Source organism: Pan paniscus, chromosome 12 (assembly GCF_029289425.2).
Source record: "Pan paniscus chromosome 12, NHGRI_mPanPan1-v2.0_pri, whole genome shotgun sequence".
Lineage (NCBI taxonomy): Eukaryota > Metazoa > Chordata > Mammalia > Primates > Hominidae > Pan > Pan paniscus.
This window is the reverse complement of record NC_073261.2, coordinates 32,741,168-32,813,256: the sequence shown is the minus strand read 5'-3', so window position 1 is coordinate 32,813,256 and position 72,089 is coordinate 32,741,168. Positions and strand designations below refer to the sequence as shown.

The window sequence follows — 72,089 nt, the reverse complement described above, 5'->3', positions numbered from 1 at the left end:
TAAGAACATTAATCCCCATTCCATTGTGTTTCTCTTCTCAATAATGACATATTTATCCTCTCACTGCCCCAGTCATTTTTTATCCCTTCTCCTCAGCTTTTCCTCATGTTGTATTTTCTCCTACTTGGACTGGCATCGTGTGGGTCCTTTGCTACCAGATTTCACCAGCACAGGCACATTTCTTAAATTACTGTTCCCACCCGATTTCTTCCCCCTGGACAATATCATATTCACCAATAAATGCCTTTATTTCTCAATAATATACTATTTAATCAACATTTCATAATTAATTTTATACAGAAAACTCTGTCTGAAGTACTTATTAATTTTAAGCACATACTTGCCCTTCAGAATTTATGTTTATTTTTTACTTATCTGAAAAGCATTTACAGAAAACCTGAACAATCGTTATATTGAACAGTCTGGTTGTTTTCCAGCCTATGAATAAACACATGACAAAATCTGGCATATGAGAATTTCAACTCAAGTTGCTAATATAAATGTCAGCATGCCTGTCTCAAGCTGGTCAGGAGGACTCACGGTCTCATACTTACCCTCCAGAGGAAGGCTGTTCTTCCCTCCTCATATAGATTTCTCTGATTTTCTTGAATCTTTTTCCATAAAATCCTCATTTGCTTTAAGAGTTTCTCCTGCAAAAGAATTACAAGGTTGAACAACAGAAAGTCAAATGCCAAAGATTCCACCATCTGAGTGGTATACGCAGGCAAGGGATCTAATATATAAATACATTAGTGAGAGGAGAAAAAAACAAAATTTTTCATTGCTCATCCTTAATTGATATTTTTCAGTTTGAGGTTTCAGAATGTAGAACAGCTTAGGGAACTGAAGAGTGAAGATTTCCTGTAACCCAGCTAAATTAGTTCAGGGAAACATCCTGCTTCAGAACCCACTATGCTAGCCCGATTTTGTAGTGTGCTACTCCCATACTCATTTGTCCAGTAATATTAAATATATTTCCAAAATATCTTTCTTTGCACTGGTAGTTTTGGTAGCTTTTCAATGTCATTAGCATTGAACTGTAGAGTCAATTATAATGACATTTACTTAATCAGTCTCTTTTTGGGTGCAAGCTCCATGAAGGAAGGTAGAGTTGCACATTTTATTCAAAATGTCATCATTGGTACCTAGAACAGCACCTGGCACTCAGTAAAGAATGGAGTAATCACCGTGATTCTCATCATCCTTCTAATCTCTTTAACTCTGCCACCCTCCAGCTTTCAGGTGATCACAGAGCTATCTCTTACCCGGTGTTCCTCAGCTGCCTCTTCGATGGGATAGTGTTTGTGAGCCCCGTGCTCCTGAGAGTTGGAGCACAGCAAGCAGAGGAGACCCTTGTCCATGTCACAGAACATCTTCTTTGTTTCCCTATGGGTCCCACATATTTGTTTCTCAGAGCTCAGGAATTGCCAGAGACTGGCTTTTCTGGCAATGGTCACTAAATTCTTCAGAAGAATATTGGTTTTGAAGTCCATTTTCGGTGATGGTTCCCTGCATGCAGGGCAGTTTGCAGGACTTCGGGCTTCCTCCCAGGAAAGGCAGAGACAGGGCCTACAGAAGCTGTGCCCACAGCAGATGGTGACAGGGTCTACCAGGTAGTTCAAACAGATGACACAGGTGAGTTCCTTCTGGAAGGCATGTGAGAAGTCTGAGTCCATTTTCCTAAGGAAAGAAAACCACAGGAATTTAAGCTTCTACCCTGGAGAGACAAAGATCCAAGCAAAGTTTGAATCAGATCGTGATCGAATAATATCCTTTCTTTCTAAAGAAGTATAGGCTTTAATCTGCAATGACAGAAATAGGAAAAACAGAAAACTAAGGCACAAAGAGACATCAACCTCTAGAAAAAGTGACTGTTCTCCAATCAACACATGACCAGCTTTCCAAACTCTACTTTCTTGCATGGAAGAATGTTGGATTTTTTGAGGTGTTAGTATCCACCAAATTGCTTGGGCTTCAAGGGTTTCATCAACCTCTAAACTCAAGGTTTGAGTCTTGAATGGTCTGAAAATCAGTAACACTCTTAATTGCCAGTGATTGGTTTAAAGAAGGGAAGCTAACTAAGCTCTTCTACTCTCATTATTTTATTTAACTATAACAACCATCCATAATGACTTTTCCAGAAGGACATTGCTTGAAAATGTTAGAGCAGAACTCATACTTTGACCCAAATCAGAAAAAGCTAGCCTTTACTCTCCAAGGAAAAACAGTCAAATCAAGGTAAGTTACCTCTCCAAGGTAAAGCTAAGAATCATTGTTTTTCTAGGCTACTATGTTAATTTAATCAACAAAAACTTTCTGGCATGTTTATTGTTCCTGGACAGTCTGTTAATTTGGGGATATACTAGTTAATATTACAACATCCTTAAAAGACAGACAATTAATTCAATTTACAAAAAGATAATGATAATTGAAGCATTATCATTACTCTTTCACACAGTCAGGAAAAGAGTAAGTATCATGCAATAATAGGCACTAGAGGCCGGCACGGTAGCTCACGCCTGTAATCCGAGCACTTTGGGAGGCCGAGGTGGCTGAGGCAGGCAGATCACGATGTCACGAGCTCAAGACCATCCTGGCTAACATGGTGAATCCCTATCTCTACTAAAAAATACAAAAAATTAGCCGACAGTGGTGGCGGACGCCTGTAGTCCCAGCTACTCTGGAGGCGGAGGCTGGAGAATGGCGTGAACCCGGCAGGCGGAGCTTGCAGTGAGCCGAGATAGAGTCACAGCACTCCAGTCTGGGTGACAGAGCAAGACTCTGTCTCCCCCCTAAAAAAAAAAAAAAAAAAAAAAAAAAAAAAAAAAACTAGGCACTAGACAGTAAGTCAGCGTTTTAAATGTATGTTTTGCTAAAATACAAATAAAAATAAAAACCAAGCCAGGGAAGGTGACTCAAGCCTGTAATCCCAGCATTTTGGGAGGCCGAGTCAGGCAGGTTTTTTGAGCTCAGGAACTCCAGACTGGTGACACGGCAAAATGTCTAGATCATCCTGTCTCTAAAAATACTTATATAAATTAAAAAAAAAAAAAAAAAAAAAAGGCCGGGCGCGGTGGCTCAGGCCTGTAATCCCAACACTTTCAGAGGCCGAGGTGAACGGATCACAAGATCAAGAGATGGAGACCATCCTGGCCAACATAATGAAACCCCGTCTCTACTAAAAAAAATACAAAAATTAGCTGGGCGTGGTGGCAGGCGGCTATATTTCCAGCTACTCTGGAGGCCGAGGCTGAAGAATCGTTTGAACCTGGAAGGCGGAGGTTGCAGTGAGCCAAGAGCGCCGCTGCACTCCAGCCTGGCAATAGAGCGTGATTCCATCTCAAAATAAATAAATAAACAAATAAATAAATAGCTGAACATGGTGGCCCATGTTTAATCCATAAACCTATGGATTATGTTTAAAATAATTTTAAAAAAGAAATGGAGCCTTTTTAAAACTCGGAAAATGAGATCATTCCATCTAAAAATAATCTAAGTTTGCAGATAAATTAAAGTCCCCAAATTTTGTTTTGGTTTGTAGCTCCTAATAGTAGCTCCTACTCTGGAAATTGTGTACTTACCTCAGAAATATATCTATGTTCTCACCAAAGCTTGCCGTCGAATCACATGAATTCAGCTCAGGGATGAGAGTCTCACAGTGCAGTGCTGGTAGCTTTCGGAAGTCCCCAAAGCCAGTTGCAAAGCTACTCTGTGGGCTCTGGAGAAGAATGAGCTTGGCTCCTGAAGTGTCGGTTTATAAATCTCTGAAGACCACACCCCTTTCTTCCAATTGGTTGCATTTCACAGGGCGTAGGTGGGTGTTAACATAGATGATTAAGTTTCTTCAGAACAGAAGTTTTATCTTTATTTATTTATTTTTTTTTGAAAGGAGTCTGGCTCTGTCGCTGGCTAGTTTTTTTCTTGCATTTTTAGTAGAGAGGGGGTTTGATATAATTGATATAATAGGAATTGCAAATAGAGAAGCCCACACAAGCTAACCAAATTAATTCTAGTTTATTGGATAAATGGCATGATATGTATTCTAGTTCAAATTTGAAGGTTGGTATAAACCTTTTCAGACACTGGAGATGAGACATTTCACCAAGATTGGGTGTGAGGAAGAGGAAAGAAATAGAATAGTATATAAAATAGTATATAGAGTAAAAATACAGTAAAAGGAAAAATCAATCTGCATAATATGGTGTATGGCTAAATGTTTTTTAACATTTAGGCAAATCAGACATGGAAAAATCCTAAAAGGGAGATTAATAGAGGAGATAATTGACTCAGTAAGAAGTGTGAAGAAGCATCTCAGGAAGAGAAACTAGAAGTCTTTATATAGGTTTTGATTTAAAGAGGGAGAGAGAATAGGAACATTGAAAAAGATGGACAGAAAGAAATAACAAATATTCAAGACTCCTTGCAAGAGTGAGGCAGAAAGTTTATAGATTGCTTGATTACACCCAGCATATAATTATTTGAAGTTTTCTGTTGAGAGTGAGAGTATGTAATCCTTTTAACCAAATGTCTCCGCAGAACTATGTGTCATTAAGTAAGGTGATAATCAATATTCAATATCAAAAGATGCGTCTATTTCTCATGAGGAGAAGCAACTGCATCTGCAGGCACTGGACAGAGAAGCAAAAGGGCTTTTACAACAACTGCAAGACAGTCAAGTAAGAATGACCCAACATTTATAAAGGATAAATGACATGTACAGAGAGCTATGGGAGATGTGCCACATGCCTGACGTGGAGCTGCTCCAGGTGAGGAGGGAGGGTCCATCCCCAAAGAAAGGAAGCCTTTGCTGGACAATGCTGCCAGGACATGCAAATGTCACCTGCATATGTCACTGCTCTCAGCTTAGTGACACATGCTGTCTGACTCCCACATTACATTTGTCCAGTTTTTCAGAAAAAAGCTACAAAAGAAGCTTATTAGAGGGGAATATTCCCTGTGGTCAGTGTTTGATAAAGGGGAATATAAAATTACATCCACTCAAAGATTCCAAAAAAGCTTGCTTGTTCATGGTTAGGATAAGAATTACATTTCACCTGTGTTATTACTATTTGGAAAAGTTCCTCCCTCTTAGAAGCAGGAGATACATATATGATATATATGGTACATATATGTATGTATACACACATATACATATATATATACCCCCCACACACACACATATCTATGGTGTTGAATAAATAATATCACCTAAGCCAGTGGTGTGCAATCTTTTGGCTTCCCTGGGCCTCATTAGAAATAGAATTGTCTTGGGCCACACATGAAATACACTAAGATTAACTATAGCTGATGAGCTTTAATAAAATGACAAACAAAAATCTCTTCATGTTTCAAGAAAGGTTAGGAATTTGTGTTGGGCCACATTCAAAGCCATCCTTGGCCGTACGTGGCCCACGGACCATGGGTTGGGCAAGCTTGTTCTAAGGTATGAACTTCAAATACTACAAAAAATTTTTAGGCATGTTATTGGTTCTTTCCTGGAGCAGCTCCATATCTAGTTTATGGCACATTTTTATCAGCTCCTTATAGATTTTTCTTAGGTGTTTTTTTTTTTTTCTGAACCATTTTGTCTTTTTGCTTTCCTTAAGTTGCTGTAAAATCTTTCTGTCATCATGGTTGTAAGTTTCTCTAAATGTTGTTTTACTTCTCATGGGGAACTGAATGCAGCTTCCTCTACTCAGCTCTAGTCATCTCTGCCCATAGCTACACATAGCACTGCAGGGACCTGGATTTCCTAGATGACATATTTACTCTGAATTCATCCTCCTCCACTTATACCTCTTCTATTCACTTTGACTCATTTCCTTTTCTTTATCTCTTTCATCTTTTCTTTATAATAAAGATCAGGGTCTCACTATGTTGATGGCCAGGCTGGTTGGAAACTCCTGGTCTCAAGTGGTCTTCCCAAAGTATTGGGATTACAGACATGAACCACTGAGCCTAGCCTGACTCATGTATTCTACCAATAAGCTAAGTACATAAACTCGTGTCTTCCCACTTGACAGAACCATGAAACAGATCATTCCTGTCTTCCTTTCATTTATTTGTATTGTTTCTTAATAATACTGAAAGCCAAATTCATTCTTTCCTCAAACCACTTTCATTCATTATATGACTTCCTAAAACACCTGAAGAAAGGTTATTAATGATCGTTTCTTCAATATTTATCCATTGATATCTGAAAGCCTACATGAGAGCCATTGGAATTTATGGTTGATTCACACATAATTTTTTGCAGTATTATGATCTCTGTGTTTTTAAATTAGTTTTTAGTACGAGGTCTTCCTACTCCATAGCTTGACCACTCTCCCTGAGCATTAATCAATGCTGCATTGTACCCTCAGGATTGGAAGCCATGAGAAAAATCTTCCTCAAATCCTACCAAGATGATTTCCATTCAAGCGATAAGTGGATACATTTCTAGCATGTCTGTCTGAGGCTAAATCTGAGGGAAAAGGCCTAATACTTGCAATCCACTGGTTGGTTTTCCTGCTTTCCTCATTTAAATTTCTTTGGTTTTCTTGAATTTTTGCCCATAAACATCTCATTTGCTTCATAATCTTCTCCTGTAAAAGAACTATGAATGTGAACATCAGAGAAGCAAATCATTTTAGGTTTCAGACCCCCAATGGTAAAGAAATCAAGGGATGAGATATGAAAGAGATTTGGGAAGATCTTGGACTGCAGAACCACAACGTGTAACGCAACAAGTTTAATAGGAAAATCATAGGCAGGGCTAATTTACAGATAATGTGGCACCTTGCATCAGAATTGGAATCTACTGACACCGTGCCCTTCTAATTCTAACGTGTTTTATTCTATTATTTCCAGTGTTGGTAAATAGGTTTCTTATAGAAAAGACTTTTTAACTTGTAGTTTGGATAGCCAGAAACTCTTCTGATATTGAGCTCTTTACAGTGCCTTGAACACTGCATCAAGTAGTCAAATTATTACAATGATTATTAACTTCATCACTCCCTCAGTGAAATGTAAGCTCCAGGAAGGAAAGTACACTCAGATTATATTTAGTATTTTATCATTGATACCTAGGCACTACACGACATCCAGTACAGAACAGATTAATCGTCATGCTCTTCATCTTCCCCTAATCTCTTTATCTGTGCTATCCTCCAGCTTTCAAAGTGCTCTCAGAGCCATCACTTACCCAGTGTTCCTTAGCTGCCCCTCACAGTGTGTGTGAGCCCCATGCTCCTGAGAGTTCCAGCACAGCAAATGAATCAGGCTCTTTTTCCGCCTCTCCAAATATCTTCTTTGTCTCCCTGTGGATCCCACACATTTGTTCATTAGGGCTCAGGAATTGCCAGAGACTGGCTTTTCTGGCAATGGACACTAGATTCTTCAGAAGAATATTGGTTTTGAAGTCCTCCTGCTGTGACAGTTCCCAGCATGTGGGCAGCAGGTAGGAATTTTGGTTTCTTCCTAGGAAAGGCAGAGACAGGGCCTACAGAAGCTGGGGCTGCAGCCTGTGGCGATGGGGTCTACACATTAGTTCAGACAGAAGAGGCAGATGGGTTCTTTCTGGAAGGCTTGTGTGATGTCTGAGACCATTTTCCTGAAGGAAGGAAATTAGGAAAGGTATGATTCAAACTTCTTCATCTTATGCCCTGAGAAACAAAGACCAAAGCAAAATTTGACTCAGGTTGTGACTCAATGATACACTTCTGTCTAGAGTAGAATAGGCTTTATTTTGCATAAGACAAAAATAGAACCTGAGGCACAAAGAGAGCTCTCAGATCTGTAGGTAAAATTGTCAGATGCATGCATAACTCACAGGGCACTACATCCTACCCTTTTCTTTTGTATAGAAAAATGAACCTCAGAGAGGCCAGAAATGGTGGCTCACACCTATAATCCCAGCACTTTGGGATGCCAAGGCTGGTAGATCAGGTTGGAGACCAGCCCGACCAATATGGGGAAACCCCATCTCTACTAAAAATACAAAAACCAGCCAGGAGTAGTGGCACACGCCTGTAATCCCAGTCACTCAGGGGACTGGGCAGAAGAATCACTTGAACCCTGAGGTTGCAGTCAACTGAGATTGAGCCACTGCTCTTCAGCCTGGGCAATAAAACAATACCTGTCACAAAAGGAAAGAAAAAGAAGGAAGGACGGAAGGAAGGAGAAAAGAAAAGAAAAGAAAGAAAAGGAGAAAAGAAACCTCCATTTTGTTGAGTTTTGACTTTACTCCAAAAAGCTTGAGGTTTAAGAGTATGAAATTGGGACCAATTTACACCATAGATGATGGGTCCTGAATATTCTGAAAACCATTCTTAATGCTCATTGTGATTGGTTTAGGAAAGATCGATTTAGTACAAAAGAAAAAAGTGATTGGTTTAGGAAACTGTATTTCACTGAGATTTTACTCTCATTATTTCATTTTGATGTCATAATTTTCTCCTTTAAAGTATTTCGAAAAATCTCAATCATAAGCCACCACTGCAAAATAATTTCTAAATAAATAAGCAATATTTATTTACTGAACATTTGGTGAAATTTCATCAGATCAGATTTCACCCAAAATTTGATCAGATTTCACCCAAAAATGCTAAAGAGGCATTTAGTATATTCTAAAACACAATATTACCCTCAAATTATTCAACATATTACCTAAGTTGTATATTATAGAATATTTTGTCTTGTGCATATATTTATGTGCCACCTTTAGAATTGAAGGTAATACATTTATGCACAACATATGGAATAAAATATTCTCAATAAAATTTAGGATATACAAGTATAAAATTGCAAGATATCTGAAAACTATTTTCTGAGTTCTTAGAATACATAGGAACAACTAATGAATACATAAATGATACAAGTAAAATTAATCTCACTGCAGTTCACAAGTATGTAGGAAGACAGGATAACAAGATAAGAGTAAAAACATTTTTACTAATTAAGCAAATGACATCATTTCATAGAAACAAGCTCAGTTTGTTGAAAAATTCAACGTAGGGCAGTCTGTTTTGGATTGGAAAAGTAGCAGGAACTCCTCCTCTGTTAGCTGTGTTCTCACCCTAGAAATATACTTATGGTCTCACTGATACTTGCTGTAGAAGTAATAATATAAAGTCTGATCAGGGATCAGGGCCTCACCATATAGCGGTAGTAGCTTTCAGACATCTTCACAGCCAGTTCCAAAGCCACTCTGTGTGTCCCAGAGAAGAATGAGCTTGGCTCCTTGTACCTCTTTATATTGAATCTCTGAAAAATCACACTCATTTTGAAAAGGCTGTACATTTCTTGGAGTTTAGGATAGCCATTAGGGTTCTTGATTAGGTTTCACCAGAAGAGAGGAAATGATTGATTCAACACCTTGGCTAATCTCCATAAACACACTTTAAACTTCCTCTCATCAAGAACCTCTGAGTTTACAACAAATGAACCCTCAAATACCAAATTTGTGGATAATTTTTGGAGTACTTGAATATTTTACTCATCAAAAGATGGGAAAGAGGATACCATCAATTTATGATTTTAATAAATGTCTTCAGAAGTCTGGAATATTTTTTCTCCTTTTTCTTTTTTTTTTTCTTATGTTTTTGGAAATGTTTTGCCTGAAATTGGCTTTAATTCTAATAGTCACTGAACTAGACTGGAAATGCACTTTGCTGTTGCTTTTAAGACTTGATCTCTGGTTTTAATGTATTAATGTATTACTGTCAATTCATATATTATATATATATTTTCTGGCTCTGTAGCCCAGGCTGGAGTGTGGTGGTGGAATCACAGCTCACTGCAGCCTTAAACTGCTGGGCTCAAGTGATCGTTTTGCCTCATTATCTCAAAGAGCTGAAATTACCGATGTGAGCCACTGCACCCGGCCTATTAATTTATGTTTTTAATAAAAGCATAAGAATTATCCTTATTATAAATTAAGAAATAGAATATCTTTAAGAAAATATTTTTAAGGAAATATAATATCTTTAAGGAAAAATGAAATCTCCAGTAGCTATAGACTCCTATGAAAACCACCGTTACCAATAGCAATTTTGTGTATGTCTATATAACACATACATATGTAAATATATATAATATATACATGAATTTTTCCACATTTTCCAGTCATTGAAGAATAAATATTATAATGTATATTAATAAAAAGTGAAATAAGTAAAATTTGCTGTTTAGTGAAAGCTTTGCTTAGCAACTTAAATGAAGCTGCAGAAAATGTGACTTGGATAATAGATGTAAAAAAATGTCATGAGGGCTTCACAGATGGACAAATAGAGGTAAACTAGGAGAGTAATAGTGACATATGGAGGATGAGAGTATCACGTATGTCCTTCATAAACAGCATCATGTGTGATTGACTGTAGCACAAAGGGGAGCTAAGTAGAGAAGATGAGGAGAGTACATATTCAAGGATATAATGTTTGTTTTGATAGTTTTTTCAGAGTAAACAAATACATTATTGAATTCAAGAAGCCAAACAATCCCCATTTTGGATGTGTAAAACATAAATTTACTTTGTTTTGAATGTGCAAAACAACATATTTTGGCTGATTTTTAGTATTTCTCTGTCTTTGGTGGCTGATTCATTATGATATTTTAAGTTTGAAACCACCACCAAAGATGAAGAATCTCTTTAAAGCAGCCAAAATAAACTGTTTCATTGTGAGGGAACACTTAATAGAATGACAACAGACTGCTCCACAATCATAAATCATAAATGTAAGTATAAGACGGTGGACTAATATTTGTAAAGTGTCAAAAAATGTAACTGCCAATATGGAGATGAATGTGAATTGGAAATATCTTTTATATAAGAGGATAAAATGACTCTTGTCATATAAGTATAACAAAAAAGGGACTTTATATCCTACTAAGGGCTTCTAGAACAGTACGCATAAGATCTACTTGAAAGATAATTCCAACACCTCTGCCACATTGAATCTGGCTTTATTTATTGCTTAGTCTCTTAACAGTGTTTCCTTTATGTATCTTTTCTGTTTCTATACATGTCTGGTAAGTTTTACGCAAAAAGTGAACTATGTAGAGTAGACTAATGTAGAAAGCAAAATCCACATGTGTTCCCTTTTACTAGGCTGTATGTGTGTGTTTTGGGGGAGGAGGTTGAATCAATCTAGTCAGGAGTTGATTTGGTTTTGGGACTTTTTCCTCTTAGAGTTATTTCCAGGGCACCATAAGTTTCACGCTTATCTAGCATTACTTTGTGTTTCAGGTTGGACTGGTTCAGCAGCTTTTCTCAATATCTGCTGTATCCTCACATTTAAGTTTCCTTTCAAATTCTGTTCAGTCCCCCAGAAGACACTGCTTTGACCTGTTACTCAACAATTGTGAGCCTAGATGGGGGTGGGGATGAGGATGGAGAAGCATTCTCTGTCATTCTGATGAAGCTCAGTCATAGGTTGACACTGTTTCTGGGTCTGCATGGTTGGAATCCTTTTTGTTTTTTTGGTTTTTTTTTTGACGGAGTCTCACTCTGTTGCCCAGGCTGGAGTGCAGTGGCATGATCTTGGCTTACTGCAAACTCCACCTCCTGGATTCACGCCATTCTCCTGCCTCAGCCTCCCAAGTTAGCTGGAACTACAGGCACCAGCCACCATGACCAGTTAATTTTTTTAAAAAATATTTTTAGCAGAGACTAAAGCCAAGATGGTCTCAATCTCCAGACCTGGTGATTCGCCCACCTCAGCCTCCCAAAGTGCTGGGATTATAGGCGTCAGCCACCGCGCCTGGCTAGAACCTTCTTAATGATCCTGTCCCACCTTCAGATGTAGGTCTAAATCCTCCACATATTTCTTTTCCTCTTTTTTCTTTTCCCGTTTCCAAAGTTCAATTAGTTTTACCAATGTCCCAAGGGCAATGACATTCCTTATCTTTTCCTTTGTAATTTAAGATTGTGTTACACAGGAGAGATGAGGAGGTAAATACAGGTCTTTAAATGTAATATTCTGTGAATCTCTTCACAGACTGTAAAAAAAATGTATGTGGCACATATACACCATGGAATACCATGCAGTCATAAAAAAGGATGAGTTCATGTTTTTTTGCAGGGACGTGGATAAAGCTGGAAGCCCTCATTCTCAGCAAACTATCACAAGAACAGAAAATCAAACACTGCATGTTCTCACTCACAAGTGGGAGTTGAAAAATGAGAACACATGGATACAGGAAGGGGAGTATCACACACCGGGGCCTGTCAGGGGGTGGGGAGCCAGGGGAGGGATAGCATTAGGATAAATACCTAATTTAGATGACGGGTTGACAGGTGCAGCAAACCACCATGGCACACGCATACCTATGTAAAAAACCTGCACATTCTGCACATGTACCCCAGAACTTAAAGTATAATAACAAAAAAGCATGGTTTATGTCTTAATGTTGATTGATATTAACTTATCATAAAAGAAATTATATATATACACATTTGAAAAATTAGGCATAAAATTGAATTTATCTATTTCAAACTTCTTTTCTTACACGTTAAAATATTAAAAAATACATATATAATTCTCTTCTTCATGAAAGAAACTCATAGTTTCTCTCCTTCATTGCAATGCTGCCTGGATCTTATCCTGGTTATTTTTACATTTCCTAACCATTACCTTCCTAAAATATTATTCAACATTCTAACTTCTAATACTAATTAATGGAGTTTGCAATTCATATAAATAAAACACTGTAATATAACATTTGTGTGTTTCAATTCTTTTTCTTAAACTTGAGATTCATTAATTTGTTGCATTTTGGTGTTATTCTCTTTGTTTCATAGAATTATTTTGTATGATGAGATCACAATTTATTTAGCAATTCTACTGTTGATGAATATTTATTTTGTCTCCAATTTGGAGCTACTATGAAAATTGATGCAAAGATCAACATTATGTTTATCTCAAAACGTACATAGGCAGTCAGTGGAATATATTTTAGAATTAGAGTATCTAGCCAATAAGGAATGCTCATAGTCAGTTTGCCAAAAAGTATTTCAGTTTACACCCCTCCAGCCATGAATAACTTACATTGATTTTTTTTTTTTATACTTTAAGTATTAGGGTACATGACAACGTGCAGGTTTGTTACATGCCATGTTGGTGTGCTGCACCCATTAACTAGTCATTTAACATTAGGTATATCTCCTAATGGTATCCCTCCCCACTTCCCCACCCCACAACAGGCCCCGGTGTGTGATGTTCCCCTTCCTGTGTCCTTGTGTTCTCATTTTTCAATTTCCACCTATGAGTGAGAACATGCAGTGTTTGGTTTTTTTTCCTTGTGATAGTTTGTTGAGAATGATGGTTTCCAGCTTCATCCATGTCCCTACAAAGGACATGAACTCATCATTTTTTATGGCTGCATAGTATTCCATGGTGTATATGTGCCACATTCTGTTAATCCAGTCTATCATTGTTGGACATTTGGGTGGGTTCCAAGTCTTTGCTATTGTGAATAGTGCTGCAATAAACATACGTGTGTGTGTGTCTTTATAACAGCATGATTTATAATCCTTTGGGTATATACTCAGTAATGGGATGGCTGGGTCAAGTGATATTTCTAGTTCTTGATCCCTGTGGAATTGCCACACTGACTTCCACAATGGTTGAACTAGTTTACAGTCCCAGCAACAGTGTAAAAGTGTTCCTATTTCTCCACATTCTCTCCAGCATCTGTTGTTTCCTGACTTTTTAATGATCGCCATTCTAACTGGTGTGAGATGGTATCTCCTTGTGCTTTTGATTTGCGTTTCTCTGATGGCCAGTGATGATCAGCATTTTTTCATGTGTCTTTTGGCTGCATAAAAGTCTTCTTTTGAGAAGCGTCTGTTCATATCCTTTGCCCACATGTTGACGGGGTTGTTTATTATGTGTATTTAAATTTTGCTAATTTTTATGAAGGCCTGTAGTTCAACTTGTGGATTAATTTTTATAATTCTGAGGACTAATAAAAGTAATCCCTTTTTCATATTTGGCCAGTTATTTATGCCTCCAATTTTATGAAGTGCCTGTTCAAATATTTTACCCAATTTTATATCGGGTTCATTTTCTTTTATTTATGACATTCATTAATCACATGTATTGCATTTTGTTTCATATAAGTTGGGATAAATATTTTTCTCCACTCTTGGTTTCCATTTTAATTCTTGGATGGTAAATTTTGAAACACAGAAGTCATTATTTTTGATATAAACTAACTAAATTTTCCTTCTTAATTGTTACTTTTTTGTCCAGGTTAAGAAATCTTTCTCTATGAGAATATTTTATTATGTTCCCTTCACCTTCACAACATGAATCCATGTGGAAATGAACTCTGTATGGTTTGAGATAGGGGTCAGTATTCAGTCATTTCCATTTGAATATTTAATTGATCCAGCATTGTCCTGATCACCTTGTAAATTTCACTGTAGAACAGCACTCTTAATAATGCATGAGCATTTGTGTATAAGATGAGATTTACAAAGATAAGCACAGCATAGGAGGTCAAATAAGATTACCTCAAGGTATGGATTCAGAAATAAAACACATGGATAAGTATAGTATTGTTAGATGAAGAGAAAGAAAATATTTCCAAGTTACCACTGACTCTTTTTACTCCAAGTTTTTTCATGAAGCACAAGATCTCTATTTTCTTCCATTGATTTTAACTTCATTTAGACACCTCTGTCATCTCTGATTTCACTTTGTGACATTCAGAAATAATGAAAAACCAGAGAATATATTCTATGCCATGCATCATGGGTAATGATTTTCCAAAAATGATTAAACAAAGAACCAATACACATGGTTTTAGTTTTTTCACCATATTTAATAGAAACCGTATTAATGAGTTGTGATGACATTAGAAGGCAACTAAACACATTAAATATAACTTATTTGTCCTCTTTGATGAGGCACAAAAAAGAGGACTTCCTGGGATAAAGGGGTTTACACAGCATGTGGACACATTACCAATTTGTCTCTGGTCAGAGGTGACTACAGCGAAAGATAGGCCCGAGAAGAGGTGAGAAGGAGCAATTATGGATGGTGTATATAAGGGAAATTTGATCAGCATCAACAATGCTCATGGTTCTACCTTCACAATCCAGGAATAATCCTACTCGGCTGCTAGGCCTTGGAACATATAGCACCACATGTGGGGTGTGGTAAAGAGACTGCAGTGAACGTCCTCCTTAACACATCCAAGAAGAAAGAGTCCCTCCTCTCCATCTATCTTGTCATTCTGTCTCTTCTCTTTCCAATAATTGTTACAGACACCAAAAGCCCAATTCCAAGAGTCCCCCACATGAACCTCCCAATAATATTTGCCAGATGTGAAAGTCTGAGCGCTCTACTCAGGAAAACATTCAGATGTTGCCATGATGCGGGGACCATCTTGAGGGTCACATCCAACATTCATGCTTCTTAAGTCTCCATACAAGAAGATATGACTACTGGCTCTTTCAGGATGCAGAGTAATATCAACTGCAAAATTTTTTTAAAAAAGTATGGACACATGTAAATAATAAAAGTTAAAATTCTTGAGGGAAAAATTGTTCTACCAAGTATCTACTTTACCAAGGAATTTGAAGTTACAAGAACAGGATAATTTTGATTATAACATTTAATAAAGGACAAGGAAGATTAATATTCTCTACAGGAAAAACAAAACCCTAAAAACAGACATTGAAAATTTGGAAACTCAAAAATTGAGAGTCAAATATAAGACCAGCCTGTTTTAATCCAATTTCCAATGTAAAAGTGAGATATTATATGCCCTGACTGCCCTTTAGCTATCAAGGTCATTATTATTAAAATATTTCTTGTTCTTAAATACTAGTGATATAACTTTGGCAAGAATGGGAAGAGTTTCACTTACTCAAGCACTACTCTAGATAACTGGATAAAAGTCCATATGTCCAAATTATAAGTGATAACTTAAGGCAGATTTCTGCAAAACCTCATTAGCTCTTTAGGTGCCAGAAAATCGATCTCTTTTGTTCATTTCTGCATTGGCTTAGAATGCTTATTAAGACACAGTAGGCACTTGATAATTTGCAGAAAAACGTATTGTAAGTAATATCCTTAAAGATATCACCTTTAAAGAAACAGGATGACTTATAATATGAATAATTAAGCTGATTATATCTCTCTCTGTCTTTCACAAACAGCCATTTGATTTCTTTCTTAGTGCTTAGAGGTGTGTTTAATATCGTTCGTTTTTGGCTGGGAGCGGTGGCTCACACCTGTAATCCCAGCACTTTGGGAGGCCCAGGCAGGCGGATCACGAGGTCAGGAGATCGAGACCATTCTGGCTAAGGTGGTGAAACCCCGTCTCTACTAAAAAAAATACAAAAAAATTAGCTGGGCGCGGTGGTGGGCGCCTGTACTCCCAGCTACTCGGGAGGCTGAGGCAGCAGAATGGCGTGAACCCGGGAGGCGGAGCTTGCAGTGAGCCCATATCGCGCCACCACACTCCAGCCTGGGTGACAGAGTGAGACTCCGTCTCAAAAAAATATATATTGTTTGTTTTTACTTTTCCGTCAGGAAATCTGTACTCCTTTCAGAATATATATGTACTTTCATTTCGTCACTTCTCTTAGCAGTATTCATTTTATGTTTGAATCAATAAATAATCAATACAGATTATTCAGCCATGAATTTAGGCCCCATCTTCAACTACGCTATGCTACTTTTTCTGCTACATCTCTAAGCACTGCCTCTCTCATGATATATGTGTAAATCACATATGTGAACTATATAGAATTCCAGTAGTATGATGGATCTTGTATATAGTTTCCAACACCCCCTCCCCAGTTTATCTGCCTGAAATTCTCAGGAATTTCTCATTAATTTTTTTTGTAGTGTAGTTTAATTTTATTTAGAAAATGAAAGATAATATAATTTTAAAACTTTTGACTTACATATACTGTTGATCCTTGAATAACCCTGGTTAGAACTATGTGAGTCACTTATAATTGGAGTTTCTTCTGCTTCTGCCTCCCCTGAGACAACAACCCCTCCTCTTTCTCCTCCTTCTCAGCTTACTCATCATGAAGATGATGAAGGTGAAAACCTTATAATGATCCACTTCCACTAATTATATTTACTATTACATTAATGAATAGTAAATTTATTTTCTTTTGATTTTCTTGATAACATTTTCTTTCCTTTAGCTATCTTTATTGTAAAAATACAGTATAACATATAAAATATGCATTAATCAACTGCTAATATTATCAGTAAGGCTTCTAGTCAACAGTAGGCTATTGATAGCTAAGTTTTGAGGAAGTCAAACATTACATGCTGATTTCTGACTTCGTGGGATCTCGGCACCCCAACCACCATTTTGTTCAAGGGTCAACTCTAAGTTTATTAAATTTTTTTATATCATTCAAATAATCTGAGAATTTCTTTGTGAACACTCAAAGGCTTTATCTTTCTGTGAAACCCTGTGTTTATCTCATGCAATAATTATTGCATTCCATAGTGATAGTATGTTTTCTCATAGCTATTAATATTTTATATCATTCCCCAGGAAATGAAAAATATTTTAGCTGAATATGTTGATATTAGGAAGAAATCCTAATAAAAAGTTTGCTTCCATGTTGAAATGATTAGATGGAACCCTTTCACTATGGTTCTGCTGCTCACAGTAGCATAACAATTTATACCTTGGTAGTGCCCATTGCTCTAGTTGGTACACTGAAGCATATGCTCCCCATGCTTTTCTGATAATATTGTGAATTATATTAACCTTTTTTGAAAGTGATAGTTACGTACTGCTAAAGTGTCAAAGAGCTGTCACAAAGTTCTATACTTTATCAAAGTATTTTCATTTCTTGAATTATTTCTTAAGAAAAAGTCTCAATTTTGGAAAAGAAAGACTGCTTTGAAAAAGACTTGAGTTCTAAAATGACAATGGCAAGTATTTCAAAATAACCTATTCCTAAGAGAAATTACTAAATAAGTTGATATTCACCAATTTGAACATTTTATAATAATTAGAATTGATCATTAGACGCCTTGCACAGTGACTCACGCCTATAATCCCAGCACTTTGGGAGGGCGAGGCGGGCAGATCACCTGTGGTCAGGAGTTTGAAACTGGCCCGGCAAACATGGCGAAACCCCGTCTCTACTAAAAATACAAAAAATAAATAAATAAATAAACAAAAATAAGAAACTAGCCAGGCACAGTGGCAGACACCTGTAATCCCAGCTACTCGGGAGTCTGAGGTAGGAGAATGGTTTGAGACCTGGAGGTGGAGGTTGACAGGAGCTAAGATCCTGCCACTGCACTCTAGCCTGAGCAACATAGCGAGATTCCATCTCAAAAAAAAAATTGATTATTAGAAATACAATATAAGAAGATATTTATAACAAAATAAGAAGCAAGCAGAAAGGATGTAAAATTGCAAATATAACTTGATTAATTTTATTTAACAAATATAGGAAATCTTAAAGGGAGTTAATTAATTAGTATAATAATTGTGTTATCTTCAGGGAAATATTGGGAGAATTGTTTCCTTATTGTTTACAATTCTTTCCAATTTTTTTTATGTGGGTAAAAAGTCAACAGTGAATATGAAAATTTAAGCAGATTTCAAACATGGCGTATTCCATGAAGCTGATTTTCTATCTTTAAAAGAAAAATGATGTTTTCTTTCCCTGACAAAATGCCTCATCATTTGAATTATGGTTTGTTAAGGACACACAGCTTTTTCTTCCTTGAGTATTTCTATATTTGGTTCATTTTCTCCAAATGATAGTAAAGATTTAGTCTGTGTCTCTATATGATGTTTACAATTCCTGAAACATGTGAGCAGTGCGTTGCACATAATAATAGTAATTTCTCACTAAGTCAATTAAGCTGAATGTTGAATTTCTCAACCAAAACTTTGAAATCTAAGGAAGAGACATGTCTTCATCCTGCTTTTCTTGTGTGACTTCTTTCCCCTGTATCAAAGAATACAGGGTGTTAACACAGGATACAGAGAAAGAGAAGTGTGTGTTTGTGTGTGTGTGTGTGTGTGTGCATTTACCTATGTGTAGCCACATCCATTTTTGTATTTGTAGGAATGCCTTGTGAATTTGATTCAGAAACCCATAGCATTTTATTGAAATTATGTTTCATATGATTGTCTTAACTGTTTATGGGATAACAGACATTCTGGGTTTCATTTATCATACACTGTTACAAAATCTGAGTTCTTGATGTTAAATTCATAAATATTGAATACAGCTGAAATCCAGATTATAGAGGTTTTCCTATTATAGGTTATTCCTGTTTTCATTTTGTCAACAGGGTGCAGTTGAAAGAACAATATGGAACTCCCATTTCAGTGTGAATATAGGCAAGTTATTTAACTCCTGACCCTTTGTTATCTTATCTGTGAAATGGGGCTACTACGCTGCCCAACTTGCAGAATTGCTCTGAAGATTAAAAATCACGTATTGTATAAACATTCGAAAGAGTAATTGGCACATGGGAAGCGATCAGCCAGTTCTAAATGCTAACTGCTAGTAAAACTAAATTTTAAAAAAAGTAAGAGATAAAGTAATGAATGTAATAATTAATACTTTCTTAATGTAACAATTGTTTCTCATTAATTAACTACATTGTGACAGAATTGGTATATTGAATTCGGTGACTCATTGTTCGTCTGCTCAGAGTTTGTTGATACACTTTCAATTAGACGGAATCATTCTTATTGCAATAGCAATCCCATCACTCCATTTGGAATGTAAGTTCTGTGAAAGCAGGGAGTGTTTGATGCGTAGTGGGCATCCAGATATTGTAGAAAGACTGAAATAAACACCATGTTTTGGTTTCCTAATAGGTTTAGCTTTAAAAGTAAGAATATTGTTAGTTATCACTTGGCAAATATTTATAATTTGCCAGGCATCTTACTAAACATTAGTAGATTATCTTATTTTAATGTTGATGTTACTTCTGTGAGTAGATTACTAGGATACCTAAGTTGAAGAAAGTCTTGCCTATATTTGTATATCTGGGTTTATCAGTTAATTATTATTCCAATGTAAATAAAAATCACTACCATTTTTCCCATTGGCACATGCAGCTGTTTCTGTGCTTTCATAAGCCTCAGCAGAATAGTATTTTATAAGATTTAAAAATATGGTAGCTATGTATGTTATTGTTTTTAATTTGCATATTATAGAAATTTAAAATATGCATTTCATGCTTGAAGAACACTGATTTGAATTGCACGGGTCTACTTAAGAACAATTTTTTTTTTTTTTTAATTTTTGAGATGGAGTTTCACTCTTGTTGCCCAGGCTGGAGTGCAATGGCGCAATCTCGGCTCACTGCAACCTCTGCCTCCCGGGTTCAAGCGATTCTCCTGCCTCAGCCTCCCGAGTAGCTGGGATTAGAGGCATGCACCACCATGCCCGGCTAATTTTTTGTATTTTTAATAGCGATGGGGTTTCTCCATGTTGGTCAGGCTGGTCAAACTCTCGACCTCAGGTGATCCGCCCGCCTCGGCCTCCCAAAATGCTGGGATTACAGGAGTGAGCCACCGCGCCCGGTCCACAGTTTTTAAAAAAATACATATAGTCAGCCCTTTCTATCTGTGGATTTCACATCAGCAAGCAAAGTTGGATAGAAAATACAGTATTATTCACTGTAATCCCAGGTACTTAGGAAGGTGAGAAAGGAGGATTGCTTGAGCCCAGGAGTCTGAGGCTTTAGTGAGGTATGATCACGCCACTGCACTCCAGCCTGGTGAAAGAGCAAGACTCTATCTCTTAAGAAAATAAAATAAAATACTGTATTGAAGGACAGAAATCCACACATATGGGGGGCCAACTTTTTATTTTTAATGATGGTAAGCTTTATTTTGCCAAAATTTTTTTTTGTTTTCAAACTTATATTTTCAAATATTAGTATTGCATACAGAAAATGATTTTGTTAAAAATATTACAAAGTAGGAAGGACATAAACCCAGAAAAAAGGCTTTTAAGTGAGTAAATTTATTTCTATGGAACAAATCTCAACAATTATTTTTCCTTTACCTTTGATACGTTAGAACTTACCAAAGAATGATACTCATTACATGAGCTTGAATCTGAGAAACTCAGATGTAGCTAATAAAGAACCAATGAATAATGTAAAGTAAGAGAATTATGAATGTTTTTCTAAAAAACAAAACAAAATAAAACAAAACTGTTACATTCCATTTGGACTCTTAGCCATGTTTTTCAGAAATATTTTCTGTTTTATATTATTGCCTACTTCACTGTCTTAACAAGATGAAGACCAGGACATCAAAGGGCATTAAGCATATGGTGGGAGTTATATTACGGGCAGTTAACCCAAGGGAGGTCAGATGTGGCTTCAGATTCCACATACACAGCTACCTTTCCTCACTGAGGCAGAGCAAGTTAATCCAGAAAGTCTTATCAGACTCTGAGAATGCTGTACTTACATTATTTGGAAAAATCACTTGAAAAGATGAAATATTAAATAATTTATACTAAAATCTAGATTATTATTCTGATAGGTCAATTTGATTTGTTTAGTGGTTTGCTCACTTTCAGCTTGTTAATTCCACAGAAGAGGAGGGCCTACTTTTCATATATACGTGTCTTTTCTGCAGGACTTAAGTATGCACCAATTTTGATATCTATCAGGGTCCTGGAACCAATTCCCAGAGAAGACTGATTAAGTTCAGTTTTGTTCTGAAATTTTTATTTTGTGTGTAGAAATAACATTTTCATGAAGTTATAACTATGTTCATTTATCATTCCAATATTATTAAGAATTATGAATGATCAACTGATGTTTCTGTAATGAGCATTTATTGGTACTTAGGGTTACCAGATAGACATTTTTATAGATAGGAAAATAAAAAATGACTCCCACTTATAATATCACTTTTTCTTCTTTTTGTACGGTGGAAAAATATCATAGTTGATTTCTTGCAAGCCAATAGAAAATTTCGAAATATATGTAGTAAATGATAAATATAATATTTTCTCATACAGTATAATATAGTTTTTGCATAGCTTTATTTTCAGTATCTTTTTGTTTCTTATTTTAAAAGAATATATGTTTATTTTAGAAAATGTTAAGATCAAGAAAGCAACAACTGAAAATAAATATTTCCCTAATTCCATCAGAAAAATATAAAATCATGGTTATAGTCTTAGGTGTATAATTCTAGTCCCTTTCCTATTTTAAATATATTTTTGTTTATGTATACACAAAACCAAGTAAATCTCTCTATATATAATTTATATAATAAACATATATTTATTTATTCTTTTTCTCATGTTTTATATGTAGAGGTTTTTTTCTCTCCTAAATCTTGACTATTGCAATTTTTTTCTGCCAAACATGGACTATCCCCATGTTGATCTTATATGTACTGCAGACGGAGTTAGGTAATTGGACAGCCAGAAATGGCTCTATCTTTCTGTCCAGGGAATATCAAAGCGTCAGGTTTGGGAGTAAGAGCATGTTTTAAACAGTTTGATTGGTTGACCAATGGCAGCATATTTTTAACTTACCCATCGCCCTCGCTTATGTTGTTGTTCTTAAGAGACAGCTTCTCACACTGTCTCCCACGCTGGAGTTCAGTGGTGCAATCTTAGCTCACTGCAGCCTCAAACTCCTGGGCTTGATCAATCTTTCCACCTCAGCCTCCAAAATCACTGGGACTACAGTCACATGCCACAATGCCCAACTAATATTTGTACTTTGATTTGTAGAGACAGAGTGTCCCTATGTTGCCCAGGATGGTCTACAACTCCAGGCCTCAAGCAATCCTCCTACCTCAGCTTCCCAAATTTATGGGATTACAGGCATGAGCCACCACTCCTGGCCTTATTTATCTCTTTACTTCCGTGTTTGTCCTTCTTTCCTAGGTCTATTGCGTAATCTGTCTTAGCCTGTTCTATAAAACATTCTTCTGCTGTGGTCATGTGAAACATTACAAAATTGTTTTTGATGATTCTTCATGTTTTATGTTACATATTCTAACATGGTAGTGTGACTTTTTTAAAAAGGACAAAAAATTACAATAGAAGGTTGGCTAATCACAAACAAGACTTTGATGATCACAGTTGTGCTATAATTTATTGTAATGTATTAAAAAATCAACACTTACTTGTAATGTGCCTTGAGACAAATCATTTAGCCACTTGATTTCTCAGACCTAAGTTTCCTCCTCTGTGAAATACTAATATCAACTGTGCGTCGTTTATTTTAAAGAATTAGAAAAATTGTAAGTAAATACTTTAATACTGAGCATGATTGCTGTGGTTACTATACCGTTGTTACTATTGTAGCACTGAACCACTTACCACTTTAAGTTTTTTTGTTTGTTTGGTGTTTGGTTGTTTTTGTTTGTTTGTTTTGTTTTCTTTTGTTTTGTTTTTGAGACAGAGTCTTCTTGCTCTGGAGCCCAGGCTGAAGTGCAGTGGCATGATCTCGGCTCACTGCAACCTCCGCCTGCCAGGTTCAAGCAATTCTCCTGCTTTAGCCTCCTGAGTAGCTGGGATTCCAGGAACATGCCACCGTGCCCGGCTAATTTTTTGTGTTTTTAGTAGAGGCTGGGTTTCACCATGCTGTCCAGGCTAGTCCTGAACTCTTGACCTCATGATCCACCCACCTCAACCTCCCAAACTGCTGGGCTTACAGGCTTGAGCCAACGCACCCGGCCAGAGGAGTCTTTAGAGATGATTGAATGTGGAGGTTCAGTTGACAAGTGGCTTGTTCTAATTGTTAAATTAGAAATATTCAATGTTAGAATTGTCGAGTGCTCTTATGTTTCTCCTCTATATCATTTGGGCAACTAGTAAACAGCCTACTGTTTTATCAACAGGCATGTCATCTATGCTTCGAGCAGCCACAGCAAGTATTCAGGGGAGTCATTTCCAGGAATTTCTAATGCTCTGTTTGAAATTAAAAGCAAGGTGGACCCTTGCAAGGCTAGGGGAGAAGTGAAGAGAAAGATTTCTGTTGCTGCCTTCACAGTGCAGGCAGCTTCAGAGGCTTTGAACCAAGTAGCCTATGAGGATTCTTTAGAGAACCTATATTGAATTGTGTGATATATCACTCAGAAAGAATCATGATGGGTATATTGATGAATTTTTAAATTAGTATATTAGAAATGAAGCTACATATTATATAAAGTTATGTGAGTGTTCATATATATGTTTGTGTATATGTTTTATTTTCTTGTCATGGATTAAAAATAAAACATTAAAATTTATAATTATACAAGGTTATTCTGAAGTGGAAGAATCAAACTCAGTATTAAATCCAAGGGGAATAGACAAATATTGTGAAACTCTCATCTGGCATTATCAGAGAATCAAGTCTAATGTGTTCATGACGCTTCACACATGGGAAAACATCAGTTTGTCATAGAGCACACTGTGGAATATGCACAACTGCTCCAAGCCAGAGGTCTCACGCCCTGCCTGGCCTCCCAAGGCTGAGAGGATCACTATCTCAGCACAATAGTTGGGACACCGATTAAATTACACTTTTAGTAAATGTGATCACTCTATAGCATAAGAAATCATTATTTTTTATCAAAAATATCTTATTTATATAAAAGACTATAATGTAACACACGAGTATAGAGAAAAATTGTCATGAAATGAATATCTGTGAACCTACTAACCTTATTAAGAAAATAACATTTCCAATATCTTTTGGTTCTCCATGCACTAATGACAGTTGTGCTCATTCACTTTCTTGAATTTTGTGTTTATCTTTATTTGCTCTGTTATTCTTTATAATTTTATCACACGTGGCTATATTATTAACATGTCTTACGTTTTGGCTTTAGGTAGTTTTGAACTTTTTATAAGTAAAATCATACCATGTATATTTTTATGGTACTTGATTTTTTTTCCACCGTCTTTAAGGGTTTAGATAGATAGATAAGTAGATAGATAGATAGAGAGCATTTATTCAAATGAAAGTAAGATTCAGGGTCCATCAAGACAGAGAAAACATATAATAATGTGAATAGGGAAAGTTAATATAAAGAATGATTATTTATAACAGCATTTGAGCAATGAAATATTGTCTAGTAGAATCTAAGAAGTCTAAATAATACGTGATGAGCACATATAAGGAAGTTCCAATGAAGAGTCCCCTCACCCCTTGGCCTCACTGAATGTTAAGAAGTCGCTGTGCTTCCTAGAAATCTAGCCATTTTTATTAAATCAGTCTGGGAAGGCAGGAAGAAGAAAGACGTTTGCTTGCATTTTGTTTCTGTGAATTTAAGTGGCAGAAGATGGAATAGTACAATAAGATAAGGATCAGGAAATGGATCAGGACAAACAACTCAATTAGATAACAGTCCTTTTTAGCACCATAATCCATGTGACATTTCCTCAGTTCTCCCAAATATTTAGAGTCATTAAATATTTGTACAGTTTCCCATTCCCATTCCCACCTTTTTCCCTATCAGTTGTGAACATTCAAATAGAGTACTCTTTCTAAAAATTAGTTAAGAAACATAATTAACAGAAACGACTACATGGTACATACAGCAAACATTAAACTAACAGCCTGGAATACATATCTAAATGTCTTGGGTGATTTGAGCTACAAAACTTGTTGCCATTACCTGAAACCATGTTGTTTTATTAAGTTCTCTGAATGGGCCTACAAAGTCTCGGCGTACTAGAGAGTAGCTCTTAAATTTCCCAGGATTCCACTGCACACAGTGGAGGTCATGGTCAGCTATGCTTGGGATGAGCCATTAATGGCTACATAGCCTTTCCATTAACCCAGTCTCTGCCCCCAGTTTACTTGGACCATGAACTTTCATGCCTCAAATTTCAATAATGAATTTTATAACATATAACTCCCTCACGACACTCCAAAGGAGGGAATTGTGTCATTTTTGTTGATGGTTGCCATTTGTTTGCTTACTTTTATCACTTTTTTTAAACATGAGGTCCACTCCCTGAGCTGAGAATAAATGGAAAGCTTACACAGGAATTGAAGAATTTGAAAACGTGGATAATTTGCTCCTTGACCTCTGGACAATTTACTTAACCTCTTTAAATGTCAACTGCTTTCTTGCAAAATGGGAGGTAAACTTGATAATCCCTAAAATTTAAAAATGTATAACATTATACAGAGAGGACAGTGGTAAACTCAGGACTGCTGCCCTTTCTATATGATGTAATATTACATAAGACAAACCTATAACACGTCTAATGGACCACTGTTTACAGTTTGACACACCAATGCATTACCAATATTTCCTTTTAACTACATCTCATAAATTAATATGAAAAACCCTTATAGTCCTATTCCACGTAAGGTGAAGGAAAACTAGAAGCATGAAAAATGAATATTAATTTAATTAAACTTTTCTATAATGGCTCACTGTCTGTTCCAGACTCTGAAAAGTCCCAGGTACCAGAAAGCTGGAAAAAAAATAGAGCCAACAAATAGGACCAAGAAGGACTCAGCTTTCATAATAAAATACTCAACATCCTTGCTGTTTTTAATAATGTGGAAAGTTGACAATGGTGGTGGTATTGCTGGTGGGTTTGTGTGTACCTGCATGTGGTGTATATAATTATATACATATAATTACTTTTAGAGCTCTTGCATCTTGAAAAACGCCCATCTGTTTGGTAACATTTTATGTTGTGGCACTTTCCTCACATTTGAAAATGGGAATTGTGATACAAAGACATGTATTTTTTTTTTCCACACTAAGATTCAGAATGTTCTGGCACAGATATTTCTCATTCATGTTAGCTATCTACATTCATTAGCTGTTTAGATACCATCAATAGAATTCTTTAAAAAAGAAAAAGAAAAAAAGAAGTCGCTGTGCTGTTGCGCTTGAAAAACTTGCTTTAAATCCACACTTCAGAGCTCCCCAGAAACTTGCCTTCTGGGCCACTTGTAAAGCTGTTTATGAAGAAATGTCATGCTAGACGGGCTCCACTGCAAATATGGCAAAGGACAGTATCAGGAGGAGCTCACGGCTGCTGAGTTCTCCTGGCCACCATGAACTTCAGGAAGTGCGTGCTATAGCAGCAGCCTGAACTACAGAATCTGGTCATCGGTGTATCCCTGTATGCCCTCGGGGCCAGACACTGGAGGTGTCATTTCCAAAGCAAATTGGAAGCGCTTTTTCGGAATTTCTCTCCAGTGCTTTCTACTCACAAAAATTGACATCTTAACACGTGGCAAAGAAAAAATATTTAAAGGGTCCAGATCTATTTATGTAAACAATCAAGAGTGAGTTTGTAGTGGATAACCCAAAGTTGGATAAATGTTGCATAATAAAATATATATTTATTCATTTTCTGCTGTTGTACATTTGGAATGATTTTTGTATTTTGATTTTGTGAACACTTCTCCTAATGCAAATGTTCAATAGATTCTCTTTCCTGACAGTATCTTCTGATAGCTGGAATGTCTGGGTTATAAAATTTGTTGATCGTCAATTCTACTGGCAATGCCACAGTGTTTCAAAGTAATTTTACGTATTTATATTTCCACTGACAAGGTAATCATGTTATACAAAATAATAGAAATATGGATGATTGTGGCAAGTTAAAGAAATACAAAGAACTCACCCTTACTAGAATCCAAGGCATTTGTGGGAAGAACGATTCATACATTGAGCACCAAATACATGAAGTACATTTTGGAAGACATCGAGACGAGTGTAACTACTTGTAGCTTATCAAAATCCCATAATAAGGTTAAGCAGCTAGGAACGTAGGCACATTTGCATTTCAGAAACATTCTGGCCTAGATAGAATACAAGGACATCAACCCAGCAAAAGAACAGAACTAACAGTTTTTTGTGTGTGTGAGACAGGGTCTCGCTCTGTCATCCAGGCCAGAGTCAGTGGCACAATCCCGGCTCAATGCAACCTCTGCCTCCTGGGCTCAGGCAATTGTCCAGCCTAAGACTCCCAAGTAGCTGAGATTACCGGCGTGCACCATTGTGCCTGTCTAATTTTTATATTTTTGTGGAGATGGAGTTTCACCATGTTGCCTAGGCTGGTCTTGAACTTCTCCGCCTGACCAGTCAAGCCACCTAGGCCTCCCAAAGTGCTGGGATTACAGGCATGAGCCACCATACCAGGTCCCGAAATCTTTTCTCATGACAACTGCTGTCACATAGACTTTACTATCAGAAAAGAAAAGACTACCTTCATCCTTTGGATTTCAGCTTAGGTGTCATTTCTTTTATGAAGACTTTTAGGATGACTGTCCTTTCGTTTGTATGAACTACTAGACCACGAGCTCTTTATGGACTTAGTCTTGTTTTTTTTTTTTTTACACTTTTTTAAAATTTTACTTAAATTTTTGGGATACATGTGCAGAACCTGCAGGTTTGTTACAATTTTGGCTCCAATCTCTACCAGTAAGGAGAGTCCATAGTAGACACTCATTTTGTGAGTAATCAGAGTAGCGCACATATGAGACCCTCTGAGACATTCTGTGTTTTGAAAAGAAGAGCTGCACTTCACACTAGGATTTCCACAATGCCTTAGTTATGGGGTGTGGCTGAGCATGCTCACAGGCTTTTTGTCATGTCATTGATAGAGAGTTGGACAGTATGGTAGATGTAGGACAGTGTGCATATTATTATTCAAAAAAAAAAGGACCAAAACCTGCACAATACTTGAAAGCTTTTTCAACTTTCTGATCTATTCTGCCAGCATGTGAGAAGCATCCCCCCAAAATATTGTATGTAATTTGGTGCCTTAGGAACATACTTTGGCAACATATTTAATGTAACTGAAAGGAAAGCAGTTTTCAGAGACAGATGGCCTGGTTCCAAACCCTAGTTCTCCTACTTAATTAGAGTATGCCTATGGGCAACTTATTTAAGTTTCCTATTCTTACGTTTCTTGATCTTCAAATGAGTATAAAATATTATTTATCTCATGGGGTCGTTGTAAGAAGTAAGCTGGAACATGTGAAGCACTTAGAACAGTTTTTAGCATAGAATTGGTAATCAATAAATGTCTGATTTTTCACTTGAATGACAGTATTTTTATATATATATTTTTTATTACACTTTAGGTTCTAGGGTACATGTGCACAATGTGCAGGCTTGTTACATATGTATACATGTGCCATGTTGGTGTGCTGCACCCATTAACTCGTCATTTACATTAGGTATATCTCCTAATGCTATCCCTCCCCACTCCTCCCACCCCACAACAGGCCCCGGTGTGTGATGTTCCCCATTCCTGTGTCCAAGTGTTCTCATTGTCAAAATGACAGAGTATTTTTTGGTTAGGTAAGGAAATACTGCTTTTTCTCTCTTACGTATCCTGAATGATAACACAGTTGTAGTAAAATAGATAATAACTTTTTCAGCTTCTAGCACTAAAATTTGCAACTATTTTTTATTCTTTTATATGCGTCTTGTAAGTTGCTTATTGTTTATTTCTGTCTAATACAGGGCAGTCTACAAAATGTAGAATTGAATTTTGACTGATAAGTGACAATACTAGAAAGCCTTTCTTCTCTACACTTAGGTAGAAAATATGCAACATTTTAAGAAGTGTTTGAAGCAGTTTTCAAAGAACATTTCTGGAAAAGTCTGCATATATGTATCTATGATTATCTTTTCTTAACTTTATTGGATATATTTTTTGAAGCATAATGCTGATCAAATGACACTTCAGAAAACATACTAATTTGCAATGCCATGGACTGATTAAAAAGGCAGCCACTTCATCTTTTTCTGGGATGTGCTGTCTTTTATAATTTTTTAAATGTCTATTAATATGTAAATGGTGACTTTTATATAGATCTTTACTTTTTCAACTTCTAGCAAGGTTTGTTAATTTTAAGTTTATAGAAATGACCTAAATCGCCAAACATTAGATAATTTATGAATACAACTATGTGTAAACATTGGTGATTTATTAAATCATGGTAAATGACAACAAAATCTGTTAGTATGGCAACTGTGTTAAAAATAACTTTCATGCACTATTAAAGATAATTATGCACATAATTATTGTGTAAATAGCAGCCAGGTGCCATGGCTCATGCCTGCAATCCCAGTACTTTGGAAGGCCGAGATAGGCGGATCACCTGAGGTCAGGAGTTCGAGACCAGCCTGGCCAACTTGGTGAAACCTTATCTCTACTAAAAATACCAAAATTAGCCGGTCACAGTGGCAGACACCTGTAATCCCAGCTGCTCGGGAGGCTGAGGCAGGAGAATCACTTGAACCTGGGAGGCAGAGGTTGCAGTGAGCCAAGATCATGCCATTGCACTCCAACCTGGGTGACAGAGCGAGAGTGCATCGCAAAAATAAGTAATAATACTAATTATTATTGTGTAAATAATTATTATATAATTTTAAAAATATGAATATATAACATTGTTATAGACAGTTATGTACATATATGTAAAGTATCAGTTTTAAAATTATTCAAAAAGGTGGATGAATAAAAACAGATTTTATTTTCATATAAAACAATCATTAGGAAATAGTCATAAAATAGTAAAAATAAGAAAAACAGGCTGATACAACTAATTCTATCAACCATTATATATACAATTATGTGAAACACAATTGAGTTCCTTGCTATACTTTTTTAAACAAGAGAGTTACACAGCACAGATGTGTTGGTAATCCCAGTTAATGTGTTATCTTTGAACATATTCAGATAAATAACGGCTAGGCACTTAAGCAATTATAATTTTAAAACAGAGTGAGAAACAAAATTTTAAAGTTAGCATGTGGCCCGGGGTGCAGTGGCTCACACTTGTAATCCCAGCACTTAGGGAGGCCGAGGTGGGCAGATCAACTGAAGTCAGAAGTTCGAGACCAGCCTGAGCAACATGGTGAAACCCCATCTCTACTAAAAATACAAAACTTAGCTGGGCTTAGTGGCGGGCACCTGTAATCCCAACTACTTGGGAGGTTGAGGCAGGAGAATCGCTTGAACTTGAGAGGCAGAGGTTGCGGTGAGCTGAGACTGAGTCATTGCACTACAGCCTGGGCGACAGAGGGAGATACCGTCTCAAAAGAAATAAAAAAAAGTTAGCAAGTGATAATATTTAATGAAATAATTGTTATACTTAAAATATTTCTTTTTTTTTTTTTTTGAGACAGAGTCTCGCTCTGTCTCCCAGGCTGGAGTGCAGTGGCGCTATCTCAGCTCACTGTAACCTCTGCCTTCCAGGTTCAAGTGATTCTCATGCCTCAGCCTCCGAAGTAGCTGGGACTACAAGTGCCTGCCACCGAGCTCGGCTAATTTTTTTGTATTTTTAGTACAGACCGAGTTACACTATCTTGGCCAGGCTGGTCTTGAACTCCTGACCTCGTGATCCACCCACCTGGGCCTCCCACAGCACTGGGATTACAGGCTTGAGCCACCACGCCCAGCTAATTAAAATATTTCTTTGAATAACCTGTGTTAAGTCAACTTTCTTGCATCTCATTCCAAACTTGTCTGTTGAGCTTTGAGCCCTCAGGTGTGGTTTTCAATACTTTATAAACCTAATCAGCCAATTTATCCCTTTCCATGCAATCTAATCAATCTCAGGAAGTGAGTGTGGTCTTTCGTGGGCCCATACCCTTTAAAAGGATGCTTGTCCAGAGATTTCTGTCTCCTTCTGTGAGGACCCACTGGAATTGTGGCTGCTAGGCTTTGGAGCACCAGGAGTTACTTCTAATCTGGATATCTACAGATCTTCTAGACTGAGACCATTCACAATAGTCTTGTGAGTATAAAATTTGCAGTAAACCCATCGTGCTCACCTTTTCTCTTCAAAACACTTTAAATTTACCTGGCAGCATGCTTGGGTCTTTTCTAAGCAAACAAGTAACTGTCTTAGTGATTTTACAGAAAATCAATATAAAGTATGTTCAATTTGTAACATAGGGTTTGTGTTCCCTTGCTATTTGATTGTTTTTATGTGACTATATTCTGTATTATTAGATTTTTTAGGTGTGAAAAGATATATTTCCATAGTTTCATGAAATGATAGAACCCATAAAATACCTAAAATGTACACTAGAATGTGGGCCTGTAGTAATGGTTATAATGTACGCCAAAGTAAATGTTAAAAATGTTGAATTACTTTGAAAATTATTGTTGCAAACGTCTATTTGCTATCTCTTCAAAATCTGCAGTTTGTAGACTAGATTTGAAAGCTGTTGAAAATAGACTTAATCGGCTGGGCACAATGGCTCATGTTTGCAGCCTAGCACTTTGAGAGGCCGAGGCAGGCAGATCGCTTGAGGTCTAGAGTTAGAAACCAGCCTGGCCAACATGGTGAAACCCCGTCTCTACTAAAAATACAAAAAAAATTATCCTGGCGTGGTGGCAGGCGCCTGTAATACCAACTATTCGGGAGGTTGCGGCAGGAGAATTGCTTGAACCTGGGAGGCTGAGGTTGCAGTAAGTTGAGATCACGCCACTGCACTCCAGCTTGGGTGACAGAGCGAGACCGCGTCTCAACAACAGAAAAAAAAATTAAAAATAATAGATCTTATTTACGTTTAATGTATTGAACAGAAGAGTTTGATATTAAAGTTAAAGGGACAAATTTAATGATTGATAATTTTAGGAGTTGACAGTCCACTCTGATTAATCAATCTTAGATAAAACCTACTTCATTTATAATTGTCTGAGCAAACTTTATAGGTGAGTTTGGAGGCAGGGAGTATAGAATAATAGCATAGATACTAAGTGTCTTTCATATATTATCATCATGGAATCATCAAAAGAGATAGAATGACAGAGACAGGACGAGATTCAGAATGTGCTTCTTCGTTAATCAGCTTATGTAAGTGACTCAGAAATCATCCCAGCTTTTACCCTCTGCCTAGGCTTTAAGCTTGTCTAAGTAACTGGGAATGATTGAGAGCATGACTTGTTTAACAAAATGTTTAATAAAATACCATGAGGTATTTTATTCTCATCTCATTTTCTTATTTGAATCACAGTTGGTTGTTCATATCCATAAATTTCATACCCATGGATTCAACTAATCTCAGATAAAAGATATTTACAAGAAGAAAAAAGCAGCTGTACTGAACATGTACTTTTGACAGAGTCTCACTCTATTACCCATGCTGGAGTGCAGTGGCGTGATCTCGGCTCACTGCAACCTCTGCCTCCTGGGTTCAAGTGATTCTCCTGCTTCAGTCTCCCAGATAGCTGGGACTACAGGCATGTGCCACCATGCCTGGCTAATTTTTTTTTAATTTTTAGTAGAAACAGGGTTTCACCGTGTTATTCAGGATGGTCTCGATCTCCTGACCTTGTGATCCGCCCGCCTTGGCCTCCCAAAGTGCTGGGATTACAGGCGTGAGTGACCGCGCCCTGCCAATCATGTACATATTTTTAACAAGCTTCTTGCTGTTCCTAAACAGTATGGCATTACAAGTATTTATACAGCATTTACATTGTATTAGGCATTCAAAGTAATCAAGACATAAAGTATTCAGGAGGATAGTTTTAGATTACATGCAAATCCCATACCATTTACTAATAAGAGACTTGAACATCTTAGAAGCTCAGTATCTAAGGGAGTCTTGGACCCAATCTTCAATGGCTATTGAGGGAAAACTTTATAAATCCAGCATGTTTGCATTTACTATGTCTCAGTTTGTACTAGAGCTAACTTATTAGACATATTGGACATAGCTCAAGTAGACAAGGAAAATTGTCCACCGGCTTTTTTTTCCTTTTCATTGGGGCAAATAAAAATAAGAGAAAGAAATTCTCACTTTTTTTTTTTTAAATTTTCTGAAACATGGATTCAGACACCCCGCAAGCCTTCCAGAATGAGCTCATGTGCTCTATTTGCATGAACTACTTCATAGACCCAATCACCATTGACTGGACACAGCTTTTGCTGGCCCTGCCTCCGCCTCTGCTGGGAAGAAGGCAGAGCACCAATGCGCTGCCCTGAGTGCAGAGAAATCTCAGAGAAGCCCGACTTCAACACCAATGTGGCACTCAAAAAGCTGGCTTTCCTAGCCAGACAGACCAGACCTCAGAATATCAACAGCTCAGACAATATCTGTGTGCTCCATGAGGAGACTAAGGAGCTCTTCTGTGAGGCTGATAAGAGATTGCTCTGTGGGCCCTGCTCTAAGTCACCAGAGCACATGGCTCACAGCCACAGCCCAATAGGATGGGCTGTTCAGGAATGCAGGGTACAAGATGCCTGTAAGGCAGTTTGAATTGTGTAGAATCCCAAATAAGAATGATGAGGGCCTGTGATAATGATGGTGATGAGAATGCGGATGGTGGAAGTGGTGATTATTCCATGTCAATCATAACACATAAATGTGTCCTTTCAATGTTGCTGACTAATTTGACATTCTAATCATAGCTGTGTTGAGACTTCACTAAAGGAGGTTTGCACCAAGAACACTTTTCAAAGTCAGGTTATATAAAAGCCAGTTTCTCAGAAAATTGATGATATTATCTGAAGGGTCCCTTAAAACTCTCTATGTTTCTATCACTTTTCACATCCAAATTATTAGAACCAAATTTGTTTAACATGGAAAAATCTGACCACTCCACTCTAACTTAAATTTATGTTTCTTTCAATAACAGCCTTTTTTATTGATAAGGGGATGAAATCTACTATACTGTCTTCATTATTGCTAAGCTTCTTGCCTCTTTTGCAGGAGAAACTTATAAAGGAAATGGACTATTTATGGAAAATCAATCAAGAGACACAAAACAATCTAAATCAGGAAACTAGCAAATTTCATTCATTAGTGGTAAGAATGAAAATGTTTCCTTTGTTTTTATGCCAATAAACACAATGTCGGCTTACACTTTTTGGCTAAATTCAAACTACCAGTTAAAAGATAGTGATTTCATCCCAAGAAAATGTAGTGATTTCAATTGATATAATAGGAATTGCAAACAGAGAAGCCCACACAAGCTAGCCAAATTAATTCTAGTATATTGGATAAACGGCATGATATGTATTCTAGTTCAAATTTGAAGGTTGGTATAAACCTTATCAGACACTGCAGGTGAGACAATATTTCACTAAGATTGAGTGTGAGGAAGATGAAAGAAATAGAATAGTATATAGAGTAAAAATATAGTAAAAGTAAAAAACAACTGCACAATATGGTGTATGGCTAAATGTTTTTTAACATTTAGGCAAATCAGACATGAAAAATCCTAAAACAGAGATTAATAGAGGAAATAATTGACTCAATAAGAACTGTGAAGAAGCATCGCAGTGAGAGAAACTAGAAGTCTTTATACAGGTTTTGATTTAAAAAGGGAGAGAGAATAGGAACATTGAAAAAATAGGAAAAAATAGACAGAAAAATATAGCAAATATTCAAGACTCTTTGAAAGAGTGAGGCACAAAGTTTATAAATTGCTTGATTACACCCAGCATATAATTATTTGAAGTTTTCTGTTGAGAGTGAGAACATGTAATCCTTTTAACCAAATGTCTCTGCAGGACTATGTGTCATTAAGGAAGGTGATAATCAATATTCAATATCAAAAGATGCGTCTATTTTTCGATAAGTAGGAGCAACTGCATCTGCAGGAACTGGAAAGAGAAGCAAAAGAGCTTTTCCAACAACTACAAGACAGTCAAGTGAGAATGACCCAACATTTAGAAAGGATGAAAGACATGTGCAGAGAGCTGTGGGAGACGTGCCACATGCCTGACGTGGAGCTGCTTCAGGTGAGGAGGGAGGGTCCATCCCCAAAGAAAGGAAGCCTTTGCTGGACAATGCTGCCAGGACATGCAAATGTCACCTTCATATGTCACTGCTCTAAGCTAAGTGACACATGCTGTCTGACTTCCACCATTGCATTTGTCCAGTCACTTATTACTGCATACCTTGGTAGTCTCTGGGAAATTTTTGCCATTTTAGTAGATAACATATAACAAAGTTCTCTCCAATATAATTTGGAGTACTATCCACACAGAGAGATCATCTAAAATCATTAGAACTCTAGGCAAGGGGAAGGTTAGTAATACTCCATGTATATGTCCTAGTTCCTCCTCACTCTCTGATGTCCCATACAACAGTGATTTGCTGAAGACATTGAGAGTTTTCCCTGGCCTGGGCAAGGTTTGTAAAAGCTGCTCATCAATGTCCATGTACTCTGTTTCTCATATGCTTCTCTGCTTTGTTTTAATAGTTGTCATGAGTGGTCAGAACTTTCTTTGGAAATAAGATTAGGAAATTAATGACACTGGAAACCTAGATATCTTTGCTTTACTCCACCGTCTCTTGCTGAGCTCCTTTCTTCTTATGAAAACGATGAAGCTTTTCATTGTTTAGTTGAGGTTCTGTTATTAACATAGACATGAATGATTCCTTAGACGGGAATAAAAAGATATACATTATTAAAACACTAAAACAGAAAGAAACAAGAGTATGAGAAAAGATGCAGAAGGAAAAGTCACATAATTAAGAGTATCTTTTTTTTTTGCAGGATGTGTGAAATGTATTGGCAAGGTGAGTTTACATTAAAAAATGCTATTTCTGAAAAGTTTGTTCTCTTGCGAATGAAGGGGATGTACACATGTTGAGGTACTAACATCATTCTCAGTGGCTATTTCTGATTTTGTTTCAAAAGAGGGCCTGAGGTCTTCTTTTCTCTGGTCTGGAAAGTTTTCATCTTAAAATTTGTATGAATTCAAATATACTAAAAACATTTGCCATTCTGAAGTTTGTTCTCCCAATCCATCCATCCTGTCCAGCCCTACCCCACAGATCTTAATACAAAATTACTCTGAGGAATCATAGAGGTGTCTTCTACTCTAGAGGGGTGGGAGGTTAAAAAAAAAAAAAAAAAAGACAGAGGGAGGACAGAGATTCCCTAAGGATAGGCTGAGGAGGGAGGTTTTGTTCCTAAAAGCATCAATGACCCGGGCCTGCTCCATCACCATACACCCAGTACTAGGAAAGACCTCAGGAAAATGGTTGCCTCAGGACCCTCAGCAGCAGGGTGCTCAGGCTGGAATTAGACTCCTTTGTTTTGCACAAAAGATTAAAGCCTTTTGTCTCAGTGAACTTTCTCTGTTAGACACTGACTAGCATTAGTGGCAACGGCCGGCTGAGGTCCCAAAGGTTTTTGTCTGAGTTTTCTGCTCTTTGAAATATTTCCAGAATTTCTGCATACCCTCAGGGAGTGTGATGGGCAGAGGCAGCCCATGACTTTTAATGACTTCAGAAGTTGTATAATGTCTGAGAATAACATATCTGGACACACTGATTTTTACGCCAGTAAAATTTAGAAAAAGTAACATCCTTATGGCCCCTAGAGTGTGGAATAAAATGTACACCCAGTTAACCAAAACTGGCAGAATTCTGAGGAAACATCTTCTATGAAAATATGATATCTTTGTATGACTGTGTGACTAGCTCTGGGCCTGGAAATATAACTGAGGCCATTTTTTGCAGGAGTGATTTGGCACAGATGCAAAAGCCCCAGCCAGTGAACCCAGAGCTCATTTCATGGTGCATAACTGGAGTCCTAGACATGCTCAACAACTTCAGAGGTAAGAGCCAGCTGCTTGGCAGTCCAGCCTCCAATTATTTCCTTATTGGGTCCCTTGGCTCAGGATTTTCCCATTTAAGTTTTATTGTTTTTGACATGTGGGTAACACATACTTTTCCAAAACATGTGCATCTTCTCTACCTGCGTAGTAATATTACAATGATCAAAACTCAATTTCCTGACTTACAGCTTGATGAAAATGTAAAGCAAGATACATAGTTTATCTGCAGAATAAGAAGACAAAGAATATTCATATCATGTAGTTATGAAGACACTAGTTCTCCTGGTGGCATCAGTATTTCGTGTTTATTCAATTTAATTCAATTTTGAAGGCTTAGATTTGGCATAATGGTTTTTAATTGTTTATATACTATGTGCATTTACATGCATTCTACAAGTAATCTTTATTATTTACAAAATCAGAACATTTTGATCAACAAATAAAATGACTAAAATATCCATAATCAGGACAATTCTAATGCCATCAGATACATATCGTAACAACTGAAAGGTGAGGGATCTGTGAACATGGCTTAACCATGTTAGGCCCATTCTAGAGAGCAGGTCTAGGTAGCAGAGGGCAGGAACCCAGAGTAGATTGAATCAGGGACTAAACAGATAATGTAAAGCCAGAGTATTCTTTTCAGAAACTTAAAAACTCAAATTTGGTTAATATGAAGTTAACTGTTAACATAATAAAGTACACTGGCCTATAAAAAAAAAAAAAAAACTTTACGTGTGTTAATTTCTACCAAATTTTTGATGTTTGTGTCCATAACAGGCATAACATACATTCCAATACTCATATCAGAGCAAATTGATGTCTACCTGTTGATGATCTTAAAGACAAATAACACAAGAAGAGTTTTCTATTGAAGAAAAAAACCATTTTAGATATGTCCTGAAACAAACTATGCAGATGTAGACATTAAATCATTACTTCGCCCAGTGATATGGTCACATTTTTTCTCTATTATTTAAGGAATAATACATAATTGTTTGTGCTGTAGAGTTGTAATAACATTTTATCTTCATGGATGCATGGGTCTGAACCCTCTTGGCTTCCTTTTTTCTGTATTTTGTTGGAAGAAGAGCAAATGAAGTGAATAATTGGGCCACAGAGCCTCTGTCCCTCATAACACTCACTAACATAATATTTTTTCCTTGTCAGTGGATAACGCTCTGAGCACGGAAATGACTTCTTGCTATATGAGCCTTTCTGAGGATGTGAGACATGTGATATTTGTAGATGACCGTCGCAGTGCACCCATGGATCCCCACGGAGTGGAGAGCTTTGCTGTGTGGGGAGCACAAGCATTCACCTCCTGCAGGCATTACTGGGAAGTGGATGTGACCCACTCCTCCAACTGGATTCTGGGAGTCTGTTCAGATTCCAGGACAGCAGATACCAATATCGCTATTGATTCTGATGAAACACTTTTTTAAATTTCCTCAAAGAGGAGCAATCACTATAGTCTCTCCACCAACTCTCCACCTTTAATTCAGTATGTACAAAGGCCTCTGGGTCGGGTTGGGGTGTCTCTGGATTATGATAATGGATCTGTGAGTTTTTTTGATATTTCTAAAGGTTCTCCTATCTATGGTTTTCCTCCTTCCTCCTTCTCTTCCCCTCTGAGGCCTTTCTTTTGCTTTGGTTGTACATGAAAATTTGGTTTCATGATGATTTATTGTGCCATCCCATATATGAGGCAAATGGTGTCCTAAGACCCTATGTGTGAGAGCCTGTGAGCTCATTGTAACTTCGTGGAATGTAATTACTTTATGGTTATAAATTGGATAACCAACTTGAATGTTACATTTGTTAATTAAGTTATTTTAATTAGTAAATTATTGTGGAATCTTTACTAGAACATCAATAATGGCTTTTTTTGTACAAGTTTTGTTGAGATTCATTCACTTACCGTGAAAGTCATGTTCTAATGTATTTAATTCAGAGATTGTTAGCATATCACACTTGTGTAGCCATCAGAACTCTCTACTGCTTGTGCACTTTTATCACTTCCAGAAGAATCCCAATACCCATTAACATTTATTCTCCATTCACCCTCCCCCATTCCTTCAGAACACATAATCTACTTTTTATGTTTTTGCATTCAGATAAACAAAATCATACAATATACGTTTTGTTTAATCTGATTTCTTTTTCAGAGAGTAGGTTTTCATACTCTCTGTGTGTACACACTATAAACCATTTGTCTTACTTGTATATTTGAACCAGGCTGGGGTAGAAAAATGAAGTAGTGGATACCTTATCTTATAAAGAATAAAGAAGAGTGCTTATTTTCTTTTTAAGTCTGACCAAGTTAAGTTGACCTCACAGACTTTATTATTTCTCAACATCTTAGTTATTAATCACATTTCAGCTCATACAACAGTTTTTCAGTGCTGGGTTGCTCTGCTATAACATCTTCTCTGAGTATATTATATCAGATTATAATATTCAGAAAACTCTTATACTTATTACTACCAGATTGAAAATTCCAAGGGAGCAATGGCAGTATTTGTCTTCTTTGCTAAGATATTACCATTATCCAGTGAAATTTTTAGAATAGATTACACAATAAATAAGATGAATAAATGGATAAATAGAGGAGTTAATATGTATAAATATTATTCTAACGTTAAGAAACTTTTCCAAAATATAAGTAACAAAATAGGATAGAACATACTAATGAATATCTATCAAAAGATAAGAAATAAATTGATTTTCAGATTCATATCAAAGATAATACTATTATGTTAGGGTTTAAAATAATTGTAGCATAATTTTTATAGGGTTGATTTCAATTGTCTTAGGTTTTTTAATATAAACCATGGAAAGAGGAAGTTTCCTATATAAGATGATGGGGAACAGGAAAAGGACTTAAAACAATGGAGACTGTCCTTATTTAAACTGACATATAAATTTAATTATTTACTAAGCATAAAGTGGTATAAACCTTCTTATGCAGTAGAAAGAACAAAATTAGTCTACATTTTAAATAAGAATCCAGATGATACAGAATGGAAAATTCTATAATAGAACGTAATAGCTATGTCTCCTAGGGCACCGGCTTACCTGCTCTAACAAAGACCACAAATTTGAAATGATTCAGAAGGTGCATTGCTCTCACATGTTTGTACCAATATAGGAGTTGTCAAGAAGACTGACATCCTCAACAAGTGAATTTTATCTCCGTGTGCAGAAAACTGCCATTTATTGCCACGTCCCATGCAGCAGGAAAGCCAAAAGAAAAGTAGGAGGGACAAGAGTATTTGGCTTTAAGGAAATCACCTGGTATTTTTCACAATGCAGTTATTCCTGTCCTATAGGTTCAAAATTAGGCAGATGGCACACCAAGTTGTAAGATATATCTGGGAATGCTGTTTACACTCAAAACCATATCCATTCTTATTATTTGATTCAGAAAACAAATTAAATGACTGGCACAACTGAAAATAACCCAAGAGATTTGAGCTGAACCTCAACCAAATAGACAAGCTGCTGCCTAAGGTTAGCACCAGATCTTAGTATTCAAGAGTGAGTAAACCCTGCTTTTTACCACTGTCAAGGTGTCCAGTGTTGTCCTTTTTAGAGCCTGGCTAGCTGAGGGTTATGTGGCAAGAAACATCTTACATGTATTTTAGTCTCTTAAATGAATGATTTATATAGGAATGATTCTTCAAATTTTGAAAATACTTATCAGAAATGTTCTTATTCCTTCGCTCTATACCACGTAGACTCTATAATAAACTGTCTCTCTTCTGCCTCCACATATTTCATGCAGAACATTAGGGGTTAGCAGAGAGAAAGCTTATCACCAGCTTCTTTTGGACTCGCTGCCTTTTTCCAAGTGATCTGAGATGATAAAATTATTCACCTTAGGGCTCCAACCCAGCACTCCTTTTTGATTTTCACCTGTTTTGTAAGCTTTTCTGTTGATGCTAAAACTCTACGCAACATAAAACTGTATGCAACAGTCAGTGCCTCATAATTTAATTACATTATTTGTTCCTAGTTTTCAAGGAAAAATTTATTCCTGACATTCTTCTAATTTAGCTCAGATTCACTTTTGCAGAAAGACAGAATTAGCTACTTTACGATTATTTACTATTTAACTCTGATTTTGGAAGATGAAAAAGTTTTTGTGTCTATTTAGCATACTTTCTTAGCCATTTAACCAAGATAATCTTATTCTATTGATTCTCCTAGAGATACTTATTTATTCTCTTCACCTGTCAGAATTTATGTTAGACTATCACCAAGAATTACTTACAATTGAAATAAATCAAAGAGGGACCACTAAGAACACTGTCAATCATTAATCCAGAAATCTTGAACTTCCTGAGTTTTCTATCCCTAAAAGAAGTTATTTATCAATAGCCTTGTTACAGATTTTTAAATACAATAATTTTGACTCTTCTATAGTACAAAAAGTGAAAATTGATAAAGAGGATAACTTGGAAAAAATTAATCTAACAAAACTGAGACACATTCTTGACTAGCACTCTATTTCTGTACTAAATTTAGGAGGCATGTAAATGGCACGTTTCCTAAGTGAAATAAGACAGACACACAGAGAAAAATCCTTCATGGTTCCACTCATATTTGAAATCTATTTTTAAAAGTTCAATACATTAAAAAAAGGTGGTTACATTGGCGGGAAGGAAATAGGTAAATGAAGGGCAAAAGTTGTAAAGGCGTAGTAGAATAAGTGAATCTGATGTACAACCTGTAGGCATATTTGATAATGTATTGTTTTTGGGAAATATTCTGAGGGACTAGATTTTTGGTGTTCTTATCATAAAAAAGAAGCACAGCTAAGTGATATGATAGATTTGTTAATTTTCTTCATTATAGTAATCATTTCATTATGTATATGTGTCTCAAAACAACATACTTTGCACCTTGAAAATATAAAATAAAATAAATTTAAAAATAAAGGTAATTTTGTTCTTCCATGTCAGCTGAAAATAAGTGAAGACTGGGTCAGTAATAACATTGCTTTGCTGAATTCAGAGAATTCTAATAAAATATTTTTAGTTGGGAAGCTATCTGTATTAAAAAAAAATGATCTAAGGCTGGTAACAGTGGCCATACTTATAATCCCAGTGCTTTGGGAGGCCAAGGCAGAAAAATCACTTGAGGCCAGGAGTTTGAGATCAGCCTGGGCAACATAGTAAGACCTTATCTCTACCAAAAATAAAAAGAAAATTAGCCTTGAGTGGTGGTGTGCACCTGTTGTCCCAGCTACTCAGGAGGCTGAGTTGGGAGGATTGCTTGAGTCTAGGAGTTTGAGACTGCAGTGAGTTCTGATTGTGCTATTGCACTCCAGCCTGGGTGACAGAGTGAGAACTTGTCTCAAAAACAGCAACTAATTATTTTGCATAGCCATTTTACCTGAAAGGTATAATTATTTCTTCTACAATTAATAAATCTGCATATGTCTAGGCCAGCTATATCAGGTAGAGCTTGTCCTCTAGTACTTACATCTATAAAACAAATAAGACAGTTATAACGAGGCTCTAAGAAAAACAAATTTTTCTCATTCTGGACTTTGAGGTCTTAATTCTTTAAACTAATTTTCTGTCTCAATAGTGGATATCACCCTGAAACTTAATTTGTCCAAACACCTCACATAATCTGAAATTTTACAAAACATAAAGTTCATAGGATCAATACATTCTTGTGCCTTAAGTCTCCAGGCATTCAAGGATACTATTATGTGGAAACTCAGGCCTTCTACTGCATTATTGAAGGAGCACATTTGAGACTCACAGCACTTGTTGCAGGAGTCTGTTAACAGGTCTGGACAATGAGTGATGTCAGTCCAGATAATTCTGAGGAAGGCTTTCTGCCTTGTTATAAGGAGGATAATCACTGGAGATTCTAGACAAGTTCCCAGTCATCATTCCAGCGTTTAGTTGCTGTTTTTGTAATCTCAGCATTTTTGGAGGCCAAGGTAGGTGGATCACTTTAGGTCAAGAGTTCAAGACTGGCCTGTTCAACATGGTAAAACTTTGTCTTTACCTAAAATACAAAAATTAGCGGGGCATGGTGGTGCACACCTGCAATCCCAGCTACTATGGAGGCTGAGGCAGGATAATCACTTGAACCAAGGAGGCAAAGATAGCAGTGAACCGAGATCATGCCACTGCACTCTAGCCTCGGTGACAGACTGAGACTCTGTCTCAATAAATAAATAAATAAATAAAATCACCTCTTGAATGGAGGGTGAATAAGGAGTATAACATGAGGACGTGTGGGGAAAATATGCATTAGAAGGGAAGGAGAATATACTTAACATGCCAGTGGAAGGTGAAATTCTAAATTATCTGAGAATATTTTTGAGAACTTTGTTTAATTCTCAGTGTAGAAAGATGTACCCTTTGAATGACATTAAAAATTCACTAGAAGAGTGAATAGTTAAAATGTCACATAAGTAACAAGAGTCTCAAAACAAAAAGTGTTCTAAAAGTTTAAAGTCCGTATTTGAGATAGAGGAGAGAATAAATAATAGTTCATGAATTGGTCTTTATTATGTGAAAAGACTTTTCTAAAATTCTTCCATAATAATTGAAGATATAAATTACAATAATTAAAATTTACAAAAGAATAAAAGCATTAAAATAAAGTGTGAAAAATTAAAAAAGGGTAAAGATGAAAATTATTTAATTTTTAATCTCAAAAATCCGAAAGTGATTTTATCAATGTCCTAAGAAAATTAAAATGAAAACAAACTTAATAATGTAAAGAAGGGAGGTTTCTGCCGGGCTGGGGGCGGGAGCTACGGCTTCTCTGGGGACGCGGAAGCGAGAAGCAGGGACCTTGGCGCGCGCCCGGTTTTCTGGGACGGTGCCCCGGCCCCCAGCCCACGCCTCCGGCCGCTGGCATGGTGCTGCTGGCTGGGACCCGGCCGCAGGGTGGCTGGGAGCGCTGCATGACCCCGCCACCGCCGTCCCCACTCCTAGGCGCACAGGTCGAGGAGGACCGCGCTGACTACAAAGAGTTCCAGGGCCCCACACCTGCAGCATAGCCTGGGACGACTCTGTACCCTTTCCAGGACGAGGAGGAGCACGGCGTCGAGGGCTTGGAGAGCGTCCCGGAGGAGGGCGTCCGGGAGGCGTGGGGCTGCTGCGGACGCTGGTGCGGTGAGGGGTGAGCGTTGAGAAGGCGCAGGAGACTGACCACAATGGCTGGACCAGCCTTAATGTCGCCTGCTACCACGGCTTTATGGATATACGGTGGTGGCCTTAGCTGAGTAACCCCACACTGACGTCAACTGGCAGGACAGGGAGGGGAACGCAGCCCTAAATACAGCTGCACAGGCAGGAGCTGCCTCTGGCCCCATGGGCACCGTTGCCTTGGACTCTGGCTCTCAGCCTTGTGCTTCCTGGTCAGCATCACGTGGGCTGGTTCATTTGAGCTTTAACACAGATCTGGTGGAAACACAGGCTGCCAGGCCCTGCCCCTGGAGTCTTTCTTTGAATAGGCCTGGGGTGGGGCCCAAGAATGAGCAGAAGAACAGGTTTCCTGGTGAGGCTGATGCCGCTGGCCCAGGGTTCTCACGTTGAGGACCGAGAGCTTTGAGGTTTTCATACCTGATGATGTCCAGGAACCCTTCTCAGTAGGCACTGAAGACCACCAGCAGAATCACAGACCCCAGGAGAGATGTCGTCAGACAGACACAGAGGCATCACTGAATTAAAGTGAAAATGAAGAAAGGATCTGAGCATCTGTTTCACGACTTTCCTGGCTGTTTTACTAAAGAGGCTATCCTGGCCCAGTCAGGGCACGCTATCATCACCAACTACTTGTTGAACTACGTTCAGGGTCTTGATCTTGAAGGAGGGACGCGTTCGGGTTGAAAGCCGCCATGCAGGGTCGAACGGATCGCATCGGAGCCCTGAGCTAGCAGGGGCGGGTGTCCACGCGAGGGCCCCCGCCGTGGGATGTCGCCAGAGGAGTGGCCACTTATACGTCCGCCTCATCCAGAGGCTCCTGGAGCGCCCCTGCCGGGAGCTGTTGGGGGAAAAGTACCAGCTTGAGCTGCCGCCGCTCCCCGAGAGGGCGCAAAAGCCCGAGGGCTCCAAGAACTGCCTGCAGAGGCTCAGGGACTGCGAGCTGTCCGCGCTGACGCCGCGCTCCATGCGGGGCCCAGAGGACCGGGGCGCCCTGGACCACATGGTCAGGATGACCACGAGCCTCTAACAGCCCCGCCGGGGCCCTCGCGTGCCAGACTATGTGCCCCGAGAGCACCTTGTGCTTGGGGAAGAGGCGGCTGGCGGTGCAGGAAATCCTGGCGGCGCAGGAAATTCCGGCGGCGCGGCGCGGGGTAGGGGGAGGCAGGCGCAGGAGGCGGGCGAAGAGGAGGGCGCAGAGTAGCAGAAGCGGCTCGGCCTAGCGGCCGCTGGCTCCGCAAAGGCCTCCCCAAGAGCCGGCCTCCCACCTGCCCGGCTGCCGGAGTCCTGGGGCTCCGCCGCCCCCGCCCCGCGGACGGCCAGCCTCCTGCCCCTGCAGCGCCTGCAGCAGAGCAGCTTGCGGCCCAGCGTGGTGGTGCCCAGGTCCGCCTCAGCAAGGTGCCCGCGCCCACCTTCCAGCCCAAAAGGCCGGCGCGGAAGGGCAGCACAAAGGCAGCGGCCACCTGCGGATACCCAAGTGGCCTTACGAGGTGGCCAAGGAGGAGAAACGAGAGGCGGAGGAGGCCGAGAAGAGGCGCCAGGCCAAGGCGCAGGAGAAGCGCCCGCCGCCCTGGAAGAAGAGGACGTGAGAGTCCGCGGGTGCTTGGCACGGGGTTTGAGGGCTGGGTGAGGCCGCGGGGCTGGGCACCATGGCAGCTCTCGGGACCACCGGGCAGCGTGCGTTTCCACGCTGTCTCTCTAGGATGCTCCCAGAAAGGGGCTGGGGGAGCCACATCGATTCGCTTCACACCAGCCACCCTAGCAATCAGTACACCTAGGGGGCATGTTCCCTAAAGGCTCCCTTTAGAGAACCTCAATTAAGATTTTTTTAAAGATTAATTTATTAGGCCAGGCGCGGTGGCTCACGCCTGTAATCCCAGCACTTTGGGAGGCCGAGGCGGGCGGATCACCTGAGGTTAGGAGTTTGAGACTAGCCTGACCAACATGGAGAAACCCCGTCTCTACTAAAAATACAAAATTAGCCGGGCGTGGTGGCACATGCCTGTAATCCCAACTACTCGGGAGGCTGAGGCAGGAGAATCGCTTGAACCCTGGAGGCAGAGGTGGCAGGGAGCCAAGATGGCGCCATTGCACTTCAGCCTAGGCAACAAGAGCCAAACTCCGTCTCAATTAAAAAAAAATCAATTTATTAAAGGATATTTTCTGTGTAATTTTGTATTTTTAATTGTTGTCCAATTTGCCAAGTTTTACAAGTGATAGGGTCCCTTGTATCCAAGGAAGTTTTTATACACTTACCTGAAGACCTTTTATTTAAAACACTGTTTCCAGCAATAAATATTTATGATATCTGTAGGAGTTTACACAGAAATCATGGGATTCTCTCCTTTTTGGGCTGTTTGCTTTGGTCTTTTCTTCTCATCATGGGTGCACCTGCACGCTGGATGTTTTTATTAATTAGATTAAGTGATGCCGGATATTTCTATTTGATGGAGGGATTGGCTGGTTCAGCCACATGATCAAGTGAGACAGAGAGATCAGATTTTATTGTATCTTTTTAAAAAGTATTATCCAATACAGTCATATATTGAGGAAAAACATTTATCGTCAAATTATAAAACAATGCAGAGATAGGCATGTCTGTATTGCTAGAATTAAACTCATTTTAAGCAAGGAGTTTTAGATACACTGTATACAAAAATCTTTAACATATTAAAATAGACATGAGAAAAACGTGTCATTTGATAAAATGGGGGAAATGTAATAAATGATTACCAGAAATATAAAATTAAGCCATATATGCTCTTAAGTAAATCGAATCTAGGCATCCTTAAAATGTAAAAAAGGATGCAACAAGGGTAAGGAGCCCAGAATGATGTAAATTACAGGAATGGGGTGTAATGTAACCTCTAGAGGAGGTGATGTTTAGAAGAAGCAAAGAGAATGCAATGAGAAGCAAACTTGTTTTAGGCAAATTCTCCTGGAGTGGACCAGGCAGCCCCCTCTTCCAGACTCAGTTCCAGAGATTCCCTTATGTGGGTATTTGTTTTATTATTCCTTTGAGGACTGCATTTGGTGTTTAGTTCATCCTCATGTGGACCCTATGGAATTTCCAAGATGCGGGGCCTTAGCACTGTGGCACTTTCCTGCCACACGTACATAATTCACAGCATTACCAAGTCACCACAAGCCCCACGCTCACCTCTCTCAGCCCAGGACCCAGCCAGGCAGTGCCACGTGGTCTCCCAGGCTCGCTTCTCCAAGCCGGCTACCCCAACTGCGAAAGTTATTGAGGCACTGGCCCAGGGAACTGAGCCTTGGGCCTGTCCTAAAGCTCCATAGGTGACTGCACTGCAGCCCACATGGAGAGCTGCAGCTCTAACACAGGGATTTTGAGAGGCCTCACTGCCATTTAAGTGGCACTTCCAGGACACCCATCCTGAGCTCCCACAAAGGGCGCCACCTTCCCAAGAACGTCTAATTGTCATTGGAACAGCCAGTGTCAGGCAGCTTCTGCTCAGGCTGATGTGGCGTCTGACCCTTGGTGGGTTGCCAGACATTCCTTCCTGTTTCTGCCATGGGAAGTTGGCACTGGAAATGGTATGGAGCCCCCACTTCTACCCTGAGCCTTGGGTGTCTGCTGCTTCCAGGTGAAAAATGGATGTTTCTGATACTGCCCAGCCACTACGGCACCACAACCCATGCTCATAGTCTCCCGGGATGTGTAGAACGGCAATGGCAGGACAGCAAACAACTGGCGATTTCCCCAGGTCCCACGCTCTTGCGGAGTGAGTATGTTGGGTCCCTGTCCCCAGTGTGTTCCAGCCTTACCCGGGTGCACAGAGTACCCTGGGGCCAGCACAGGGCTTGTCCAGTGATGCTCCTGGTGTTCACAAAACGGCTCCAGAGATACCTGCATTTTGAAAAGCCTGCCGAGCCAGCAAGTGTAGGGCAGGACCCGGATTTCTTTGGCAAATCTGAAGGTGAGAGGGCCACTTGCCTGCTGAGTAGAAGCTGCCTTTACCTGGCCAGTGTATGCAACTTGAGAGAAAATGACAGCTGCATGGGGGGCTCTGGTGGGACTGGGAAGTCTGATCTTCCGGGGAGCTGTAGATAGTGAATTTCAAGTTGACAGCTACCTTCTCAGGGATTTATATATAAATATAGTTAGAGGAAAAGCTAAAATCTATTTTACTAGTTTTTAGTGTTTGTGTAAAGTAAGCTTAAACTGGACAGAATAAACATTTCTCAGACAATGTTGATGCTACTGATTACAAGTTAGATGGCTGGAGCTTGCCCCTTGGTGGAGAATTTCTCGGTGATTGGAGACTGGGGACTCTGGCAGCAGAAGTGGCTTTATGGTGGGTGTGAAGTTGCTTTTGCCCCTCTGAGTGGCCTCTCGTGGATGTGAATGCATGTATTGACACCAGTGAAATCCACCTCCGTGTGCGTGGAGGTGGCTGATGAGAACACAAGTGAGCCAGTCCTGGTTCTTCCCTCCAGAACCGGTCACTCCCAGTCTGACGTTGGAGCATGTGAACTAAGAGTGACATTTTTTTCTACTTGCTTCTGTGAATAAAGTGTTCTACAGTCAGCCAGCACTAAACACCAGAAAGGAGGAGGGAACAGCGTGGAGCAATTCATCTGGAATTACCTCGGTGTGCAGAGGCTGTCCCTTGGCTCCACTTGGGATAAACATTGTGAAACATCGTGGGCCTCTTTCTTCTCAAGCTCCTCCTGACAGCCTCCTGGCAACACTAGAGGCCTCAAGACTATGGAGATCAGAATTGCAATGGCTTTGTCATCTCAGCATTGACCACTCCTGAGACCCAAGGTTCCTCCTGGGAGCAGGAGACAAGGAGTTCGTGATGTTGGATGGAAAATAGGATTTATGAATGCAGAAGGGCTGTGCTGGACCCCTCTTTTCGCTTGTCTCCCTGCTGTCAGCAGTGTCTCTGGCATGGAGGCGAATCTGTTGTGGGTGAAACAGAAGCCCCTGGGGTAGGGCCAGACCCCAGGCCTGAAAAGGATGCAAAGCCTGCTGTTTCAGGCTGTCAGGAAAAATCGTGGGTACCGAGTGATTATGATGAAATGCAACCCAGAGAGGAAATGAATGGGCCCTCACTAAGAAGTGGGTCTGACATGTCTCTGGCAGCCCACCGGCAAGAGCACGACATGCCCTGCAGCCCCACCATCCACACTACATGATGTGGGAGGGCTGTCTGTTCATCCTTACACTGGGGACCCAAGCCTGCTCTGAGGAGTGAGTCACAGCCCTGACGTGCGCCTTGCATTACTGTTTCCTGAGATGTGCCCGGAGACTCAAGCTTGCTCATTTCTGTCCTGACACAGCTCACTGTTCCTTAGGTGGTCAGAGTCCTCCCGTGCTGTGTCAGCTCCTACATAGCATTAGTCTTTCACGTGATAAAGTGCAAGCACTTTTCCATTTTACAGTATTTGGGGAAATTCTCACACACTCCCCAGGGATTTGCGCATGTCCTTCTGCCTCCCCGGTGGGTCATTCTGTGGATTCCGCACCTGGCAGTCGGTGCTCCCCCTTGGAAGCCCCTAGGATCCCTGTTTCTACGGGCCTGGTCCTTGGTTTCTACCCCAGTCCCTTTTGGCCGGCACCTGCCTGGAACTGCCTGGAGCGCCATGGTATGGGGAAGGACAGGTGGAACCCTGACCACAACAGATCCTTCTAAAACAACAGTCACATTGATGATGGTGAGTGCAGTGGGGTGAATGTCATCACAGCATGCATGCTGGGAGCTGCCAAGGGCTTACAAGAAAAGCAGTTCTTCCTAAGGCGCCCTTTGCATCTTCCCATCCACGCCTCTCAGTGCATTTGGAACTTGCTTATGCATTGGAATAACTCTTGAGTCAGCTGCTCGTTTCTGTGCCTCTGCACTCACAGGTTCCTTCATTAACATTTTAAATAAGTGGTTAAAAAACTCCTCTGGAGGTTGTTTTTGAAAGAAACAGGGAAAAGAAAAACACACACTACCTGAATTGATTTGAGTAATTTTCCAGTGACTCAGTTGAAACTCAGTGTTGCATACATAATTTCCTCATGCTGAGCCAGCCTGAAATAAGACTTGATAAGAGGCACAGCCCTAAGTAGCAGGCAGTGCCACTGTGGACAGTGTACACTATGGTGTGAGTGTGTGCACAGGCGAGCCTAAGTGTGGTACTCATACACACAGATAAACCGAAAGGACACTGGGCTTTGTGCTGGCAAAGGTTGTGATGCTGCCGTGGCTTTCTATGGGCCCTGGGCAGTGTCAGATGGGAAGTGCTTTGATGGCATGTTGTTCAGTGTATTTAATGGGGTCTCCCATGGCCCGAGGACCCACTGTGAGCACTCCACCCACTGTGGCGCAGAACACGGCTGGAGTCTTCATAGCCCAGGTCTTTATTGAAAGGGAGTGTTGACCCAGAAGCCTCATATAGAAACCATTTGGCAAGGTCTGGACCATCTCTCTGCAACTGACCTGCCTTGGCCGCACAGAGGGACCCAGACCCAAAAGGCCCAGACCCAAGGGAGACTGAATCACATTTACCATTACACCAGCTTTCATTTATTTGTTTCCTTATGATCATAGGGACTGTATTACTAAGTATGCTTATAAATGCTATTTACAGACTGTTCCCTTTTATAAGGTGAAAGATTAATAAAGAACAAAAAATTGCCTGTAGAAAACCATGCCTGAGGCCAGGAGCAGTGGCTCATGCCTGTAATCCCAGCACTTTGGGAGACCAAGACAGGCAGATCACCCAAGGTCAGGAGTTCAAGACCAGCCTGGCCAACTTGGAGAAACCCCAGCTCTACAAAAATACAAAAAAAAAAAAAATTAGCTGGCATGATGGTGGGTGCATGTTATTCCAGCTACTTGGGTGGCTGAGAGAGGAGAATCACTTGAACCTGGGAGGCGGAGGTTGCAGTGAGCCGAGATGGCACCATTGCGCTCCATCCTGGGGGACTGAGCAAGACTCCACAGAAAAATAAATAAATAAATAAATAAAAAATAAATAAATAAAAACAAAAAAATAAATAATAAATAAATAAAAATAAAGAAAGAGAAAGGAAAGAAAGGAAAGAAAAAAAAGAAAGCAAAGAAAGAAAGACCATGCCTGAAGGGCACTGTGTGCTTATCACTTCAGCAGGTTGACACTCACCTGGAGGTGGTGGAATCTGTCCATTAGTCCAGTGGATGGGTTGAGCACTGATCTCTGAGCTCACACACTGGGGCATGTGCCACTGCTCTGACTCACTCCTTTAAAGAGGAAAATACAATTGCGCTTTCTAATACCAAATATTTCATCACAGGATTTAAAAACAAATAATCATTCAATGGAAATTCACCTTTAAAACCCTTTCCTGATATAGCAATGTAGCTCCACATTCATGAGATAGGATTGAGCCATTTGTAGGGAATCTTTCTTATATTCTTTTCTTACTTCACTCACCTACCACCTGGGAAAAAATTAGTTCATGCACCTAAACATTTTTATGACTTGAAATCCACAATCATAAACAGCTGTGCTTCAAAAACTGCTATATTGAGTCTGGAAGCACACTTATTCAATAGCCACAGGGAGGAAAAAGGTTAATTTTTCATAAAGGAGAACAGGAAATTATAGCCAGTTGAACCCATATGTATGCATATGCCAACAACTGAGTTTCTATAAGTTGTGTCTTCATTTTGTTAGAAATGGCTTGATCCACTTAATAGCTCTCATGCTACCCCAGTTTGCATTGAGACCAAACTTACTTGGTCAATATGTCTCCCAAATCCTGCAAAGAAAACAAGAAAAGCTTCAGAAATGGGCTACTCTTCCAACCCAACCTTTAGGTTTGGTAAAGTACAGAATAGTGCCATCCCTGAAATGCTTTGTAAATTCCTTTTCCTTTTCATTTCCAAAGTTGATCCCAGTACAACATATTTACAGGATGGCTTTAAACTCTTGATGAATTCAAAGCCCTGGTGGTGAATAGAGGAAAGGAAATGTGTGGCCATGCATTGCTGCAATCAACAGTCTACAAAGTGGACTTTCCCAGGGCTTGTTTCTAAAGGATAATATGTTATAAATTAAGAACAAACAGAAGGAAGAAATAAGTGTTTTTCTTCCCCAAATTCTCCATTTCGCTAAATTGGAGACAAAAATGGGATAGTCACAAATAAGTTAATTTTTTTCTGTTTTTGAAAAGCAAGCTACAAAAGAAGTTTACTAGAGGGTAATATTCTCTGTGGCCAATTTTGATAAATGGGAATGGAAAATTATATCCACTTAAAAATTCCACAAGCTTGCTTGTTCATGGTTAGGAAAAGAATTACATTTTGTCTATGTTATTTCTATTTGGAAAAGATCCTCCATCTTAGCAGCAGGAGCTAAATATTTTATATATATACATATATATATATGCGTACACACATATACATATATACACACACACACATCTATGGTGTTGAATAAATAATATCACCTAAGCCAGGGGTGTGCAATCTTTTGGCTTCCCTGGGCCTCATTAGAAAAAAGCATTGTCTTGGGCCACACATGAAATACACTAACATTAACTATAGCTGAAGAGCTTTAATAAAATGACAAACAAAAATCTCATCATGTTTCAAGAAAGTTTAGGAATTTGTGTTGGGCCATGTTCAAAGCCATCCTTGGCCATGTGTGGCCCAAAGACCATGGGTTGGACAAGCTTGTTCTAAGGTATGAACTTCAAATAATATAAAAAATTTTTAGGCATGTTATTGGTTCTTTCCTGGAGCAGCTCCATATCTAGATCATGGCACATTTTCATCAGCTCCTTATAGATTTTTCTTAGGTGTTTTTTTTTCTGAACCATTTTGCGTTTTTGCTTTTCTTAAGTTGTTGTAAAATCTTTCTGTCATCCTCTGTAAGTTTCTCTATATGTTGTTTTACTTCTCTTAGGGAACTGAATGCAGCTTCCTCTACTCAGCTCTGGTCATCTCTGCCCATAGCTACACATAGCACTGCAGGGACCTGGATTTCCTAGATGACATATTTATTCTGATTTCATCCTCCTCCTCTTACACATCCTTTATTCACTTTAACTCAGGTTCTCTTTTCTTTATCTCTTTCATCTTTTCTTTATAATAAAGTTAGGGGTCTCACTATGTTGATGGCCAGGCTGGTTTGAAACTCCTGGTCTCAAGTGATTCTCCTGCTTCGGTGTCCCAAATTATACGGATTATGGACTTGAGCCACCAAGCCTAGACTGACTCATGTATTCTACCAATAAGCTATGTACATAAATTTGTGTCTTCCTACTTCTCAGAACCATGAAATCAATCATTCCTCCCTTTCTTTCATTTATCTTTATTGTTTCTTAACAATACTAGAAGCCAAATTCATTCTTTTCTCATACCACTTTTATTCATTATATGACTTCCTGAAACACCTGAAGAAAGGTTATTATTGATCATTTCTTCAATATATACCCTTTGATATTGGAAAACCTACATGAGAGCCATTGGAATTAATGGTTGATTCACAGATAATTGTTTGCAGTATTATGATCTCTGTGTTTTTAAATTAGTCTTTAGTACCAAGTCTCCCTACTGCATAGCCTGACCACTCTCTCTGAGCAGTAATCAATGCTGCATTGTACCCTCAGGATTGGAAGCCATGAGAAAAAATCTTCCTCAAATCCTAACCAACACGATTTCCATTCAAGTGATAAGTGGATACATTTCTAGCATGTCTGTCTGAGGTTGAATCTGAGGGAAAAGGCCTAATACTTACAATCCACTGGCTGGGTTTCCTGCTTTTCTCACTTAAATTTCTTTGGTTTTCTTGAATTTTTGCCCATAAAGATCTCATTTGCTTCATGATCTTCTCCTGTAAAAGAACTATGAATGTGAACATCAGAGAAGTAAATCGTTTTGGGTTTCAGACCCCCAGTGATAAAGAAATCAACGGATGAGATATGAAAGATTTGGGAAGACCTCAGACTGTAGAACCACAACATGTAATGCAACAAGTTTATAGGAAAATCATAAGCAGGGCTAATTTATAGATAATGTGGCATCTTGCAGCAGAATTGGAATCTACTGACACCATGCCTTGCTAATTCTAGCATATTTTATTCTATTATTTCCAGTGTTGGTACATAGGTTTCTTATATAGAAGCCTTTTGAACTTGTAGTTTGGATAGCCAGAAACTCTTCCTGATATTGAGCTCTTTACAGTGCCTTGAACATTACACTAAATAGTCAAATTATTATAATGATTATTAACTTCATCACTCCTTCAGTGAAATGTAAGTTCAAGGAAGGAAGGTATTCTCACAGATTCCACTGAAATTTTTATCATTGATACCTAGGCACTACATGACATCCTGTACAGAACAGACTAATCATCATGCTCTTCAACTTCCCCCTAATCTCTTTACTTGTGCCATCCTCCAGCTTTCAAAGTGCTCTCAGAGCCATCACTTACCCAGTGTTCCTTAGCTGCCCCTCACAGTGTCTGTGATCCTGGTGCTCCTGAGTGTCCCAGAACAGCAAATGAAGCAGGCTCTTGTCCACCTCTTCAAATATCTTTTTGTCTCCCTGTGGGTTCCACACATTTGTTCATTAGAGCTCAGGAATTGCCAGAGACTGGCTTTCCTGGTAATGCACACTAGATTCTTCAGAAGAATATTGGTTTTGATGTCCTCCTGCTGTGATGGTTCCCTGAATGTGGGCAGCAGGTAGGAATTTTGGCTTCTTCCCAGGAAAGGCAGAGACAGGGTCTACAGAAGCTGGGGACACAGCCTGTGGTGATGGGATCTACGAGTTAGTTCAGACAGAAGAGACAGATGGGCTCTTTCTGGAAGGCTTGTGTGATGTCTGAGACCATTTTCCTGAAGGAAGGAAATTAGGAAAGGTATCATTCAAACTTCTTCATCTTATGCCCTGGAGAAACAAAGACCAAAGCAAAATTTGACTCAGGTTGTAACTCAATGATAAACTTCTGTCTAGAGTAGAATAAGCTTTATTTTGTATAAGACAAAAATAGAACCTGAGGTACAAAGAGAGTTCTCAGATCTGTAGGTAAAATTGTTGGGTTCATGCATAACTCACAGGGCAGTACATACTACCCTTTTCTTTTGCATAGAAGAATGAACCTCAGAGAGGCCAGGTGTGGTGACTCACACCTGTAATCCCAGCACTTTGGGATACCAAGGCTGGTAGATCAGGTTGGAGACGACCCTGGCCAATATGGGGAATCCCCGTCTCTACTAAAAATGCAAAAATCAGTCAGGAGTGGTGGCACATGCCTATAATCCCAGCCACTCAGGAGACTGGGCAGGAGAATTGCTTGAACCCTGATGTTGCCGTTAGCTGAGATTGAGCCAATTCTCTTCAGCCTGAGCAATAAAGCAAGACCTATAAAAGAAAGAAAAAGAAAGAATGGAAGGAAGGAAGGAGGGCAGGAGGGAAGGAAGGAGAGAAAGAGAGAGAGGAAAGAAGGAAAGAAAGAAAGAAAGAGAAAAAGAAAGAAAGAAAAAGAAAGAAAGAAAGACAGAAGAAAACAAAAGAATCCTCAGTTTTGTTGAATTTTGACTTTACTCCAAAAAGCTTGAGGTTTAAGGGGATGAAATTAGGACCAATTTATACCATTAGATGATGGGTCCTGAATACTCTGAAAACCATTCTTAATGCTCGTTGTGATTGGTTTAGAAAAGATTGATTTTGTACAAAAGAATAAAAAAGTATTAGTTTAGGAAATGGTATTTAACTGAGATTTTTCTCTCATTGTTTCATTTAGATATCATAATTTTCTCCTTTAAAGTATTTTGAAGAATCTCAATCACAATCCACCACTGCAAAATAATTTCTATATAACCATTATTTATTTACTGAACATTCTGAAATTTGATCAGATTTCACCCAGAAATGCTAAAGAGACATTTAGTATACTCTAAAACAATATTATCCTCAAATTAGTCAATGCATTACCTAAGTTGTATATTATAGAATATTCTGTCTTGCGCATATATTTGTGTGCCACCTTTATAACAGAGGGTATTACATTTATGCACAACATATAGAATAAAATATTCTCAATAAAATTTAGTATATACAGCAAGTATAAAATTGTAAAATATCTGAAAACTATTTTCTGTGTTCTTAGAATACATAGGAACAACTAAGGAATGCATAAATGATACAACTAAAATTAATCTTCACTGTAGTTCACAAGTATGTAGGAAGACAGGATGACAAAGTAAGTGTAAAAACATTTTTACTAAGTAAGCAAATGACATCACTTATAGAAACAAGCTCAGTTTATTGAAAAATTAAACATAGCGCAGTCTGTTTTGGATTGGAAAAGTAGCAGGAACTCCTCCTCTGTTAGCTGTGTTCTCACCCTAGAAATATACTTATGGTCTCACTGATACTTGCAGTAGAAGTAATAATATAAAGTCTGATCAGGGATCAGGGCCTCACCATATAGTGATAGTAGCTTTCAGACATCTTCACAGCCAGTTCCAAAGCCACTCTGTGTGTCCCAGAGAAGAATGAGTTTGGCTCCTTGTACCTCTTTATATTGAATCTCTGAAAAATCACAGCCCTTTTGAAAAGGTTGTATGTTTCTTGGAGTTTGGGATAGCCATTAGGGTTCTTGATTAGGTTTCACCAGAGGAGAAAAAATGATTGATTCAACACCTTGGCTAATTTCCATAAATAAACTTTAAACTTCCTCTCATCAAGAACCACTGAGTTTACAACAAAATAACCCTCAAATACCAAATTTGTAGATAATTTTTGGGGTACTTTATTTTACTCATCAAAAGATGAGAAAGAGGATACCATCAATTTATGATTTTAATAAATGTCTTCAAAAGTCTGGAATATTTTTTCTCCTTTTTCTTTGTGTTTGTTTTTTGTCTTATGTTTTTGGAAATGTTTTGCCTGAAGTTGGCTTTAATTTTAATAGTCACTGAACTAGACTGGAAATGCACTTTGCTGTTGCTTTTAAAACTTGATTTCAGGTTTTAATGCATTACTGTCAATTTATGTATATATGTACATATTCTGGTTCTGTAGCCCAGGCTGGAGTGCAGTGGTACAATCACAGTTCATTGCAGCCTTAAACTGCTAGGCTCATTTTCTCAAAGAGCTGAAATTATGGACGTGAGCCACTGCACCCAGCCTGTTATTTTATGTTTTTAATAAAAGCATAAGAATTATCTGTATTATAAATTAAGAAATAGAATATCTTTAAGGAAATATAATATCTTTAAGGAAAAATAAAATCTCTAGTAATTATAGGCTCCTATGAAAACCACCTTTACCAATAGCAATTTTGTGTATATCCATATAACACATACATATATAAATATATATAATATATACATGAATTTTTTTTCACATTTGGCAGACATTGAAGAATAAAAATTATAATTTATATTGATAAAAAGTGAAATAAGTAAAATTTGCTGTTTAGTGAAAACTTTGTTTAGCAACTTAAATGAAGCTGCAGAAAGTGTGAATTGGTTAATAGATATAAAGATATGTCATGAGGGCTTCACAGATGGACAAACAGAGGTAAACTAGGAGAGTGAGTGACACGTGGAGGATGAGAGTATCATGTATGTGCTTTATAAACAGCATCATGTGTGATTGGCTGTAGCACAAAGTAGAGCTAACTAGAGAAGATGAGGAGAGAACATATTCAAGGGTATAATGTTTGATAATTTTTTCAGAGTAAACAAATGAATTCAGGAAGCCAACCAATCCCCATTTTGGATGTGTAAAATATAACTTTACTTTGTTTTGAATGTGCAAAACAATATATTTTGGCTGATTTTTAGTAATTTTCTTCTTTGGTGGCTGATTCATGATGATGTGTTTAAGTTTGAAACCACTACTGAAGATGAAGAATCTCTTAAAAGAAGCCAAAATAAACTGTTTCATTTTGAGGGAACACATAATAGAATGACAACAGACTGCTCCACAATCATAAATGTAAGAATAAGACAGTGGACTAATATTTGTAAAGTGTCAAAAAATGTAACTGCCAATACGGAGATGAATGTGGATTAGAAATTTTTTTATATAAGAGGATAAAAGGATGATCTTGTCACATAAGTATAATAAAAAAAAAAAAAGGAGGCTTTATACCCTACTAAGGGCTTCTAAAACCGTACCTATGAGATCTACTTGAAAGGTAATTCCAACACCTCTGCCACGTTTGAATCTGGCTTTATTTATTGCTTAGTCTCTTAACAGTGTTTCCTTTATGTATCTTTTCTGTTTCTATATATGTCTGGTAAGTTTTACTCAAAAAGTGAACTGTGTAGAGTAGACTAATATAGAAAGCAAAACCAACATGTGTTCCCTTTTACTAGGCTGAATGTGTGTGTTTTGAGGGAGAAGGTTGAATCAATCTAGTCAGGAGTTGATTTGATTTTGGGTCTTGTTCCTCTTAGAGTTAATTTCAGTGCACCATAGGTTTCCTGCTCATCTAGCATTACTTTGTGTTTCGGATTGGACTGGTTCAGCAGCTTTTCTCAGTATCTGCTGTATCCTCACCTTTAAGTTTCCCTTCAAATTCCGTTCAGTCCCCCAGAAGACACTGCTTTGACCTGTTACTCAACAATTGTTAGCCTAGTTGGGAGTGGGGATGAGGATGGAGAAGCATACTCTGTCATTCTGATGAAGCTCAGTCACAGGTTGACACTGTTTCTGGGTCTTCATGGCTGGAACCTTCTTAATGATCCTGTCCAAACTTCAGGTGTACATCTAAATCCTCCACATATTTTTTTCCTCCTTTTTGTTTTCCCCTTTCCAAAGTTCAATTAGTTTTACCAATGTCCCAAGGGCAATGATATTCCTTATCTTTTCCTTTGTAGTTTTAGGTTTTGTTACACGGGAGAGACGGGGAGGTAAATACAGGTCTTTAAATGTGATATTCACTGAATCTCTTCACAGACTGTAAAACAAATGTATGTGGCACATATACACCATGGAATACTACGCAGCCGTAAGAAAGGATGAGTTCATGTCCTTTGCAGGGACATGGATGAAGCTGTAAACCATCATTCTCAGCAAACTAACACAAGAACAGAAAACAAAACACCTCATGTTCTCACTCATAAGTGGTAGTTGAACAATGAGATCACATGGACACAGGGAGGGGAACATCACACACCAGGGCCTGTCACGGGGTGGGGGGACAGGGGAGGGATAGCACTGGGTTAAATACCTAATGTAGATGATGGGTTGATGGGTGCAGCAAACCACCATGGCACGTGTATACCTATGTAAAAAACCTGAACATTCTGCACGTGTACCCCAGAACTTAAACTATAATAATAAAAAAAGTTTTATGTCTTCATGATGATGTTAACTTATCATGAATTAAATTATTTATATATATATATGCATTTGAAAAATTAGGCATAACATCAAATTCATCTATGTCAAGCTCTTTATTTTACATGTTAAAATATTTTTTAAAAATATTTAATTCTCTTATTCATGAAAAATAATTACAGTTTCTCTCCTTGAATGCAATGCTTCCTGTATCTTATCCTGGTTAATTTTTAAGTTTCCTAACGATTGCCTTCCAAAATATTCAATATTCTAACTTCTAATATTAATTAATGGAGTTTGAAATTTATCTAAATAAAACACTGTAATATAACATTTGTGTATTTCAATTCTTCTTCTTAAACTTCTCTTGGAGATTCATTAATTTGTTACATTTCATTGTTATTATCTTTGTTTTATAGAATTCTTTTGTATGATGAGATCACAATTTATTTAGCAATTCTACTATTGATGAATATTTATTATGTCTCCAATTTGGAGCTACTATAAAAATTGATGCAATGATCAACATTGTGTTTATCTTGAAATACACATAGGTAATCTGTGGAATATATTTTAGAATTAGAATATCTAGCGCATAAGGAATACTCATAGTCAGTTTGCCAAAAGCTGTTTCAGTTTATATCCCTCCAGCCATGAATAACTTTCATTGATTCTTTATCTTTCACAACACACAATTGTATGTGTCTTTAAATTTTACTAATTTTTATGGAGGCCTGCAGTTCAATTTACGGATTAATTTTTACTATTCTGAGGACTAATAAAAGTAATCCCTTTTTCATATTTGGCCAGTTATTAGTTATTTATGGCTCCAATTTTATGAAGTGCCTGTTCAAATATTTTACCCAATTTTATATTGGGTTCACTTTCTTTTATTTATTACAATCATTAATCACATGTATTATATTTTATTGCATATATGTCAGGATAAATATTTTTCTCCACTCGGTTTGCATTTTAATTCTTGGATGGTATATTTTGAAACACAGAATCATTTTTGATATAAACTAACTAAATTTTCCTTCTTAATTGTTACTTTTTTGTCCTGGTTAGGAAATCTTTCTCTTTGAGAATATTTTATTGTGTTCTCATCACCTTCAGACCATGAATCCATGTGGAAATGAACTGTGTATGGTTTGAGGTAGGGGTGAGCATTTATGTCCATTTGAATATTTAATTGATCCAGCATTGTCCTGATCACCTTGTAAATTTCACTGTAGAACAGCACTCTAATAAGGCATGAGCATTTGTATATAAGATGAGATTTACAAAGATAAGCACAGCATAGGAGGTCAAATAAGATTAACTCAAAGTATAGATTCATAAATAAAACACATGGATAAGTATAATATTGTTAGATGAAGAGAAAGAAAATATTTCCAAGTTACCACTGAGTCTTTTTACTCCAAGTTTTTTCATGAAGCACAAGATCCCTATTTTCTTCCATTGATTTTAACTTCATTTAGACACCTCTGTCATCTCTGATTTCACTTTGTGACATTCAGAAATAATGAAAAACCAGAGAATATATTCTATGCCATGCATCATGGGTAATGATTTTCCAAAAATGATTAAACAAAGAACCAATACACATGGTTATAGTGTTTTCACCATATTTAATAGAAACCCTATTAATGAGTTGTGATGACATTAGAAGGCAACTAAAGAAGTTAAATGTAACTTGTTTGTCCTCTTTGACGAAGCACAAAAAAGAGGGCTTCCTGGGATAAAGGGGTTCCCACAGCATGTGGACACATTTCTGATTTGTCTCTGGTCAGAAGTGACTACAGCGAAAGATAGGCCCGAGAAGAGGTGAGAAGGCGCAATTATGGATGGTGTATATAAGGGAACTTTGATCAACATCAACAATGCTCATGGTTCTACCTTCACAATCCAGGAATAATCCTACTCGGCTGCTAGGTCTTGGAACATATAGCACCACATGTGGGGTGTGGTAAAGAGACTGCAGTGAACGTCCTCCTTAACACATCCAAGAAGAAAGAGTCCCTCCTCTCCATCTATCTTGTCATTCTGTCTCTTCTCTTTCCAATAATTGTTACAGACACCAAAAGCCCAATTCCAAGATTCCCCCACATGAACCTCCCAATAGTATTTGCCAGATGTGAAAGTGTGAGCGCCCCATACGAGAAAACATTCCGATTTTGCAGTGATACGGGGATCATCTTGAGGGTCACATCCAACATTCAGGCTTCTCAAATCTCCATACAGGAAGATATGACTTTGGCTCTTTCAGGCTGAAGGGAAAAATCAACTACAAAAAATAAATAAAAATTTATAGACACATGTAAATAAGAGAAATTAGAATTCTTTAGGGAAAAGTTGTTGGATATTAGACACAATATCACAAAAAATGTGTACACCCCCTTCAACCTTGGGAGTAGTATCATACTCTCCTTCCCTGGATATTAGAAAACAATATTGTCAGGGGTGAACACTTCCTGTGATAATGGGAGCAATATTTTCTCTTTCACAGGCCATTAGGAACAATATCACGGGGTGTTTACACACCCCGTGATATTGGAGGTAATTTCATGCTCTAACTCCTGGAATATTACCAACAATATCAAACAGGGGTGGTGTACACCCCCTGTGATATTGGGAATAATATCATTCTCTCCACTCCTGGATATTAAGAACAATATCACGGCAGGGGTGGTACACCGTCAGTGATATCGGGAATAATGTCATCCTCTCCTTCCCTGGAAATTAGGAACAATATCACAGGGGGTGTACATCTTCTGTGATATTGGAAGCAATATTAACCCCCCCCCCGATATTAGAAAAAATATCACACATGATGTACACCCACTGTGATATTAGGAAGAATATTACTGGCTGTACACCCACTCTGACTTTAGGAGAAATAGCTCCTTAAAATGTTACAAGTAATATCACAGGGTATGCAGCAATATCTCCCTAGGTTATTACAAATACTATCACAGGGTGTCCACCCACTGTGATAACAGGAGTAACACCTTCCAAGGATATTACAAATAATATCACAGACTGTACACCCACTATGAAATAAGGAGGATATCTCCCTAGGATATTATGAATAACATAACAGAATGTACACCCATGGTGTGCACCCCTGTGACATTAGGAGTAATATCTACCCAGGATATAACCAATAACAGCACAGTGTGAACATATGTGATGTACACCCACTGTGATGTTATGAGAACTACTCCCTAGGATATTACGAATAACATCACAGAGTGTACACACATGGTATACACCCACTGTGGCACTAGGAATAATAACTTTTTAAGATATTACGAATAGCATCACAGAATACAAACACATGGTGTACGCCCACTGTAATGTTAGGCGTAATTTCTCTCTAGGATATTACAAGTAACATCTCAGTGTGTACACACATGGTGTACGCCCACTGTAACATTAGGCGTAATTTCTCTCTAGGATATTACAAGTAACATCTCAGTGTGTACACACATGGTGTACACCCACTGGGACATTTAGAGTAATATCTCCCTAGTATATTACGAATAACATCACAGAGTGTTCACACGCGGTGCACAGGCACTGTAACATTAGAAATAATATCTCCCTAGGATATTATGAATAATATCACAGGGTGTATAGCCAGTGAGATATTAGAGGTAATATCACTCTAGGATATTACGAATAATACCACAGAATGTACATCCACTGAGATATTGGGAGCAATATCTCTCTAGGATATTACGAATAATATCACAGAGTGTAAACCCAGTGTGACATTAGCAGAAATCTCTCTCTGGGATATTACAAATTATATCACAGAGTGTACACACAGGGTGTACACCCACTTTGATATTAGGAGTAATATCTTCCTAGGACATTATGAATAATATCACTGAGTGTACACCCACTGTAATATTAGGAGTCATATCTCCCTAGGTTATTACAAATAGTATCACAGGATGTACACCCACTGTGATATTAGGAGTAATATCTACCTAGTATATAACAAGTAATATCACAGGGTGTACACCAACTATGATATTGGGAGAAATATCTCTCTAGGATATTATGAAAAATATCACAGAGTATACACCCACTGTGATATTAGGAGAAATATCTGGGATATTACGAATTATATCACAGAGTGTATACACATGGTCTACACCCACACTGATATTAGGAGTAATAACTTCCTAGGACATTACAAATAATATCACAGAGTGTACACCCACTGTAATATTAGGAGTCATATCTCCCTAATTTATTACAAATAATATCACAGGGTGTACACCCACTGTGATATTAGGAGTAATATCTTCCTAGGGTATTACCAATAATTTCACAGTGTGTACACACATGGTGTACACTCACTGTGATATTAGGAGTAATATCTACCTAGTATATAACAAATAACATCACAGGGTGTACACCCACTTTGATATTAGCTGTAATATTTTTCTAAGTTGTTACAAATAATACCACATGATGTACAAACATGGTGTACACTCACTTTAATAGTGGGTTGGCCATCAGAAGGAAGCCTGGACAGGTCTCTTGTTTCTAAGGTGTGGCACAAGGTAACTGGTAAAGGATACCTAGACCAGTTCCCATACATAGACACTTGGTGACAGCTGGTGCTAGACCCCCCAGAGTGGCTAAGAGGGCAGGCAGCAGCAATACTAGGAGCAAAGGGACAGATAGCTAAGGAAGGATCCCGCTCCACGCGCCCAGGGAAATCAACTCCTGAAGTTCTCTTCGACCCAACATCAGAAGATCCATTGCAGGAGATGGCACCAGTGATCCCAATGGTGCCCTCCCCTTACCAGGGAAAGAGGCTCCCCACTCTTGAGCTCACAGTGCTTGCACCTTCCCAAGGCAAGCATATCCTTAGGCCACCCAGAGCAGACAAGAGAGGAGGTGGAGACTTACAGAGTCTGCAGGTAAGCATTTCTTTTATTTTTCATTCTTTGTTTATACAAATTGTGAACTTCTGGAGGGAAAGTCCTAGATATTATACAGTTTTATGTACAGCATGATATCTAAAATTTAATTGGAAATCTTTCTTGTAGAATATGAGAAGTGCTATGTTGTCTGGAACTTCAGGTTGCAGCCTTGGTTATCTGCAAAGTTTTCAAAGTGCTCAATAGCCTTTTTTATTTTCCTAATATTCCACTAAAGTTATTACTTTATAGTGGTATTTTGAATTGACACAATCTATTTTGTTGTTTGAATGTTCTTTTTATAGCATCTTGTTATTTTTGATATTTTGTTATTACTTGTGTTACTTTGTGAAACTATGTGAACTTTTTATTTGTTTATGTATTTATTTATTTATTTTTGAGACAGGGTCTTGCTCTGTCACCAAGGCTGGAGTGCAGCGGTGCACTCAAGGCTCACTGCAGTCTCGACCTCCGGAGCTCAAGTCACCCTCTCACCTCAGCTTCCAGAGGAGCTGGGACTACAGGCATGTACAACTATGCCTGGCTAATTTTTTTTTTTTAATAGAGAAGTCTCTCTTAAACATCCCAGGCTGGTCTTGAACTCCTGAGCTCAAGCAATCTTCCAGCTTCAGTCTCCAAAAATGTTGGAATTGCAGGCATGAGTCACTGTGCTTGGCCTTATATAAATTCTTAGTTTTCCTAGTTCCTTTTTTTTTTTTTTTTGTAGAGCTGGGGATCTCACTTTGTTGCCCAGGCTAGTCTTGAACTCTGTAGCTCAAACCACTCTCTTGCCTTGGCTTCCCAAAGTGCTGGGATTACAGGAGTAAGCATGCCTGGCCCCAGATTCCATCATCTAAGTAATGGAACAGCAAGCATAAAACGACCTAATGAGTTTTGAAGAAAAAATTAAAATAGTGTAAAACCATTTGCATATTAGTTTCCTGGGGCTGCTGTGATAAACTATCACAAATAAAACAATAATTCACTCTCTCACTGTTCTCAAAGTCTGAAGTTTAAAATCAAGATGTTGACAGAATTGGTTCCCTCTGAGGATTCTGAGGGGAAATCCACCTCCTGCCTCTCTGCTAGCTCTGTTGGCTGACGGCCACCTTTGGCTTTCATCAGCTTGTGGCAGCATAGCTCCAGTGAACTCTGTCTCTGCCTCTGTCGCCACATGGCTATGTGTCTCAGACCTTCCTTTAATTTCTTCTATCCAGTCATTGGAATTAGGTCCCATCCTAAATCCAGATTGATCACATTGGGAAATCATCAAGTTAATTACATCTGCAAAGATCCTATTTTCAAAAGGTCATATTCACAGATATCAGAGGTTAGGACTTAGAAATATGTTTTCAGGGGCCACCCTTTAACTGACTACAGTTTGAAAAAAATTCTGGCTCATAAAAGGGCCACATAACAACAAAAACTCAACTGTATTTTCATTTCTACTGCTTTATACACATCATCCTAACTTTTAGAATTGGAAAGACAGAATTTTTTCCTTCCTAGACTGGATTCTGAATATTCCACATCTTTTTTTCTAATGTCAATTTTATGTAATTTCCCCTTTTTCTGAGTTAGAATACATCTTATATTTATTTTTTATAATCATCACTTACAAAATATTCAGAAGTTTAAGACTACTTTTCATTCCTGAACAATTTGAGGGTAAATTTTGATCTGGAACACAATGTATGGAATTTAGTTCTTCATTTTTTTTTTCTTTTTTTACTTTTCTATGTGAATGTTACTTTTTTTCTTAGTTATTCTTTGTTTTACATTATTAAGTTTGTTTTTATTTTAGTTTTCTTAGGACACTGATGAAATAACTTTGATTTTTGACATTAAAATTAAATAATTTTCAAATTAATCCTCTTAAATTTTTTCACAATTTATTTTAATGCTTTATTCTTTTGTAAGTTTTAATTCATAGCTGTATTTCTTATGGAAGAATTTTATAAAAGTATTTTTCACATAATAAAGTTTAATATATGAGCTATTATTCATTCTCTCCTCTTTTCCAAATATGGACTTTGATTATGCTCCAATACTTTAGAACACTTTAATTGATGTTTGGAGACTTTTGTTACTTACGTGATTTTATCTCTATTATGTGTCACTCTTCTAGTAAATTTTTAATGTCATTCAAAGGCTACGCCTTTCTTTACTGAAAATTAAAAATAGTTCTCAAAAATATTCTTCTCAGATATTCAGAATCTCATTCACAGGACTTCACCTTCCACTGTCATCTTAAGGCTGTCCTCTTTCCCTTCTAATGCATATTTTCCCCCAAAGGCCCTATGTTACACTCCTTATTTATTCTCCATTCAAGATGTAGTTTTATTTATTTATTTATTTATTTTTGAGACAGTCCCACTCAGTTGTCGCACAGGCTAGAGTGCAGCGGCATGATCTCTGCTCACTGCAATCCTTGCCTCCCGAGTTCAAATGATTCTCCTGTCTCAGCCTCCTGAGTAATAGGGATTACAGGTGTGCTCCAGTGTGCCCTGTGAATTTTTGTATTTTAAATAGAGACGAAGTTTCACTGTGTTGGCCAGGCTGGTCTCGAACTTCTGACCTCAAGTGATCCACCTGCCTAGGCCTCCCAAAGTGCCGTGATTACAGGTGTGAGCCACCACACCCAGCAAAGATGTGGTTTTATTTAATATTATATTTATTCATAATGCAATTTTACTTATGTGATACTTAGAATAGAAGATTATCCTAAAAAGACTAGTGAAAGAGTTATGAGAATTTAGAGAGTGATCTGAGGAAACATGTACAAGAGGCATAACTTTGAACAAAAAATAATTGTTAAAACAAATAGTAGTCACCAGATCTGCTATGTTTTCAAGTTCTAGTAAATGTCAGGCATTTTGCAGGGACTTTCTGGAGGAAGAAAAACTTTTACTGAGGCTTAAATGTGAGGAATAGTTAACCAAATAAAATGAAAAATGTTTTAAAATTCTCATTAAATCCTTGTTATTTAAAAGGAGAAGCAGAGTGGTTCACTAGAAAGAATTCATTCTCATGCACAGATCTTGAAGAATCTATAAAATTAGTTTTTTATTACAGGTTCAAGATCCCCCATATAAAGACAATAGCTGGACGTATGTCTGGAGGAGCTCTTGGGCTTGTTTTATTGTATCTTCAACTTCTCAACTGTACCTTTAGCCATGAACATCTGGCTGCACTTAGAAAGTGGTCGTACTAAGGTCACTATAGAATGAATGTTCTTTCCCTTTTAGCCATTTCTCCTTCCACTTTAACTTTTTACTCTCTGTCTCCAGGACCTTTCTGTTATATTAAGCTTCTTGAGTGAAGGGCCTGGTGTTTTGTCTTATTCAGCTCTATTTAAGATAGGTTCATGTGAAATCTGGCACAATGCAGGCTTGGGTGGGGTGTGGAGATACTGATATTAAAAATGGAGCATATGAAAGGCAAACATAAATTTCAATTACAGAATAGGCAATTTTCCATTTATATTGTTAACCGTAAATTAATTATACAAGGGACATGGCAAATAGGGTGAAATTCCTCTCATTAATCTGAAGGAAAGCAACTTTTCTTTTTTCTGCTCAGAAATACAGAATCACACATACTGCAAGTGTCCGTGTCCTCTGCCATCTGTGCTTTGTTCTATTCAGGCCCTAAATGGGTTTGATAATGCACATCCCACACTGGGAAGGGAAGCCTACTTTACAGAGATCAATTCAAGCTGATACATAAAATTAACCATCACACTTAATTATGCTACTATGAGGAATTGAGTTAACGAGTTACCAAATATTAAGCCCTTGTCACATTTCAAAAATAAAACCAATTGACTTTGCTGTATTGAAAATATGACTAAAGTTCATGCAATTCTTTCAACCATTCTTATATCAGTATATAATTATGTATTGCTTCAATTGTACTCATTAAATGTGATACCTCTTATTTTTCATATTTTGTGGTCAAAATTTGTATTGTTTCTTCCCTCAGGGTAATAAAACCTGAGAGGGGCTCAGAAGAAGATATTAGATATTTAATTAAAGCCCAAAGACTTATCTCACTCTGTTCCCTAAAGTATTGAAAGGAAATGAAGATAAGGGAAAAGAACCAAAGAGAAAAATCTCTCACAGAACTGTCCCAGACACAGAGAATGGACTGGATTAATATTTGCTCTCTATCACTTTGCAGAAAATTGGGGGAAAAATTAGTGTTAAATATACAAGCAGTCATCCACGTGCTAGAATGTGCTATTATGAAAGACAAAAAAAGCCAGGTGTCCCTTTTTAACAGTGATGCTTGAGCTGAATTTTCAAGGAGCTAGTAAGCTAAAATGGTGAAATAAGATTGTAGAGTTATTTTTTTTTTGTATTTCACACATTTATTAATTGGCTCACATTCATCGGGCATTCTTTTTCTTTAAGTACCATTTTTTTCCCAAATTGGCCTTCTCAATCTCCTTTGTTGCTTTCTCTTTCTCACATTTTGTACCTTCTCTTCTTAGTCTACACACCTTTCCAGCTTGAACTCATAATGTGTCACATTTTTTATCTATCATTGTTATGTTAATGAGTCTTAAACTGATACCCCAATCTATGTATATCTACAGAACTTCAGATCACAAAGTAATTGTCTCATTGACATCTCCATCACATTTTCTTCTGGAAAAATTTAGGAGTGTCAAAAACTCAGAATTTATCCTACTTGTAAATCCTGCTCCTTCCTTGAGAATGCTTGCCCTTGGCAACAATTTACAAATCACCCTATTGTCCGAATATTATCTCAATGATGTTCCCTGCCTCTCTACTCCATTAGCACAGTGAATGTGACACAGCCTCTCAACATGATGTCATAAATACGAGCTCTGTGAAGGGTGTCATACAGCCTCCAAAGCTCAATGAATTTTAATAAATTTTCTTGATAGTTAAATTTTCATCAGCTTTTCTGGTTGTTAATCACAAAATAAGCAGAGAAGGCAGTTTAGTGAAAGATAAATTTTATTCAAAAATTGATTTATAAATATTTTGATAATTAAGAGAAATCAAAATATTTTTAATTTAAGACAGATTTTCAAAAGTTTTACTTATATATGTAATTTTATATTTCCATTATGTATTTTATATCTATATAGTGCAGACTCTAAAATGTGTTTCCACGTTTTTTTAAACAAATTTTTATTAAGGCTTATTTTGAGTTTTTGCTTAATAAAAATAAGGAAAGTAATGCAGAAGGCATATGGGACATTAAAAAATTAGTGATTCTTGTATTGCCTTAGGATCTTGTAGACAGTTTCAGTAGTATGATAGGTGTAACTATATGCTTTCATTTTCTTATAGAATCTGGGGATTTAAGTATTCTTATATGAATTCTAGATGGCTGATGGGTTGAATTTATTTGGAAAATGCTGTTGCATAGTATGTCCCTGTTTCTCTTCTTAACATTAAGTTTACAAAATTAATTTTAAAGATCTGATTCTTTTTTACTTCCAAATCAGAAGATACTGTAGGTGACATTTGCCACTAAGTGATAGGCCTATAGCCCAGGCTAGATTGTGAGATGTTCAAATTCAATTGGAGCTTTGCTAGTGATTTTAAATAAAATGTTTTAAAATGTATTCAGCACCTACTTTTTTTTTTTTTTTTTTTTGAGATGGAGTCTCGCTCTGTCGCCCAGGCTGAAGCGCAGAAGTGCCGTGGCGCGATCTCGGCTCACTGCAACCTCTGTCTCCCGGGTTCACGCCATTCTCCTGCCTCAGCCTCTGGAGTAGCTGGGACTACAGGCGACCGCCACCAAGGCCGGCTAATTTTTTGTATTTTTTTAGTAGAGAGAGGGTTTCACCGTGTTAGCCAGGATGGTCTCCATCTCCTGACCTCGTGATCCGCCCGCCTCGGCTTCCCAAAGTGCTGGGATTACAGGCGTGAGCCACCGCGCCGGGCCTACTCTTTTTTAAGACTAGCCCTCCTTGTGTAGGATACAGAGATGAATGGTACAGTTCTTGACTTCATGACACTCAAGTTAAAGGTGGTATTATTTGGTTTAAAAAGCACAAATACTGACAAATACAGAATAAACTTCTGAGTTTGCTATTACAATAAAATATTATTGGTTAAAATAATGATTTTGCTTTTCTGTTCCTCATCTATACATTCATGAACTGGGAATCAAATTACAGTGAGATTAGATATACGTAAAAGTTAGACAATGCTGATAAAGTACCTATTGCACAGTAGATTCACAGAAAATGTCAGGTTAATTTTCACCTTCATCTTCTCCTTTCTTTTATCATCCATATTTCTCCTTTATTTAATTCAAACAAAAACATTTAATGTATATTATAAAACAAGATATATTACATTAAATAAATAAAAATACAATTAATGACATTTCTCTGCAATGCACATAAAAACCTATAACCTTTCTAGAATTTGGTCTCAACTTTGACTCAAAGTACCAGAATTTTTTTAAAAAAAATAGTGTTTTTGATTGTGTGTGTGTATACATACATACATATATATATATGCAAACACTATATATTTGTACATAATGATAGGAGATCCTTGAATGCAAAGGCAATTAATAGAAAGTGCAGTAAAACTTTTAAAATGTAAAAATATTTTTGATCTGGTCTTCTGTTTCACACAGCTCATGAAAACCACTAAACCCACTGAGATACAGTTTAGAGGCATCCTTTGTTTACACAATTCTAAAATTTTCACCTGGGAATTCAGAAAAGATATAGAGGTGCAGTATAATTTCGCACTATTTCCAAGCCTCTAAGTAAAAACAGAGAAAAACTAGGATAACAGAATCAAAATTCATGAACAATAGACATTGTACAAGTTTTGCCTTGTGCATTATGAAACTCTTGCTTTATGCATATATACTTAGGATTTGTATCTACTTTCAGAAAATTAAACTGTGATAAGTATGTAATATTTTCTCAGTCCTTAATGATATTTCTTTTCCCTAAGTCTACCTTACCTAAAGTTAATGTAGCTACTGCAGCATTCTTTAGGTTAGCCTTTGTCTGGTATGTATTCATCCTTTCCCTTTCAGGCTAAGTCTTCCTTTATTGATTTTCTGGTTTTCTTTTTTTTTCTTTTTTTTTTTTTTTTTGCGTAGATCCAAGTGTCTTTCTTTCTGGCCTCATATGCTTTTGTCTAAAGAACTTCT

General features: G+C 38.0%; 1 protein-coding gene and 4 pseudogenes across 1 annotated transcript in view; 2 read left to right on the top strand and 3 right to left on the bottom strand.

Annotated features, from left to right (window-relative positions):
- The window catches only part of LOC129397218 (tripartite motif-containing protein 43), a 5,552-nt gene extending 3,876 nt beyond the window's left edge, over positions 1-1,676 (bottom strand). The window contains exons 1-2 of the mRNA XM_055108376.1: positions 1,266-1,676; positions 555-650 (exon numbers count right to left, since the gene is read on the bottom strand). Coding sequence (XP_054964351.1) covers positions 555-650; positions 1,266-1,676 — 507 coding nt within the window. The remainder of the gene's footprint in view (positions 1-554; positions 651-1,265) is intronic.
- A 13,286-nt stretch (positions 1,677-14,962) lies between these two features.
- On the bottom strand, positions 14,963-22,517 carry LOC129395768 (tripartite motif-containing protein 51-like; annotated as a pseudogene).
- An 11,229-nt stretch (positions 22,518-33,746) lies between these two features.
- Positions 33,747-39,389, top strand: LOC100977030 (tripartite motif-containing protein 64C-like; annotated as a pseudogene).
- A 4,999-nt stretch (positions 39,390-44,388) lies between these two features.
- LOC134728605 (ankyrin repeat domain-containing protein 33B-like) lies at positions 44,389-47,423 on the top strand (annotated as a pseudogene).
- Positions 47,424-61,771: 14,348 nt separating this feature from the next.
- On the bottom strand, positions 61,772-64,868 carry LOC106634342 (tripartite motif-containing protein 51-like; annotated as a pseudogene).
- Positions 64,869-72,089: the final 7,221 nt, after the last annotated feature.